This window comes from Gossypium hirsutum, chromosome A01, assembly GCF_007990345.1.
Source record: "Gossypium hirsutum isolate 1008001.06 chromosome A01, Gossypium_hirsutum_v2.1, whole genome shotgun sequence".
NCBI lineage: Eukaryota > Viridiplantae > Streptophyta > Magnoliopsida > Malvales > Malvaceae > Gossypium > Gossypium hirsutum.
In genome coordinates, this window is record NC_053424.1 from 91,438,661 (window position 1) to 91,510,749 (window position 72,089).

Here is a 72,089-nt window from a genome sequence, read left to right on the forward strand (position 1 = left end):
GTACATATATGGTACGACCCCTAATTATCTCTGGTTAATTTATATTGAATTTCCAAAGTCGGAGCAGGGAATCCAGAAACCGTTCTGGCCCTGTCCCACAAAAATCTGATTATCTCTTAATATACTGCCCATATGATCTTTTCGTTACTTCCTCATGAAAACAGACTCATCGAGCTTCGATTACATAATTTATTCATCAATTAATTCCACTCCCACTATTTTTAGTGATTTTTCAATCTCATGACACTGCTGCTGCCAGCATCTGTTACGAAAGTAACTAGGTCCATTTCATGCCTACCCTTGATCCAACTCAATCGAACATTCGTGCCATTTTCGCATGGCTTAAAGTTTACATGCCAAAGTTCAAACACAACGTAATAGCTTATACATGCCAAAATGTTCTTCTAAGACAACAAAAGAAAGTACCAAAACTTGCTATCCAGTGTGATGACGTCGATGACGGCCTGACCCCGCAAAAATAGATGAGTCCAAGCAACCTATAATGGGTGACAAGGAAACACCGAGTGAGTTTATAACTCAGTAAGTCATAAGCAATGCACTACCATCCATCAATAACATTATCACAAGAGGAAACAAAATGGAACGAGACAATTTACTCCATCCATACCGAACCATACCATAGTTCCTCCAACCTATCGATTCAGTTTCATATCAATTCATGCATTCACATTCCATATACTCATCAATAGGACATTGAGGCAATTTCATAAATCAATTTATTTTCGTTACAATCAAACGACTAAAAGGCCTTTCACCCATCCTACGATAATTTTTATGTACGTGACTTCAAGTATATTTGTCACATAGGTTCAAACTTACCGAGCTCAACACCAAGTATAAGCATAGCACCTATTAGCCATGTACTCAAGACACTTACCCGATCCGCTGTCCGCGATCGACTCAATAGTGTCGCGCACATAGTGTCCATAATGATTCACGAATGTATATTGAGTCCGCACACTCAGTGCTATATAATCAACTCGCACACTTAGTGCTACGTAATCAAATCGCACACTTAGTGCTACATAGTCAAACTCGCACACTTAGTGCCGCATGGTCAATTCGCACACTTAGTGCATCATATTCATTTCGCACACTTAGTGCAACATAGTCAAATCGCACACTTAGTGCTGTACAATTTAATCCTGCGCACTTAGCGCCAATCTCATGGTCATAAATGGTTATACCCGCACGTTTAGTGCCGAGATCAACAACTCAGTACATCTTACCTCTTTTCTTTTCATTCAACAATTTCATCATCACATACGTACATGCATATATATATTTATTCATTCCATTTAGCATCAATACATAAACATTATGACCATTTGAAATAATACCAACTACATGCTTAATGACTTACCTTGTGTTGGGTAAGACGGTTCCAACTCGGCTACTCAGTGATCTTTTCTTTGCCTTTATCGGATCTAGTTCCCTTTTGCTCTTGAGCTTAAGTTCAACAAAATTTAAAATAGTCATTAATCGACTATTCAAGTATTACTTTCAGAATAATATATATATTGATTTGACTTTCACACACATAGATTATAGTAAGCTTTATAATAATCAATAAATAACTCATTGGCAAATTTTCATTAATGTTTACAACAAAATCACATATTCAGTACGAGCTGTTTTCCTGAGCAGTAGTCGCTAAATTGTTTATAACTGGAGCTACAAAACTCCAAATCACTAGCCGTTAATTTTCCCTGAATATAGACTCGTATATCTTCCATCCATAAAATTTTCAGAATTTTTGGCTTGGCCAATCAATACCAGATTTTTCTTAAAGTTTCCCCTAATATTTCGCACCTTCACAATTTAGTCTTTATTCCACAAAACACAAAATACACAAAGTTTGGTCACACTCCTTAAGGGCCGAATCTTCCTAGTACCCATATAAGTCCATACATTTCATTTATTTCACCTTTGAGTCCTTCAAAAATTTATTTTTGTAATTTAGCCCTAACTACTCAAAATCACCAAAAACTTCAACACAAAACATATTAATCTTTAACATATCTTTCACTTTTCATCAACAACTATCAAAAAGCTCAAGCACTCATCAATGGCAAAACACAAAATCATCATCAATCCACAAAATTGAACCATGGGTTTTTAGAACTCAAGTCAACTACTAAAACATGCATGCATCTCAAGAACAACATCAAACATACCTTAGTCTAGCAAACCACCATAGCCGATTTTCTCAAGCTCTTCCCCTTCCTTTCTTTCCTCTATTCGGCCAAAGGTGTTGAAGAATGAACACATTTTTTTTTGTTTTCTTTCCTCAACTCACGGCAACAAGGGGGGTATGGATGAGACCATTTTTTTTTCATCACCCTTCCTTTTCATTGTTTAATTACCACGCTCTTTATTTTATTTTTCTTAGCATACATCACTAGCATAACATGTTGGTGACATGTTTCCACCCATAGCATGGCCAGCCACTATGCTTTAATTTAGCTAATTTGACATGCAAGGACAAACACTTTCCCACATATATTAATGGGCCACTTGAACACTTGCCTAGCATATTTCTAAATTGTCTCACATAAGTCCCTACTAATAAATTCCACATACACTGACCAAATTAAAGTATGGAACTATCATACAAGCATTTACGCACATCATAAACACAGAATATAATCTTTAATTATTTATAAGACTCGGTTTTGTGGTCCCGAAACCACTTCCCGACTAGGGTCAATTTTGGGCTGTCACAGTCAAACAGCTAGAGAACCAAAATTGGGGGTCTTTAAAGGGAAAATAGACCCTTAAAATAGATGTGGCCGGCCATAGGTACAAAAAGGGATGAGAAAGTCAAAGTTAGGTGCCCTAATTTGATTAAAATAAAACCTAAGAAAAAGGCTATCATCTTTTTTGTTTTGCTACGTCTTCTTCACCAATATTTCCGCCAAGAAAATTGCCCTGGAAGCTTGAAAAATTTCAGTAACTTAAATCCTTTACAAGTAAGTGGTTTTGAGGGCTTTTCTTAAAAATTTTTGTACTTTTAGAACCCTTGTAGCATTAGCTTTCAAATAAGGGGACTGTTTTACAAAATGATTGAAAGCCTAGGGTTTTACCATGAGAGTGTGCATGTTGTTTTCTGAAATTTTATGGAAGAAAATGAATCATGGTTGTGAAATAAACAACTTTTTTGTAGTTTTCATGGAAACCCTAACTAAGGACCATTTTGCATAAGTTGTAAAATATTTGATAAATGTGTGAATAATGAGAATTGTGGGCTGCTCTTAGTATAAAAAAGTATTCAACTAGGCTTGAGTAATGAAAAAATGCGATAAAAATCGATTTTCGGGCCTCGGGTAAAATGGTCATTTTGTGGAAGTCTAGGGAAAAATGGTTATTTTGCCCAATTATGAATTTTCTAGTATCTAGATTAATGTGCTGATGAAATAAATGAATTTCTATCATTTTAGATCAAGAATTACAAAATTCGGCCTAAACGGGGAAAAATAAAGTTAGTGGACTAAGCCAAACTAGTCGCCTACATTTTGTATACCTTGGTAAGTTGCATGTAAATAATACAACTACATTGTTATTATATGTGTTTGAATTGATATAGCATAAATTTCTTATATGTGGAAATGAATATGTATGATGAATATTGAGATAGTAGAACTCCCGTTTGAACCTTAAAAAATAAATCAGATATTCATGCCATGACATTCAGGTTATTTGTGTGCTAGTGTAAGACCATGTTTGGGACATGACATCGGCATTGAGACGAGAGCTAGTGTAAGACATGTCTGGGACATGCATCGGCCTCGAGATATAAGCCAGTGTAAGACATGTCTGGGACATCATTGGTTACGAGATGTGTCAGTCTAAGACCGTGTCTGGGACATGGCATAAGCACAGATATGTGAGAGCTAGTGTAAGACCATGTTTGGGACATGGCATCGACTTGATGGATGAGCCCATGTAAGACCATATTTGGGACATGGCATCGGCATTATACCCTATGTTTGAGGCTTAGTGAATATCCAATAACATTCCAAATGGTTCAACGGTGAGAGTTACAGTTTGAGTTAAACAAGAAAAGTATAACCATGTTGTAAGTGGTACAAATACCTATTTGAAATGTATGAGATGTGAGCTAAATATATGCTATGTGAATTGTATTGGACAGTGATGAGTAAGTTGTGCTTATGCCTACTTTTGTATTATGAGCATGATGATGAATGTTAAAGTTTTTGTTATATTTATTTGCATGCAACTTACTAAGCTTTATGCTTACTCCCTCTTCTTTCCATTTTCTTAAAGTGTCACCAAAGTAGCTCGAGGATCATTGCCTAGTCGGGGAAGCAAGTCACACTATCATCTGAAGCACTTGGTATAGTTAGATCTTTTATTTTGATTATGGCATGTATAGGACCTTGACTTTTGAGTTTGTGTGATTGTTAATTGGCCAAATGTGATGGCTTACTTTAGCATTTGATTCATTTTGTATAAGGCCATGGAAAATGGCTAATATTGAAAGTTTATATATGAATGCAAGATAGTCTTTCATGAATGTGAAATTGTTGGCATAGTTGAATATAAGAAATGTATATAGGCCTTAGCTATGGTTGTTTGGCTGAGAAATCATATTAAGTTACACTTTGATATGTTGGTTGACATTAGATGGTGTTTCAAGATGGCAAAAGGCTTGGTAGAAGGTGTTATATGGCCAACACGGGTAGACACACAGGTGTGTGTCTAGGCCCATGTGTGACCCACGGTCAGCCTCACGGGCGTGTTGTTCGATCGTGTGTCCCTTGAATGTTAATTTTAGAAGTTAGTATGCATGGTAATAAACACACAGGTAGAGACACGTCCATATGTCTCAGCCGTGTGGAGCACACGACCTCTGGCCACAGGTGTGTGCCTTGGCCATGAGCCCCTTATTGGATGCTGGCGTCAGAAATAGAATGTCAAGGTTTCTAGACACGGACTAGGACACGAGCGTGTCATGGCCTTGTGAGGGACACGAGCCATAAACACGGACGTGTGTCAGGCTGTGTGAAAACCCTTGTAGGTTCGAATTTAGAATTTAATTTACACGGGCATGGGAAACGGGTGTGTCCCTAGATTCTTAGGCCGTGTGTGTCACATGAGCCATCAGCACAGCCATGTTATAATGACCCCACGGGCATGTTGTCCTTCCACATGGGCGTGTGCCCTTTACAAGGGTTATTTTCCTAAAGTTAGTTAAAAGACACCGATTGGTCCCAATTTTCTTCCAATGGATGTTTGGAGCCTCGTAGGCCAATATTAAGGAGTTGAGACAAAGTTCAAAAAAGTTTTTAATTTGACCGAGTCTTAATGACATGAAATGATTGTATGTATGTGATTAAGTGTGGTAATGCCTTGTATCCGGTCCAGGCATAGGGCTCGGGTGTGGGGTGTTACATGTTGAGTTATCGTACCCACAAGGACTATGAAAAGAATTATTTACAAATGCTATTTCAATCACTTTGGCAAAGAAAAATATTTGTTTTGAAAAAGGGTGATTAAAAAAATAAGATTTTAAACTAAATAAAAATAAAAGTTCTAATGCACGATTTCAAAATATGATTTAATCAAGATGACATAATTGTGTTGATTTAATTACATTTGTTTAACTTACAATTATTAAACCCATGTTTATGTTGTTACGAATAAATTCACGGCAACTCGATAATTTGCTAACTTATGAACACACTCACCTACACAAATCCATTCATCTCTTAACATATCCCTATGTTAATTCAAACGATTAAACATATTTTAATAAGCGAACATGTTATTGCACATACATACTCATTAAATTGAACTAATATCTTGCATATCCCTATGTCAATTCAAATTAATTAAATCTAATAAGCACATAAAAGACTATGTGAGGTAACAAGGTATCCATACCTTGAAACAGTTTAATCACAATAATCTTGCAAGTTATGCAAGGCAAGTGTATCACCAGATACATTGCTAATTTAACCTTCAGCTACCTTAGAAGAATAAGCATGCACTGATTAAGTGTTGTGTCATTTAATTAGAATTTGAATTTGTTTAAATAATTCATTCATTAGCTACCTCACAATTGTAATGCAAGAATAACTTAGGCATGATTTTACTTAATCAAGCATTTTATCGAGGCCTATAACAGCATAAACACAATTTTAATAATTTAAGTAGATGAAATGCAATCAAACCAGCACGAATTAAATTCAAGCTAAGCTGATTAAATTAACCATTCCAACAACATAAATATTCATAGATATGTTCATTATAACAACAACAAAAATTAAAGAGATAGGGAACAAGAATCAAATTCGGTGTTTCTCCGTGGCTTGACTAGTTTGCTCCGACTTCATTCTTTTTTGTCCTCGCCAATCAAGGTAGCTATAAGCACTTCAATGCTGCTCCAAAATTGCTGATGAATATCCCTTTTCCAAGAGGAGAAATCGGCAAGAAAGCAAGGGCTTCGAATGGGAAAATGAGAGGAGAAAGTGAGAGAGAAGAGAAGAGATGTGAATGAATGAGGGATGCTTTGAATGATCAGCCAATGGGGATTTTTATAGCTGAATGTGGCAGCTAAAATTTGCTAAAAGTAGCAGCCAAAGAGCCACCCCTTTGCTGGCCATCTATGTGGCAAAGTTGATGGATTCAACTTTGCTAAATTTGGCTTGGGGCAAATCTTCGGAGCCATCAATTGTGGGGCGGCTGATTTGCAATTTGAACAAGTGTTCAAGGGCTTCTTTGCAGCTTCAATAATCATCTAATGAGCTGAATTAGGTCAGCACTTGGACGGTTTTGGGATGTGCTCTCCTTGGCTGTTTTGGTTTACTCGGTTTGGTTCAATTTGACCATTTTTTCATAATTAATTAATAATATTCTATTAACCCAAATTAACTTGGATATAAATTAAAATTAATTATGATTTAATACATATAATTTTGGACCGTCTTAGGCTAGAAATTAATTTGTCTAGATACTTTAAACTGTTTCTCGGTTTTGTGCACCATTTTTTGCCCTTTGTGCAAATCAGTCGAAAATAACCAAAATTCATCAAAAATAATTATAAAATTAACTAAAATTTTCAACATGTTCATATTTTAAGTTCACTTGAATTATTTTATTAAAAAATAATTATTTTTCGATAAGAATTTAATCAAATTCGCATGAATTTAAGTTAAAAAGGGTACGAAAAAGTGTGTAAATTTTTGTGTTTCCAAATGCATCATGGTTTGGGGTTTCCAACACTCCCAACACTAGTTGTTAAGGGAGACGAAGACCTCAGGTTGGTGCATTTAGAACTTCATTCCTTTCCCGAATACTCCCTTGATGTAGCAAAACACTCATGATAATTCTTTGATTTCTTTGAAGCATATGATTCCATCTTGTTCATAAATCTTTTGCTCGTAACCCGAGCTTCCCTTTCCACTTGCCTCTTTTCTTTGCTTAATTCCTTGGCCTTGTGTGCTCGTTCAACCAACACCACGAATTCTCTTAATTTCAGAATTCCTATTAACAACTTAATATCTTTGTTTAACCCTTCTACAAATCGTTTGCACATTTCGGCTTCAGCCTGAACTCATTCACTAGCATACTTGCTTAATCTTACAAATTCTCGTTCATACTCGGACATTGTCATATTTTCCTGTTTGAGCTCTAGAAATTCCTTCTTTTTTTGGTATAGGAATCTCTGACTAATATACTTCTTTTTAAACTCTTTTTGGAAAAATGTCCATGTACTATTTTCCCTTGGTACCACAGAAGATATGGTTTTCCACGAATGGTAGGCTATGTCTTTCAATAAGGATACCGCATGTTTCAGATATTCTGCTGGTGTACATGATAACTTATCTAGAACCCGAATAGTATTTTCCAACCAGAACTTGGCCCTCTCTAGATTGTCATCGGCCGTAGCCCTAAATTCCTCAGCCCCATGTTTTCTGATTTTATCTACTAGAGCCTTACCAATTTTAATAGTTCTAGCATCCTTTGGTGTTTCATCATGTTGTGAAGCAGGTGGGGGAGGTCATTGAACAGCAAGGTCTGTTCTCATATATTCACTAAACCATTCATCCATCAACTTAAAGAAGGCTACTTTTGCCCTCTCACTTCGGCCCTCAGATACTGGCCTTCTACTACCACTAGATGCAGCTCGTTGACCGGAAGCTTGAGCAGCGCTATAAGCTTCTTCAGTCTCGGCTCTAGCTTGGCTAGAAGACATTACTATATGAAAACACATTTAAAAGGGGTCAGGAGATATCACACTATCATAATTTATATAATGGCATGTTTAACTAGACTCGTACTTGCTATGTTAGTCCGAGAATCGGCTAAACCAAAGCTCTAATACCATTAATGTAACACCTTAATCTGTACCCATCGTTGCAACAGGGTTTCAGAGTATTACCGAAACACTTTACAAAAAATTCTTATACATTACTATTCATTTACTGAGATCATTCAAAACGTCCTTTAATTGTGTAACACCCCTTACCCGTATCCGAAGCCAGAACAGGGTACGAGGTATTACCAGATCATAATACATACCATTAAATAAAACCGAGACAAAAATATGGCATCCAATTAGATCATAAATCATTATAACATATGCCTTTAACAATATTAGCCAATTTCAAAATAATCTGTCAAATACTGTAACTAATATTTTATACCTAGGCAATTATGACACGTAACAAAATAACTAAGCCTACTATACTTGCCATAATTTAAAATGTTTAGTTCTAATACCAAAAGTACTGATAGTGCGGGCAGATCTTCAACGATCTCTAACTCCTGTGCTTGCTGGATGACACTATAAGACAGAAGAGAGAAAAGAAAGTAAGCATATAGCTTAGTAAGTAAGTATATAAATAATAATTAAGGAATCTAATATGTTTACAAAATAACTCAAGTATATCTATTTTTAATTTCATTATTTACTCCAATTTGGTCAAGCTGTCTCTCCTGCGTCATGTTCACTGAATAAATCATAACTCGAGTTACAAAACTCGAAATTCAAATCCATAAAATTTTCCTGAAACTAGACTCATATTACTTATTACTAAAATGTTTCTAGAATTTTGGGTCCAGCCAATTAGTATAGTTTATTAGTTAAAGTTTCCTCTGTTATACAGCTAGACTGATCTGCCCTCTGTTCACTACAAATTGATTTTCTCCCAGTACAAAAGTCACATAGCCATAAAATTTGTTTCCTTTAAATCTAGGCTCAATAAGGAATCTAGGAATATAAACTATATTTCTTAATTATTTTTTTTATAATTTTTAATAATTTTTCAAATTCAGAATAGGGGATCACGTAGTCATTCTGAACAAGTCTCATAAAAATATAAATATCTCAAAATATAGGATTTCTTTACTTGCTCTGTTTCTTTTGCATGAAAATATACTCATTTAGCTTTAATTTCATATCTCATTCAGCCCCTAACTAACTTCATACTATTTTTGGTGATTTTTCAAATTCACGTTACTGCAACTTTCCAAAACAGTTTTATTGCTAATTCACTCTTTCACACTTTCTTTGTAGTAACCTCATTTTAATGTGCATATCACAATTCATTTTCACCACATTTCATACATCACAAGTATAGGTCCATGATTACAATGTCACCATAAAATCATCCCGTTGAACACTTCGGATCAATCCTCGTTACTTGGTGGTTTCAGCACATAGCTCCACCCATCATATTTCATATAGTTCGGCTCTCTTGTACACATGGTGAACACTTAGTACTACCCATGTGACCTAGCCAGTTTGTCTCGTAGCTCTCTTGTCTACATGGTGTCCTTCATTTGGAACCACACATGCGACCTAGCTACATTTATCCTCTCCCTTAGCTCTCTTGTCTACATGGTATACATCCCATATCACACATGTGACCTAGCTACCATATAGTACCTCGTAGCTCTCTTGTACACATGATGTGCACTTAGCACCATACATGTGACCCAGCTACGTACCATCTTTATTATCCAATCTTTCCGAAGGTTCAACCGGGATTTTTTTCCCTATTACTTATTTTCATTCTTCCAATAGTCGATTATGATTCAAAATCAGCTAAAATATATAAAATATGCTGCAATATAAAAACATAAATAAAGATAATGTATTGTTTACATACAAACTTACCTTAGTGCAAAATATGGAAATTTTGCAATTTAGTCCAAAATCTTTTCCTTCCCCCGTTCGAGGTCGATTCCACCCCTTTCTTGATCTATAACAACATATTTAACTCATTTAACACTTATACTATCTATTTCAATCCAAAAATCACATTATAGAAAAATTACATTTTTGCCCCCTAACTTTTACAAAATTATGATATTGCCCCTATGCTCAGAAATTTAATTTCAGCCCTTATTCTTATGTTTTATGACATGATGATCATTTTTCGCTTCTATGGCAACATCAAATTCTCACTCTAACACATAGTTATGAAAAATAGGTATTTTTACCAATTATGCCGTTTTGCTCGTTTTCGCTAAAAATCGCTTAGAAAAGATCGTTCTCCTAACTTCAAACATTCATATTCTATAGTGGTTTTGAAACCACTGTTTCGTTTTGGCCCTAAATCGGGCTGTTACAAATTGGACCCTCGAGGTCCAATAGGAGCATTAGAATCGAGTCAGGACTTATTCGAAAACTCATAAAATATTTCACGACATTTCAAAAATTTTCTAAGGTGCAAGACTCACACACCCATGTGGTCTAGGGACACGCCCGTGTGGTCAGGCCGTGTGACTACACACACCCATTTCCTTAACCTGTGTAACTCTCTAACTTTTAAGGCAAGAAGAAATTTAAGTCACACGGCCAAGATACACACCTGTGTGCTAGGCCATGTGGAAAATTTTATTTTTTAATTTTAGGTGCAATTTTCACATGGCCGTGTTACACGGATGAGACTCACGCCTGTGTCTCTGTCAATGTATGCAATTCTAGGCATTCTATTTCTCATTTTTAAGATGCAAGGGACACTTAGCCGGACTACATGCCCATGGGACTAGCCATGTGTCACACACACCCGTGTGTCTACCCCTGTGGACAAAATAAGGCTATTTCCTAGCCTCATTTGTCACCCAAAAATTTCCATTTTCCTATACCAAAACACTCAAGCATATATCCACTAATCCAACATCATATTCACATAAAATTAGCCATCAATCATGTGGTGTTATCTCATGCATCAAAGGATATGAACTTACTCTTAACATAAACTTATATTCTAACATAATTCCAATAAACTAATATGCTAACATAATAAGCACTTATGTGATTACCAAAATATTACTTCAAAAATAGTGAAACTTAGACCATCACTAGCCACTCCAATGGCTAGATTACAAAACCACAATTACAAGCCATCATTAGCCAAATAAGCTTAACATGTCATTATACCAAAACAAGATTTCTATTTATACCAAAATGAGATAGTGATAGTGTGATGACTGCTCTGACCGACTTCCAACTTTTCGAGCTTTGAGCACTAGAAAATAGGGAAAATTAAACAGAGTAAGCATTTTATACTTAGTAATTTTGTATAATGGAAAATAAACTTACAGGTCATATTTATTAATACAAGCATACATAAATTTACGTTCTATAAATTTTGGGTAAGTTACCTAAACACATACACTTATTCAAACAAGTTAGTCACATAATCTCATATGAATATCAAGTAAACATAAATGAGCTCATCACATTACAAGCTTCCATTAATTTTACCTTTCCACATTACAAGAGTATTTTCCGTCGAACTATTGAAATTTCGATGGATATCCGAGTAATATACTCATGTGCCAAAAGTACCCATTAGGGTACAAAATAAGATGGCACACTCTTGAGCCACACATTTGACAACAAGATTACCAGTCCAGGCTAAATCCTATCCGTAGCATATGCTATAAAGAGCTTAATTTGGATTACGCGTCTGGGCTAAATCCAATCTATAACATAAGCTCAGGAGTGCTTACATTAGAATTACCCGTCTAGGCTAAATTCTATTTGTAACACATGCAGTATTATTCTTATTCAAGAATTTACCTTAATCCATCGAAATTCAACATTCAACCGGAACATGACAATTTGTCCATAATTCACAACTTAGGACTATTTCATTATGTATATATCATCTCACACATATCGACACAATCATACAATTCAATTCAAGCATATTAACATACTTATTTAAGTTACACGAACTTACCTTGAAAATGGTTCGTATTTGTATTTTGACGAATCTGAAACCTTTTCCTTTCCTCAATCTCTCACATGTCATTTACATTTTCATTCTATTACAACCTAGGCAAAATCTTTTTCAAAAAAATTGATTTTGTCCCTAGGCCTGGAAAATAAAATTCATGAAATTTAACCCTCTTTCCAAGCCTAGTCAAAATTTATATACTACATTTACAGCACATACATTTCACAAATTTTAGAATTTTCCATGGGTTTTCCCACTTTCATTTTAGTCCCTAAATCAAGTTTTCATCAAATTTTGCTTTGTAAAAGTTGTTTATCTATGAATAAGTTTTCATTTTCTACCATAAGTTTCTAATTTTTAGCATATTCATCCATGACCAAAATTTCATACCTTGATAACTTTTCAAGTAAATCCCTTAAATAGAGACATTGGGCTATCCCGATTCCAAAAATATAGAAATTACCTTATTGAGCTTGAAAAGTTTTCTTCCTCTCTCCTAAGGTTTCCATAGAAACATTGGGGAAGATGGTATGAAATTAGATGATTTTTTTCTTTTTAATTAATTATCATCTAATAATTTTATTGATTTCCAATTTAGTCCCTACCCTTTTCTAATTTTTCCACAGACGAGTCTTTAAAATATCTATTAACTACTCCTTAATGGTCTAATTACCATATAAGGACCTTAAGTTTTGAATTCCGTAGTTATTTGATACCTACAGCTACTAGAACCCAACTTTTGCATTTTATGCAATTTACTCCTTTCCCTAATTGAACACACAATCGGCAAAATTTTCATACCAAAATTTTCATGTGACCTTCCTATCATGATGCCAACCATAAAATAAAATAAAATACATTTTAAATTTTGGCTTGGATTTGTGGTCTCGAAACCACTGTTCTGATGTCACCGAAAATGGGTTGTTACATTGCTCATCCATGATTATTAGTTTATATAGGTATTTAGATGACTAACATCGTTGAGGTATATGTGCTTAGGGATTTTGCCAAATTATGTTGGGATATGCTATGTTTACTTACCTATTATGTGACTTAATGGTAAGTTTTACTCTATGTTATACAAACTTACTAAGCTTAAATGCTTACTCTGTTATTTTCTGTGTTTTATAGTGAATCGAAAGATCATTGGAGTTCGAAGCTTGTCGGAGCTATATCACACATCCATTAGCTCTTTTTGTACGTTTGGATGTTTAATTTTGGTTATAATGCATGTATAGGTATTTTGGCTAATGTTGGCCTATGCGTTTTGGTTGATGAAATAGCCAATTGGTTTGGCTTGGGTTATGGCATTCTGGTGATAAGATGAACTTAGTTTTGGCATGTAAACGATAACCTTAATATGGATGATGTTTGGCTTCATATGCTTGAATTATAGAAGATGAAGTTATAGCTTAAATATCCATAATATATATGTCATGTGTCTTGTTTGGAAATATGATGAATTGGTGCTTTGTTTTGAATGGCTCATATGGTTATTGATGTTATTCGTTGAGTGGTATATTTGACACCATTTGGTAAGTTTTTATTAGTAAGTAAATTCAATGCTATGTATTGATCCAAATACGCCTAAAAGTTAGTTGAGTATTTTGGTCAAATAGAGTACATGATTATACATGTTTACATGTTGTCATTTGAGGTGCCTAAGGGCATATTGGTTGTATGTGATTATACTATATGTATAGAGCAAAAATATGCATGAATTTGGTGCCTTGTTATAGCTTGTATATATGTGCATTTTTGGTTGTAGGCATATGCCTTGATGGGTGAGAAAAATGGCTTGTAAACTGACCTATTTTCGTCCATACGAGCGTGTGTCTTAGCCATGTGGGACACACGGCCCGGTGACATGACCGTGTATCCTTTGTAGCTTTTGAAGGGTTGCAATTCAGGCTGTTATATGACCTAGTACATGGCCTGGCACACGGGCATATGAGGTTATTTTAAAGGGTACACGACCTGGCACACAGGCGTGTGGCTTGGCCGTGTGACCCGAGTTAGTGAGTACATGGGCACAGACACAGGCTAGGACACGGTCGTGTGTCCCTACTTCAAATGCCCACACGGCCATGTGACCTCTGCAGTGTTCAAAATTTTCACTGTTTTCTGAAAAATTTTCTAATTTTTCAATTTATTTTTGACTTGTTTCTAACGTATATTTTGGGCCTTAAGGGCTCGCTTAAGGGACAATGTGCATGTTTTGAATTGGTTTTAATATGTTATGATATGTTTATAAATATGTGTTTGTTTGAATTAAAATCTTCGGTAATGCTTCGTAACCCTGTTTTAGCGATGGATACAAGTTAAAGGTGTTACATTTATAATATTCTTTCAAGTTATGTAGGGATAATGTATTGTTTAATATTGTCACTAATTTAGCCCTCATCTACCTTAGAAGATTAAACATGCACCAATTAAATATTGCGTCCATTAATTATAATTTCAATCTAGTTAAATAAAATAATTAATTCAAATGTTACCTCACAATTAAAATGAAAGCATAACATAAGCATGGTTTTATTTAATTGAACAATTTATGAAGACCTAATAACAACACAAACACATTTTTAATAATTTAAGTGAATAGAATGCAATTAATCTAACACAGAAAGAATTTAAGTCATTTTAATTAATTGAAGAACAATAACACAAATATTCATGTTCATGATAAAAAAAAACTTAAAACAAAGTTTAAGAGAAGGGAACTAGAAGAACAAATCTCGGTGGTTTCCTGAAGCCAAACTAGTGCACTCCTCTCTTCTCCAGTTATTCTAATGATCCAAGGCCTTCACAAACACTCGATTGTTAGCACTCCAAGAGGCGTGCAAGATCTTTTTCAAGAGGGGAAAAAAGGGAATGAAAAGGCAATTAGAAGGGAGAAAGAGAAAAAAATGTATGACAGAAAGATGTGTGAAGTGAGGAATGAGAAACAAGGGAGTGAAGAGGGATTTTTATAGTGGGAGATGGCTGCTAAAATTAGCTAAAAATAGCAGCCAATCCCCCTTTTCATGGCTAGTCATGCTACGTGGAAGGTTTGACTAATTCAAACTTGCTATTTTTTGCTTATGGATAAAAATAGAGGGCATGAAAAGAGAAGGGACTTGAAAGGCATTTAGGAAAAGTTAAAGGGCTGATTTGAAAGTATAAAAATCAGCTAAAATAAGCTGATTGGGTTAGCTAATGTGGACGGTTTGGGTTGTCATCTTTTTTGTGGATTAATCCTCTTCACTTATCACAACATGGGCTAATTTGTGTTAGATTAAAATTAATTATAAAATATGTCTAATGATTATTATTATACTGCCCCTTGGCTGAAATATATAATCTACCATGCTCTTATGCCGCTTGGTACAAAAATTGCCTCAACGGTTCAAACTTCTTAAGGTATCTGCCGAGTCGATTTTCACCCTTTGTGCAAAATTGTCAAAAATAAATTAAATCTGTGTAAATATATCATAAAAATAATGAAAATTTAATATGTTCATAATTTGATTGCAGTTTAATTATTTTGTAATTAAAGTATGAATTTTGACATAAAAATACTATGAAACTACATGAATTAGGGCTAAAGAGGAGTTGAAAATGCTTAAATATTTTTATGTTTCCAAGTACCAAGAATACAATAGTGTTCCCACTAGTTTTTCTTGTAAACACAAGGCTCATCTTCATTTTTTATAAAACCAAACTTTTTGATCGCTTCATTAAAATGAAGATTCCAACTTCAAGAAGCTTGCTTTAATCCATAAACGAATCTTTGTAGCTTGCATATCTTACCAGCATCTTTTGGTTCGAAAAAACCTTCAGGTTGTGTCATATAAACATCCTCTTCCAGTTTCCCATCAAGGAAAGTTGTTTTGACGTCCATTTGCCAGATTTCATAATCATGAGATGTAGCTATTATAAGTAAGATCTGGATGGATTTAAACATAGCAATAGGAGAAAAGGTTTCATCAATACCATGAACTTGGAGAACACATTTAGCGGCTAATCACCATTTGTATGTTTGTACGTTACCATCCATGTTGCTTTTCTTTTTGAAAACCCACTTGCACCCTATGGGTTTAACCTTTTCAAGTGTGTCAACCAAGATCCATACTTGGTTTTCTAACATGGAATCCATCACAAACACCATGCCTCAAGCCTTTTCTCAAAATCTAGGCTTACCACCGCTTCTTGATAAGTCATAGGCTCATTTTGATCTGTAAGTAGAATATCACCATGTGTTGTAATGAGAATTTCATATCTCTAAGATACGTGGCGTTCTCTTAAAGATCTTCACGACAGTTGTGTTTCCAAAATAATTGTTTGTTCAGCAACAACTTATAGGACCTGTTGTTGCTCAATCTTTGATTCAGTGATCTGTTGTTGTTTTTGAATTTCTCTAAGTTCTATTCTTCTACCACTTCTTTTTCTAGAGACAAACTCTGTTTCAATGAAGAGTCTTGTTCGAACAAAAAACACTTTATTCTTGGTAGGATTGAAGAAATAATATATTTTAGTTTCCTTAGGATATCCCAAAAAAATACAGTTTTGAGATTTGGGTTTGAGCTTAGTAGATAAGCTTCACAACCCCAAATCTTCATGAAAGATATACTAGGATGTTTCTCAGTCCACATCTCATATGGTGTCTTTTGAACTGATTTAGATGGAACATGATTCAATGTAAAAGTAGTTGTTTCAAGTGCATGTCCCCAAATGGAAGTAGAAAGTTCAGCATGACTCATCATTAATCGAACCATGTCTAATAGTGATCGATTTCTCCTTTCAGAAACTCCATTCCATTGTAGAGTACCATGAGGTCTAAGTTGTGAGACAATCCCACATTCTTTCAAAAACTCATCAAACTCTAAGCTTAAGTATTCTAATACCCAATAAGTAGATATTGATAAATTATATCAACAACATAAATACCTGAAGCAAACGCTCCATTTTCCTTTATCTTCTTAACCTCTTCAAGATAGGCATGGCAGTTCCTCTTCCAGTATCCGGTCTTACCACAATGGAAAATTTTTCATTCCTTAGCAATTTGTTATAGCTCGTTTTAAGTTAAATTGGAACAGTAGTTTTGGGACAACAATCTAACAAGTAAATTATTATTTTATTATTAATTTAATGTCTATAGGATGTTAGTAAGGTCATATTAAAACTTCATTTAAAATTTTGACGTTTGCATGTTTAATTTAATGAAAAGGACTAAATCGTAAAAGGTACAAAAGTAAAATTCTATTTGTTAAAAGGGCTAAATGACTACGAAATTTTAAAGTGAGTGGACTTAAAGGATAATTAGACCATTAGTGTGGTTAATGGATACCCATGATGTGGTTTTAATGAAATTTTAATAAGTTATAAAGGCTAATTTTGTAATTAGATGAAATAAGTTAATGTAAATGATAAAATATGAAATAAAATATCATTTTCATCATTTTAACCTTAAGAACCGTCCATCATTGTTGAGAAAGGAAGGAGTTTTGACTAAGCAAAATTACCTTGAATGTAAGTAAGTTAGATATCGTTTTTAATGATTTTTATGTTTTTGAAGTTGTTGTAGCTTAATCTAGCTAGTCCGATGATCAATTTGCAAAACTGTTACAGATTTATAGTTGTACCATGAATGCTCTTCTGTGATTACTGTTACAGATTTATAGTTGTACCATGAATGCTCTTCTGTGATTCTTCATGTCTAATGGTAGATTATGGTTCCTTGTTGATAAATAAACAAGTTTTGTCAAGAGATTTTTTATGAAAATTGTATTTAGGGACTTATTTCTAAAAATGGTTAAAGTTCATGGTCAATTTGTGAAATGATGAATTTTTTGGATTGCTTGAGGTCCTTAGAGAACTCGGCTAGCATGAGAAGAGGATTAAAATATTTAAATTTCAATTTATGAGTTTAAGGACTAAATTATGAAAAGTTAAAATGTTAGGGGTAAAATAGTAATTTTGAAAAATATGAAATATGGTCTGAATTGAATAATAGAGATATTAAATGGATTGAAATTTTCTATTTAGATTAGGATAGATCACGTATAGATTTAGATCAGGGAAAAGCTAAAGCCTCAGACTAGTTTGACTTTGTTTTCCGCCCTAGTCGTTAAGGTATGTTCATATTGTTTTAATATGTAAATGAATTTCTAATTGTGTATCTATATTATTGTAACATCCCGAAATAGGGCCTAAACGGAACAGTGGTTGCGAAACCACAAATTCGAGGTAGAAAAATTTATTTTATTATTATCTTGAGGTTCATGATATGATTGCATGATTGTGTGAAAATTTCGTGATGAAATTCTATGCATAAAGTGCTTAAGTTGAGATTAGGGACTAAATCGAATAATTTGCAAAACTTGCATTCTAGAAGTTTTTAGTATGAAATTGCTTTGGAATATTAATTAGGAGGGTTTAAATAACAATTTGACCAATTTCTAAGTTCATGGACAAAATAGGACATGGATGGAATTTTTGATAGTTAAATAAGGAAGGGCATTTTGGTCATTTGGATATTAAATGAAATAAAAAGGGAAAAATAACCCAAAATTCATCATCTTCTTCATTAGCACGAAATTTCAAGGGTTCTCCATAGATAGGGTTTGTTTCAAGCTTTCAAGCTCCATAGTAAGTGATTCCAACCCCGTTTTTAATGTTCTTTACGTTTTCGGAGCCCGGTAGCTCGATAAAGCTTATGCTAGCAATAATTTAAGTTAGGGTTCATATTTGGAAAAATACCCATAGGTGAAAAGTGTTTATTTTGATGTTTTATGATAGAATATGAGGTTTTAAATTATGTTAGACAACTTGTGCTATTCGGTTTTAAGTGAAAACGAGTAAAAGGGCTTAATCGGTAAAAATACCTAATAGTCATAAGTACATGTTAGAGTGTGAATTTGATATTATCATAGAAGGGAAAAATGATCAGCATGTCATAAAACATAAGAAAATAGAATGAAGTTTAAATTACGAGCCTTGGGGAAAAAGTGCAAATATGTGAAAGTTTAAGGGCAAAAATGTAATTTTTCCAAAGTTTGGGTCAAGGACTGTTTTGATAAATGTGAATATTAAATAAGTTAAATTTGCTATTATAGATTAAGAAGAGCGAAATTCGGGAGTAGATCAGGGAAAAGAAAAAGTAAAGGACTAAATTGTAAAGTTTAGTCATATTTTGTATCAAGGGAAGTTTACAGTAAATAAATGCAATATTCTTTTATTTTACATTATTATTGTCAATTTCCAGCATTTATATACTTATTTTCTTTGAATATTTAAAGTTGAATTAAAGGCGAAGTGACAAAGAAAAAGCATTAGGAAGCCCCGTTTGAACCTTAGGAATGTTAGGATATTGGGGTTGACAAGACAGGACAGGACAGAAATGAGCCATATAAGTCCATATCAGTTATATGGCTTTAGAGACAGGAATGAGCCGTGTAAGCCCATATTATATATATATGGCATTGGAGACAGGAATAATTCATGTAAGTCCATGTCGAAGGCATGGCATTGGCAGGATATTGATAGACAGGAACGACCCTAGTATCCTTAGTATTCCGAGTGGTTCAACGGGTCATTGTACACGTTAAATTATAGTGAATTATCAGCAAAAGGGAAGGTAGATTATATTTATGAATAGTGAAAGGTCAGGTAAGAAAGAAGGTAAGTGAGTAAAGAAGAAGGTAGAAAATGAGAAGTAAAGAAAGTTTATGAGGCTAGGTGACATTATGTATAATTATTCATTATGTTGAATGTTGTAATTTATTTGGTTGTAAGCTTACTAAGCCTAGTGCTTACTCTATTTATTTTCTTTTTCTTATAGTTTTTATCAAGCCACTCGGGGATTGAAGGAAACGTCAGAGACCCGATCACACTATCGAAGAAATCACATTGGTATAGTTAGACGTTTCGTTTTGTGTATGGCATGTATAGGAACTTGGTTTCTTTTGATATGATATGATCAATGAATGATGTGTAAATACTTGCTAGTGATTAGATAATAGAGTGGCTGATGATATACATGTTTAATAGTATGTATGATTAAGTAGTAACTATCACATGAAAACTAAGAAAAATGTGAAAGTAACTTAAAAACAGATTCAAGTATCAGAAATAATGGGATTTTGAAAAATCACAAGAAATTGTAGAGACATGGGTTGATGGTGAATAATATATGAAATTAAATCTCGTTGTGTCCATTTTCATATGGAATAAGCAAAATAGGTAAAGGTTTTGTATTTTATAGGGTATCGGAGTTTTGGTGAAATAGGGCCAGAGCAATTTCTGGATCCCCTATTCCAACTTTAGAAATTCACCATAAATTTTAAAAAAATAATTAGGTGGTTTAATTTATATGGTTAGAATCCTTATTGAATATAGTTTTAATAGAAACAAATGGTATAGTCATATGATTTTTTTACAAAGAGAAAAGTGGTTCGTAGTAAGTAGAGGCTAGTGCAGTTGAATTCTGAAATAGGTGTAACTTTAACTAATAAAATGTACTAATTTTCTAAGTAAAAAATTCTAGAAAAAAAGTAGTATATAGATATATGAGTCTAGTTTTAGGAAAAATTTACAGATCTTAATTTTGAGTTTTGACACTCGAGAAATAAATTTTTAAGTAACCATGACGTAGAAAAATAGTTTATTCCAAAAATTAAAATAAGTGGTTTAGAGTTGTTTAAAAGGTAAGATAAGTTTAGTAACACCTCAAGATTGACTTCGGTGACGGTTTCGGGTGTGGGGGTGTTACAATTATGATGTTTTAATTATTAAGTATTTGGAAGAATATTGTTGAACTATACATACGTGCCCTTGTTCGTACTTCGATACCCCTGAATTGCACATCTGTGCCACTGTTTGTACTTCAGTACCCATGAATTGCACATAATGCCCTTGTTTGTACTTCATCACCCCCTGAATTGCACATATGTGTCCCTGTTTGTACTTTGGTACCCTTGAATGCACTTTTGTACCCTGTTTAGACTTTGGTAATTCTGAGTCGAATAATATATTAAGCATATTCAATTTATTGTTAGATTAAATGATATACTATGTTCTTACTAAGCTTTATAAGCTTATTCATTCTTGTGGATTGTTTTACAGATCGTTGTTGCTGACATTTTTAACGGATCAAACCTTCAGCTCACACTATCCATCGATATTTGTAGTTTTTGTATCTCCTAGAGTAATGGCATGTATAAACTCATGTAGTTGATTTATGGTTGTAATGTATTTAGGATGCTTAAAAGTGATGTTTGATGAATATGTAGGTTAATAACTAAATGTGTTTATGTATTGGTGTCATGTATCGATAATAGGTTGAAATGCTTGTTTTAGAAAGTACCTTTGGTTACCTTTGATAATGAATGAGAATGGATTACTAGTATCATTTGATGGTATGTGTCATTGAGCTACATTATGTTGTATGTTTATAATACGTGATATTCGAGACAAGTTTTAAAAATTTATAATTAATCATTCTTGAAACTAACTATTATCACAATGAAGGCAAGTGTACCTATCGAACAGTAGTATAGCTTTAGCAAGACCGGATTGTCGAACCCAAAGGAACCAAGAGTACTAGTAATTACTTTCTTCTTATTATCTAGCCTAAAAATTAAGGGATTTGTTTATCTAAACTAACTTACTAAACAAAGAGTGCACAGAGAGAAATTGGGGAAAAGCTTTTGGGAAAATTTGATTGATTAAAACAATACCCTAGGAAAAATCTACCTAGACTTCACTTGTTATTTGACTTTGAATCAGATGATTTATTCATTTGACTTGACCCGTAAAAATCCCTAATTTATATTATTATCTCTCGAGACTAATAACGTCTAACCCTAGGTTGATTAATTGAAATCTCTTTCTAATTAATGACCTAGTGTTGCATTAACTCGATCTATGGATCCCCTTCTTAGGTTTCACCTAATACGACAAAATCTTATCACCCTATCTCTAGGCGTGTAATCAACTACGCTTAATTATGACAAATTTACTCTGAGACAGGGTCAATTCCTCCTTTGAATAAGAGCATAAACTTGAATCAATATCCTGGAATATTAAAAAAAGAATTAAGAACACATAATTAAGAACAAGTCAAATATTTATCATACAATTTAGATAATAATAACAAGATCTGTTTTAGGTTTCATTCTCCTTAGGTATTTAAGGGGTTTATTTCATACTTATGAAAGAAAACATCTCACAAGAATAAAAATAACAAAACATAAAGAAAACCCAAAACCCTTGAATGGAAATTGAAGGGAGATCTTCAGTTTTGACGATGAATCCGGCTTGTGTGATGGATCAATCGGCTTCCCTTGAGTAATTCCTTGCCTCCTACTCCGTGTCCCCTTCTAAGTGTCTCCTCTGGTGTTTAAATAGGCTTTAGAATGCCTAAGAGCCCTCAAAAGTGGCCTTTTTTGAATATGGCTATGCTTGGGCTTGGCAAGGACACGATTGTGTGACACGCCCGCGTGTGATTACTCCAGCCTATGGTCAAGGCTGTTGAATAGGCACGGGCGTGTAGTCTACCCGTGTAAGTCATGCTTCGATCATGCCAAATGGACACAGCCGTGTGACACGCCCGTGTGAGGAAGTCCTGGTCGTGTTGATTTCTCATGTGGGTCCATTTTCTCCGTTTTCAGCCCGTTTCTCACTCTTTGTACTCTCCTATGCTAACCTAATATAAAACATGAATTTAAATGACTAGGAGCATCGAAATCACCAAGTCTAAGGAGAAACCATCCATAAATGTGCTAATCATGGGATAAAAATATGTATAAATTACGATTTATCAAATACCCCCACACTTAAGCATTTGCTTGTCCTCAAGCAAAATCCTCAACTCACAATCAAAACATTCTACTCAGTTTATAATCCCTATCAATAATATCTCAAAATAATCCATAAGTAACCATACATTGAAAATTCAACTAAATGTACATCAAAGTTTCAAACATTTCTAAGTTGAGCATTTTATCATGAAAACATAGGTGTCCCCCCTCATCTGAGTAATCACCTTTGATCAAAATATCACAGAGTTTAACATCCTCTAAAGATTCACTCTAATCACTCGAGGTGTTTAAGGACATCAAATAAAGTACTCATTAGTCAATATGAAAAGTTATTACCGTAGGCTTGCATGAAAATCAAATCTCCACCACTATATATTGAGATGATACATTAATCAAAAAGGCCTTTAGAGGGTTGTAATGAGGCTTTGGTTAGGGGGTGTGGTCACAAGCTGAAAGAAAAGGTTAGAATCGAGATTGAATTGAAGAAATCACTTAACTAGAAAAATAACAAATTATCAGTTGAATACAAGTGAGCTTCTTCTTAGAATATGGAATTAACACTCAAGCTCAAAAATGACGAATTACTACTAATATGTATGTAAGTTTTTTTTAAAACTTGAATCAAATAACATAGAACTTAATTGTTGCAACGAAAAATAAAACATAGCTAAGCAATTAGTTCAAATCAAATCTCGACAAAAATAGGTATCAAACTAGGGGATTTCAACAATAATGAGTTATGGGTTAATATTAAGGGTAAATCAATTGATGGCTTGTTAGGCTCAAAGGGGTTCACTAAGGGTTAATGATGAAGGTAGGCTTTTGTGGAGTGAGTGGCTTAAACCTAAGTACCTTTATCATCTCGACATATCAAATCAAATGGTGTGGTCTTGACATGCATAATCAAGCAAGTTCTAGAATAACAAATCAATACTGACGCATTCATAATAAAAGTGAGCATGATAGAAATAAAATATGCTCTAAAGGCTCAAGATATTACAAAAATTATGGCTTTTTGATATTTAAACTTGTGAATTTCAACTCAAGATAATACCTAAAATTAGGGAAGCAACCTAAAAGTTTTTAATTCTTCAAAAAATCAACTTATCATGCTTGATTCCCTAATGTCTAAAAGTTTAAACAATCAATGCATAAATGCCTATGTTTTAATTCAAGACATATTAATAAAAATCATAAATTAATTAAAATTCATTCTAATAGTGATATGAGTGATTCACGTGAGAATAAGACAAAATTCAGGGATTTCTAATGATGATATAAAAGACCCCCCACACTTAAGATGTACATTGCCCTCAATGTACAAAGATGGATATATTGAAAAATATAGATATATAATCATAAGATAGGGAGAGAGGTGAAACTTCTTGAACGATGAATGAACTCTTTGAATGAATGAACTCTTTGAATTGGAGTTATGTAGAATAATCGACTAAGGCAATGATGAGAGTGGCGGAGGATACTCCGGTGGTGGTAGAGGTTTACTAGTCCATAAGTCCTACGCCAAAAGAGTATTATATCTAGTAGTAGCTATGGTCTTGGTCGAGCAGAACATGGTAGTCATGGAGAACCTTTGCCAGTGGAGTTTTTTGTTCCTATTTGTTGATGAGCTTTAGAGCTCTTTATGACTGTGATAAAATCAGGAACTCTTCAGGAGATATAAGGAAGCATAATTACTTGTAATGAAATAGCCAAAAATAAAAATTGTAAAAACTAAAATTAAACTAATATTAAAGGGAAATGAAATAAAAAGTACTTAAAGAAGATAAATAAAGATAAAAGTGAATATAAAAAGTTCTTAAACATCGTCATCACCGGATGGTTCGCAAGGTGGCGGCGGCGATGAGATATGAAGGTGCTGACAAATCTGATGAAGAGTAGCATCAATGTGATCAAAACATTGAAAACACTGCTACTCAAATTGAGTAAGGAACTCAGAGATGTCAGAGTATGAAGCTGTCGCATGAACTGGACAATGTATGAGTGGTGGCTGAGACGATAGGTCCTTATGAAGTGGAGGGACATCATCAGTAATGTCCTCTGGGTCCTCTTTCTCGGTTGATTGGGCGAGGCATTACTGAGGAAGGTGGGTGCCACTTCGTTATCATCCTCATATGTAGCATGCTCGAGATGCCCTATGGGGACATCTGGCCGATGAGAGCAAGGGAGGATGATTGTGCCACTGTGTTTAGTAGCCCAAAGTACCGAGTCAATCGAGTCACATAGGGGCCAATGGAGATGACTCCTCTCCTATGCCGCTCCGTCTGATGGTGAATGGAGAGGGAAATGAAATAGGCAAGGTTGAAGACATGCCCGTTCACCATACTCTATAGAAAGTAGGTGTCACGAGTGTTGACAATGCCAGTTCTCTCTCGCCGCCCTGTCAAAGTGTGGGCTAAGATGGCGTGTAAGTACCTCAAGGATGGGGCGAGGGCCGATGCCTTGGAGCGACTAGGGTCGTATGTGGCCAAAACAGGAATGAGGGCCTTCTAGCAGTTGGAGAGAGACAAGTGGATGTGGCGATGGAGTGTGTCAAAATCATCGTCTTCCATGAACTCCTCCGTATAGAGCCCCAAGGCGACGCCGAACTCAGGTACGCTCAATTGGCAACCTAAACCACCGAGACAGAACTGGACCGTTCCTGGATCATTGAATCCTATAGGTCAGTCGTCAGGAGGGGTCAGACCGCGTCATCCAGTTGGAATTGTTCAAGCGTGACCCAGACAATGTAGCGGCCCGTACCTAGGGGTCGGGCCCATAGTATTTGAAAAAGTTCTTCCTATGGTCCCAGTGGGAATTGGAGGAATGGGTGCCTAATTTCAGCGGTAGGACCCGAGGATGACGTTGCTCATTTCTTTTTCTTCGAGGTGGGTACAACGGTTTTCGTACCACGATACAACATAATATTTGTAATGAAAACATGAAGAAGATAACATGAACTAGTGAATTCAAGAAGCAATTATGAATGTAATTAAACTAACTAATCCAACCAACTGAACAATACTCAGTCAAAATTAGTTCAATCTAGATGATAGGAGTCTATAGCAAATGTCAAAAGAAAAGCATGATTAATTTTCAACATGGAATGAATGAATTAGATGCTATGGAAACACAAGAAAAAATTAATGTTCCAGAAAACTTTGAATAAAATGGTAAAACATAAGTATGACTATAGTGAGAACTATGAACATTAATCAGAAATCAGCCAAAGAAAACTAGAAAAATCATAAAAGAGATGAAGAAAATAGAGGGAAAAGAGTGAACAAACGCAGTATGTTGATGGAGGGAGGAGTTCGGAGTGTCTGGGGTGAAGTTGGGGTCGGCGCACGAGCATGGCAGAGAGGGCGTGTGATAGGAGACCGACAGCTAGGGTTGGGTTTTGGGGAAGGGGATGATGAATACTGAGGGTTTTATATAGATTTTGGGGCACACGGCTGTGGGACAGGCCCGTGTGCCCTTATTTTTGCCCGTGTGTTTCGTAATTTTTAAATTTGGGCGCGTTTGACATTCAATCCATGCTATTGTTCTTTGGGCGTGTTGGTGCACATGGCCGTATCGCATGGTCGTGTCTTACTTCATTCACTTCTCCCACGCTCGTGTATATAGGTCCACGTACGTGTTAGTTTGAAAGTGTCGACCACGGGTGAATGATATGGGCGTGTTGCACGCCAGTGTTAAATTCTCAGTTTCAACCACGGTTTCAAGGCACGGGCGTGTCTCACGCCAGTGTTGTTTTGGCAGTTTTTCCCATGGCCATGTCGCACGGTCGTGGCAACTTATCGGATACCATGTTGGGGAAAAATTTTGCCCAGTTTTCAAACAGCCATATCGCACGGCCGTGTCTCCTCCTGTAATGTGAGCATAGCCTAAGGCACGCCTGTGTGCCTGGCCATGTGGATGGGAAAACCTTGTGTTCGAAGACTCAGTTAGTAGGTTAGATGTGAAAAACTAGAATTTAAAGAAATAAATACTGTTAGTGCTCGGGTTGCCTTCCGAGAAGTGCTTATTTATAGTCCAAGATCGACTTACCTCTCTGGTGTGTGATCATGGTGGCTCGAGGAGTTTACACTCCTCATCCCTGCTATCAACCTTATCAATATAAGGTTTAAGACGAGTATTGTTTACCTTAAAAGTGCCAAATTTGGGATGAATTACCTCGACTGTACCATATGGGAAAATATTAAGTACCGTGAGAGAAATTTCTTCATTAGGTTCAGAAGTGGCAATGAGAGGATCTGCTGCATCTAATAGTACTTTGTCTCCAACCTTAAGTTGATTTGGTGAAGTATTGAGCTCGTCATAGCTCGATTTCATTTTATCGACTGTTCTCGATTTCTGTGTCCGCCATTCATCTAGCTCCTCGATTTGTAGCCTTCATTCTTTATAGATAGGTCATTCGTTATTCGAATTACGAGCTTGAAGGGTGATTGTTTCGTCTCCCACATGAAGTGTGAATTCACCTTTGCCAACATCAATTATTGTAACACCCCAAATTTGGGCCTAGAAGTATTAGGCCTTGAGTGGGGGTCCGTAAGGAGGTTGTATATAGGTATTTAATTGTGCAATGAAATGAAACAATTAAATGTTTGCTTTAGTGGTTAATGGCTTTGAGAAGTGTTGGAGAAATCTTGGGTTTAAACTTGGGCTTTAGCAAAAATTTTGGTATTAAGTAAAAAAAAACCTAGATGCTTGGATGAGGGCCTTTTAAATTATTGTGGTAAATAAATGACACAAGGAAGCATGTAGTCTAGTGGTTGTGGCGTCATTAAGGTTGTATGGGAGCCTGGGTTCAAGCCTTGGCTCTTGCAATTCATTTTGGTTTTTTTTAGGGAACCTGGACTTTGGCCTTTAGACCTTATAATTAATTGGGGATAAAATATGACACAAAAAGCCTTGTGGCTTAATGGCAAGTAGCGTGTGGAGCATCTGAGGGGAGGCATGGGTTCGAATCCCATGGCAAGCAATGAGCATTTATTTTGCTAACAGGGGACGGCAAGAGTTGGTGTTGAATTTAAACTCTAATGCGAAGCTGGCTTTAAATAGAGAGAACCATGAGAAGAGTAAAGGTACCTTTCTTGGCTGATCCCTTTGGCTGTATGGCGTGCTGATTTGGGTTGGGCGTCGGCTAAGAGTGCTCGGAGCGTAGATTAACTCTAGTCTCCTATCAGGTGTGTATTTTCTCGTTACTCTAGCTGTAGGATGGCTACTTCGGGCCGCCATGGGACGAAAGGGGTCATGTGGGCCTAATGGGCCTACGGGCCCAATAGGATAAGTTGTTTGATTGTGTAGTAAATATTGGATTAGGCTAGGTGAATCTCATATTTGTGGCTAGATTTGGGCTAAAAGGGCCACACGAGCGTGTGGGCCTATTTGGGCCGAGAATAGGCTTTAGGCCAATTCGTATTGTTTTCCCTGTTTAGAATACTTTAGTTTACCAAATTACTAAAATGCCCTCGATTTGTAGAATTACCATTTTACCCTCGATTTATGGAATTACTGTTTCACCCTCGAATTACAAAATTACCGTTTTACCCTCGATTTATAGAATTACCAGTTTACCCTCGATTTACAGAATTACCGTTTTATCCTCAATTTACAAAATTACCATTTTACCTTCAGTTTACAAAATTACCGTTTTACCCTCGATTTTGAAATTACTAAAATACCCCTGTAGGATAGAATTACCAAAATACCCCTAGTTTGTAAAATTACCAAAATACCCCTAGTTTGTAAAATTACCAAAACACCCCTAGTTTGTAAAATTACCAAAATACCCCTAGTTTGTAAAATTACCGAAGTACCCTCAATTTGTAAAATTACCAAAATACCCTTAATTTACAAAATTACAGAAAAACCCTTGACTTTCTAAAAATTATAGAAATACCATTGGTTTACAAAATTACTGAAATACCCTTGTTTTGTAGATTTACCAAAACACCCTTGTAGGATGAAATGACTAAAATACCCCTAATAGGTAAAAAGATCGTAAAGCCCCTGTAGGGTAAAGTGACCGTAATACCCTTGTATGGTAAAATGACGAATATGCCCTTATGTTCCGTATAACTGATGTGCTTAGGATTTACATATATTGATATTGGATTAGTTAAGTTTGAGTGACAGGTGGTGGTTATCGTAGGATGTTGATTATGGAAACGTTTCAACTTCAACCCATAACAGGTGTGTACTAACCCTCGTAGTAGCTTAGATTAATATCTGCTGAGAAGCCGAAATGCTAAAATATCGACATTTTGGGAACTTGTAATGTTACGTGTGGATATAGATGCGATAAATACGATAAGATCGGTGTTTGGATCGATGGAACGAGTAAGAACTCAATTTTGTGCACGATGGTAAGTTGGGCCTCAATTGGCTGAAATCGGGCCCAATGGGCTTTCGGGCCCATTTGGGTAAAACTGATAGAAAATGGAATTTGGAAAAGTTGCATGTTAACACGGTTAGTACTATTGTAAAATTTGGATTAAGCAGGCTTAGTGGGCTAAATCAACATTCGTAGGGCCCATTAGGGGTTTGGGCCCAAAAGCCCGAATTTGATAAAGTGGGTTAAAGATCATTGTTTAAACACTCGGAAATATTGATAATTTTTGATAAACATGGAAAACCCTGATATTTAGTAAAATTATGAAAATACCCTTATAGTATGAAAATGACTGTTTTGCCCCTAGGTAAAAATGACCATTATACCCCTAGGGTTTAATTATAAATTTGATACGTGGGATATGATATACATGATTGATATGATATGCACATGATATGTATAAAATGCACATGATATGTATGAAATGCACATGATATGTATGAAATGCACATGATGTATTCATAAATGCATTGGGTTGGGTTTTTATATGGATGGAGGAAGTGCAAAAAGGCTTATGCCCCAGTTTATTGAAAAGGGCTTATGCCCCAGTTTACCGAAAAGGGCTTATGCCCCAGTTTATTGAAAAGGGCTTTGCCCCAGTTTACCGAAAAGGGCTTTGCCCCAGTTATTAAAAGAGGCTAGGCCTCCAGATATATGATAAAGTAGCTATGCTGCTAGTGGTGTGTTGGTTGGGTGGGTTGAATCATTCCCCACATGGTGTGTTGGTTGGTACGGGTGGAGAGTAGCGGATGGTGGGTCGAGTAGTCTCCCCAAATGGGCTTGCATACATTCATTGGTTTTTCATATGATATTGAAATGGGCTTGCATACATCCATTGACATTACATGTGATATTGAAATGGGCCTATGGGCCATATCGTTTACAGTAAAGGCTTCGGCCCAGTGAAATGATTTATGAAAAGGCTTCGGCCCAGTGATATGATTTATGAAAAGGCTTCGGCCCAGTATATGTCAAGACTAAATAGGGCTTTGGCCCAGATTATACTGATACTGCGTTTTCACTGTTTGTTTGTTATTGGGATTACACACTGAGTTTTCGTAAACTCACCCCGTTTCTAACTGTGCAGGTAATCCCTAACCTTAGATGGTTTGGAGTTGCGAGGGACTTGGAGATGGCCACACTACTGTTTCTGTTTCTTTTAATTGTAATAAGTAGCCGATTTATTTCTTTATAAGTTTTATCTTATTAATATTATTATTTGGTTTTGGGTTGTAATAAGGCCATTTTAATTATTTTTCTGGGATTATTTTATTTTATACCCTATATTTTACTGATAACAATCCAAAATGGGTTAGACTTAGGCCTCATTTTCAAAATGATAATTGTTTTCAAAATAACGCAACGATACAATTAATCGGTTTATCAAAAATATCTACTTAAATGAATTCTAACTCGTTTTTCTCAAAACCTAACCTCGCACCAAAGTGTGGCAATGGTTGTGGGCATGTCTAGGATTGGATCCATTCGAAGAGCTTGGTACTTAAGCAGACTTCATGGCTCACCTCTTCTATTTTTGGATACCTACCTGGTGCGCAGCTTCCATTCACTTGGTTAAGCCTTATCAAACAACGGTTTTTTTAAAACACTAAAAGAAAGCATGGATTTTTAACTTCAATGTGGCACGTCAGATTCGGCCATTACATCTGGGCCGGGTTTGGGGTGCTACAATTATTGTTCTAGCAGTTGCTAAAAGGGGCCTCCATAAAATTAAAAGAACGTTACTATCCTCTTCTATGTTTATCACAATGAAATCAAATGGGAATATAAATTTGTCAATTTTAACGAGTACATCTTCAATAATCCCCCTAGGAAATCTGATTGTTTTATCGGCTAATTGAATACACATCCTAGTTTATTTGGGTTTCCCAAGACCTAGGTGCTTAAACATTTTGTAAGGCATGACATTAATACTAGCCCCTAAACCAGCCAAAGCATTATTAATATCTAAGCTACCAATTAAACAAGGAATCGTAAAACTCCCTGGATCTTTTAATTTGTTGGGCGGCTTATTCTGTAGAATGGCTGAGCAAACTGCGTTTAGCTCCACATGCGATGCTTCATCTAACTTCATTTTATTTGTTAAAAGCTCTTTTAAGAATTTGACTGCATTTGGCATCTGCGAAAGAGCTTCAATAAATGGTAAGTTAATATGTAATTTCTTTAAAAGTTTAAGGAATTTACCAAATTGTTCGTCTAAGCATTTTTTCCTTGTCGCATTAGGGTATGGTACACGAGGTTTGTATTTTGTACTTATAGGTTTCTACTTATTACCTCAACTTTATCTTTACTTACCACAGTTTCTTGCCTCAATTCTAATTTAGGTGTAACTATCCCTTCCTCATCTTGAATGGTAATTACATTGATTACTCCTTTGGGTTAGATTCAGTATTACTCGGCAGGCTACCTTGCGGTCATTCAGATATCAATTTAGCGAGCTCACCTATCTGAGTTTCGAGCCCTTGGATCGACACTTATTGATTTTTAAGTGCTGTTTCGATATTCTAAAAAATGAGTTTCTGCCACTGAGATGAATTTTGTTAGCATCTCTTTAAGGTTCAGTTTTTTCTCTTGTTGGTAGGGTGGTTGTTGAAAGCCTGGAGGTAGTGGTGGTCACTAATTCCCTTAGCCTCCCCATGAAAAATTTGGGTTATTACTCTATCATGCATTGTAAATATTTCTATACGGATTATTTTGAGATCGAGGATTATTACCATGTAATTTAACTGCTCGTTCTTCATATTGTGGCCATAGGGTTGGTATTCTGGATTTCTTAATCCACCTCCACTTGCTTCGCACTGCATTACTGGTTGGACCTGTGAAGAACCAAGAAAGCCGTCAATTTTTCTATTCAAATGTTCTACCTGATTAGAGAGCATGGTGACCGAATCGACGTTAAAAACGCTGGCTATTTTTGTTGGCTTTGTCCTCATGACTTGCCACTGATAATTATTCAGTGACATCTCTTCTATAAATTCATAAGCATCCTCAGGTGTCTTATTATTGATAGTCCCCCCAGCGGCTGCATCAACCATTTGTCTAGTCGAGGGATTCAGGCCATTGTGAAATGTTTGAACCTGTAGCCAGAGTGGTAACCCATGGTGAGGGCATCTTCTTAAGAGGTCCTTGTATCTTTCCCATGCATCGTAGAGTGTTTCTAAATCCGTCTGCACAAAAGAAGAGATATCATTACGTAATTTGGCGGTTTTAGCTGGCGGAAAATATTTTAATAAAAAATTTTTGGTCATTTGTTCCCAAGTAGTGATTAACCCTCATGGTAACAGGTTCAACCAATGTTTAGCCTTATTCCTTAACAAAAAGGGAAACAACCGAAGGCGAATGGCATCATCAAAAACATTATTGATTTTAAAAGTTTCGCAAAACTCTAAGAAATTTTCCGAGTGAGCGTTGGGATCCTCGTCCTGCAAACCATCAAACTGAACAAACTGCTAGATCATTTGAATGGTGTTAGGTTTTAGCTCAAAATTATTTACAGCAACAGCAGACCTAACTATGCTCGATTCAGTTCCTGTTAAAGAAGGTTTAGCATAATCATACATAGTACGTGGAGCAGGATTCTGATTAGCAACAGTTGTAGGAGGTAGCGGATTTTCTTGGTTCTCAGCCATCTCCTCGGTTGTTGTTGAAGTATCGTCCTCTTGCTCTTCCTCTATGTATTGTAAGCTTCGCCTTATTTCTCTTCGGTTTCTGCAAACTATACGATCGATCTCACTATCAAACAGAAATGGTCCCTACGGGTTTTTTCTAGTCATACACTATAAACACCTGCCAGGAATGAATAAAAGAAAAATTAGAAAAGAAAAAAACTTAAATTGCAAATAAAGTAGAATGGCTAAAGTAATAAAAATTGAGTGTTCCTAATATCCTAGTTCCCCGGCAACGGTGCCAAAAACTTGATACGTGATATTCACGGCAGGTTTTAAAAAATTATAATTAATCGTTCTTGAAACTAACTATTATCATGATGAAGGTAAGTGTACCTATCGAATAGTAGTATAGCTTTAGCAAGACCGGATTGTCGATCTCAAAGGAACCATAAGTACTAGTAATTATTTTCTTCTTATTATCTAGCCTAAAAATTAAGGGATTTGTTTATCTAAACTAATTAACTAAACTAAGAGTGCATAGAGAGAAATTAGGGAAAATATTTTGGGAAAATTCGATTAATTAAGACAATACCCTAGGAAAATCCACCTAGACTTCACTTGTTATTTGACTCTGAATTAGACGATTTATTTATTTGACTTGACCCGTAGAAATCCCTAAGTTATATTATTATCTCTCTCAAGACTAATAGCGTCTAACCGTAGGTTGATTAATTGAAATCTCTTTCTAACTAACGCCCTAGTGTTGCATTAACTCGATCTATGGATCCCCTTATTATTTTTCACCCTAATCCGGCAAAATCTTATCACCTTATCTCTAGGCATCCAATCAACTCTGCTTAATTACGAAAAATTTACTCTTAGACAGGGTCTATTCCTCCTCTGAATAAGAGCATTAACTTGTATCAATATCTAGGAATATTAAAACAAGAATTAAGAACACATAATTAAGAACAAGTCAAATATTTATCATACAATTCAGATAATAATAACAAGATATGTCTTAGGTTTCATTCCCCTTAGGTATTTAGGGGGCTTAGTTCATACCTATGAAAGAAAACATCTTACAAGAATAAAGATAACAAAACATAAAGAAAACCCAAAACCCCTGAATGGAAATTGAAGGGAGATCTTCAGTTTTGACAATGAATTCGGCTTCTGAGATGGATCAATCGGCTTCCCTTGAGTAATTCCTTGCCTCCTACTCTATGTCCCACCTCTAAGTGACTCTTCTGGTGTTTAAATAGGCTTTAGAATGCCTAAGAGCCCTCAAAAGTGGCCTTTTCCGAATAGGGCTATGCTTGGGCTTGGTAGGGACACGCCCGTGTGACATGCCCGTGTGCGATTACTCCAGCCCATGGTCAAGGCTATTGAATAGGCACGGACGTGTAGTCTACTCATGTAAGTCGAGCTTCAATCCTCCCAAATGGACACGGGCATGTGACATGCCTGTGTGATAAAGTCGAGGCCGTATTGATTTCTCATGTGGGTCCATTTTCAGCCCGTTTCTCGCTCTTTGTACTCTCTTATGCTCACCTAAGTATAAAACATGAATTTAAAGGATCAGGAGCATCGAATTCACCAAATCTAAGGAGAAACCATCCATAAATGTGCCAATCATGGGATAAAAATATGTATAAATTACGGTTTATTAGTTTAGTATGTTATTGAAATTAGTAGACGATGAATGGTAATAGGTAATATTTGCATGATTAGATAGGTTTTGGTGATTGAAATTGTGGTTCCTTGAATGGAATATCGGTTATTTGATTTAGGACTTTTGAATTGGTATTTATATGTATGTTATGATAGGGTTTTGATGCCTTAAATAGGTACTCAATTGGCCTAAAGAGTCATACATGAGTTGGTGTAGGAAATGTCTTGTTTTTGGGAAAAATCTTGTCTACATGGCTTGAGACAGGAACGTGTGACTCAGCCGTGTGTGACACACGGCCTAGCGATACAGTCTGGCGATACGGCCGTGTGTCCCTTGTAGGTTCTATTGCATGCAAGTCAGGCATTTACACGGCCTAACACATGGCCTAGCATACATGCGTGTAGGGTAATTTCAAGAGTTACACTGCCTGGCACACAGGCGTGTGACTTGCTCGTGTGACCCTACTTAAAGAGTTACCCAGTTGAGGATACAGGCTGGGACATGATTGTGTTTCTATTTCGATTGTTACACGGCATAAGACACGGGTGTGTGCCTCAGCCGTGTGAGGCACACAGCCTGGCCACATGACCGTGTGACCCCTGTAGTCAAGCTTTTCTAACTTTTTCTTGTACTTTCCAATTATTTTCAATTTGGTCCTGAATTATTTCTAAGATGTTTTTAGAGCCTCGAGGGCTCGATTTAGGGATGATATGTATGTGAATCAATGATTTATATTATGTTTGTATAAATGTATGAAATGTATGCTTTAATGTTTCGTTTGTACAGTAATGCTCTATAACCCTATTCTGGTGACGAAAAGGAGTTAGGAGTGTTAATTTAGTGGTATCAGAGCTATGGTTTAATCGATTCTAGGACTAACTTACATGCCACATATTCCCTATGATAGTATGATACTTTTGATTCGTTCTAATATTGTATTTTCTTATAGATTCAAAATGTTAGCTAAATCGAACGGAGCTATAGCTAAAGAAGCTGAAAGTAATGTTCAAGCTTCGAATCCTAAAGCAACTAATAGTGTGTATTTCCAAAATCCATTTGTGATTATACAAAAATGTATTCCTTGAAATGATGAACTAGTGGTTCAATGAGTTCAAGCAAGCAAATCATACAACTCCGCCACCTCTGGCACCTCTGAATACTCCAAACCCTGTACCCGTGACGGTTACCCGAGTATTAATAGATTAAATTAAAAAATATGGAGTGAAAGACTTCAGAGGTAAGATAGATGATGATCCTTCAAAAGCCAAGTATTGGCTAATGAATATAAAGAGAGTTTTTGCAAAATTGATGTGCACTCTCGAAGTTTGTTTGAGGTGTGCAGTATCGTTACTGAAAGATGAAGCATATTTATGGTGGGATACTTTGAGCACGATGACATCCAATGATCGTGTTAATTAGGACTTCTTTCAGAATGAATTCAAGAAAAAGTATGTTAGTCGGCTGTTTGTTAACTGGAAAAATGAAAAAAATTTCTCGAGCTAAAACAAGGAAATCAGACTGTAGCTGAGTATGAACGTGAATTTCTAAAATTAAGCAAGTATGCTCGTAATATCATAGAAAACGAGGAGGAAATGTGAATTAGATTTGAAGATGGGTTGAATGGTGATATCCGTATGTCTGTAGTAGCATTAAAACGGGAATTAGTAGATCTTTTAGAGCGGGCTCAGAAAGTTGAAGAAATTTGTAAAAGAAAATGACAGTCAGATTCAAACTTTCAACACTATAACTAAAGAGGGTTATTCAAGCCTACTCAAATGTCTCCATCGAAGAAAATTAGAAATGACACAAGCTGATCAACTGTTCCTTCAAAGTTCACTGGTAAAGAGAAACTGAGGCAAAGTAATTTCAAGTTAGTTAATTCTCTAGCGGCTAGTGTTGGAAGTGTAAGAAATGTTGAGAGAACCGTTCATGTTTGTGATGAACACAATAAAAGGCATTTTGGTGAGTGTCGATCAAAGTCAGGAGCTTGTTTCTGTTGTGGGTCTACTGATCATTTTCTTCGTAATTGTCTGAAGAAGCAAAATGATTTTGGTAATCAATTAAACAAGCCTGAAGCAACTTCTCAAAAAGGTAGAAGATTTGGAAACGCTAGAAATATTACTACCGGTCGAGGAAAGAATATAAAGATGACTGAATGGTCTGAAGCAAGAACACTAGCTAGGGCCTATGCAATTCGAGCTCCAGAGAAAGCTACTACTCCAGATGTTATTGTAGATACTTTTTCTCTTTTTGATATTAATGTATATGCATTGATTGATCCTAGATCAACTCATTCGTATATATGCACTACATTAGTATACAAAAATAAATTACCTGTTGAGTTCACTGAATATACTGTCAAAGTTACAAATCCCCTTAGTCAGTGTGTTTTAGTTTGTAACATCCTGAAATAGGGCCTAAACGAAGCAGTGGTTCTGAAACCACAAATTCGAGGTAGAAAATTTATTTTATTATTATTTCGAGGTTCATGATATGATTGCATGATTGTGTGAAAATTTCGTGATGAAATTCTATGCATAAAGTGCTTAAGTTGAGATTAGGGACTAAATCGAATAATTTGTAAAACTTGCATTCTAGAAGTTTTTAGTATGAAATTGCTTTGGAATATTAATGAGGAGGTCTTAAATAGTAATTTGACCAATTTCTAAGTCTATGGACAAAAATTGGACATGGATGGAATTTTTGGAAAGTTTAGTAGTAAGGGCAGTTTGGTCATTTAGTTATTAAAATGAATTAGAAAAAAAATTAAAAGCCAATTTTTGTCCATAGCTAGAGTTTGTTTCAAGCTTTCAAGCTCCATAGTAAGTGATTCCAAGCCCCGTTTTTAATGATCTTTACATTTTTGGAGTCCCGATAACTTGATTAAGCTTATTCTAGCAATAATTCAACCTAGGGTTCATATTTGGAAAACTACCCATAGGTGAAATTTGTGTATTTTGCTGTTTTATGATAGAATATGAGGTTTTAAATTATGTTAGACAACTTGTGCTACTCGGTTTTAAGTGAAAACGAGTAAAAGGGCTTAATCGGTAAAAATACCTAATAGTCATAAGTACATGTTAGAGTGTGAATTTGATGTTGTCATAGAAGAGAAAAATGATCAGCATGTCATAAAACATAAGAAAATAGGATAAAGTTTAATTTACGAGCCTTGGGGAAAAGTGCAAATATGTGAAAGTTTAGGGGCAAAATATAATTTTTCCAAAGTTTGGGTCAAGGACTGTTTTAATAAATGTGAGTATTAAATAAGCTAATTTTTTTATTATAGATCAAGAAGAACAAAATCCGGAGTTAGACTGGGGAAAGAAAAAGATAGTGGACTAAATCAATATAGTTGATCGTATTTTGTTTCGAGGTAAGTTTGCGGTAAATAAATGCAATATTCTATTATTTTATGTTAATTTTGTTAATTTCCAGCATGTGTATATTTATTTTATGAAATTATTCAAAGAAGACTTAAGCATAAATTGACGAAGAAGAAATTTCAAAAAGTCCCGGTTGAACCTTAGGAATGTGTAGGATACAAATGTCATGACATTAGGGTTTAAGGATACCGTGTAAGACCATGCCAAGGCATGGAAATTGGAAAGGTTTCTAAGGTAAGGAAATCATGTAAGACCATGTCAAGACATGGCATTGATAAGTTACTATAAGGCAAAGGTCCCATGTAAGACCATGCCAAGGCATGGCATTGGTGAGTTCATAAGGCAAGGCTACCATGTAAGACCATGTCAAGACATGGCAATGGTAAGTGTCAAAAGGATACCACGTGAGACCATGACAAGTCATGGCAATGGTAAGGTACCCGTGTATCCTTAGTATTCCAAGTGGTTCAACGGGAAATTTAAAGAGAATATCAAGGTAAGGTAAGGTAAGATGAGTTATACTAAAAAGGTAAGACAAGTTCATGCTAGAAAAGTAAAGGTAAGTACATAATGTTCATGTATGCTTGATAAGGAAAAAGGTAAGTAAAATGTATTAATAAATTTTATTAAGTAAGTAAGTATTTAAGTAAGTGAGTAAGTGAAGAAGTTTTAAATATGTCTATGACAATTAATGAAGTTGTATTAAGTAGTATCATGCCAAGTAGTAAGATAATTCTTATGAATGTTGTTATTTATTTGCATGCAAACTTACTAAGCTTAATGCTTACCCCCTTTATTTTCCTTCTTTTTATAGTTTTGTCAAGCTAACTCGGGGATCGTAAAGTACGTCGGAGGTCCGGGCACACTATCACGAGGATTATTTTGGTATAGCTAGACGTTTCATTTTGAGTATGGCATGTATAGCATCGTAGCCATTTTGTGTGTATGATCTTATGATATGGCTAATGATTGGTATGTAAATGCTTGATAATGATTAGCTGTTGGAATGGCTAATCAAAGACATGTTTGGTGTTATGTATGCCTAAATGCTAGTTATTCCATGGAAATCATGAAAAAGGTAAATTAGCACAAAACAGAATCAGACAGTAGCAGTGACGTGAATTTGAAAAATCACTAAAAATAGTATAAATGGAATTAAATGATGAATAAGTTATGAAATCAAATAGTATTATGTCTATTTTCAAATGGAAGAAACAAAATAGGTAAATGAGATATATTTTATGAGATATTTAAATTTTTTGTGAAACAGGGCCAGAGCAATTTCTGGATCCCCTATTCTAACTTTGGAAATTCACCAAAAATTGTACAAAGATAATTAGAAGTCATTATTTACATTTACAGATTCCTTATTGAGTCTAGTTTTATGATAAATAAACTTCATAGTAATTGGAACTCTGTATAGGGAGATATTTGATTTGTAATACAGAAAGGTCAGAGCAGTCAAACCCTGAAATAGGGGAGACTTTAACTAATAAACTGTACCAGTTGGCCCTACCAAAAATTCTAGAAAAAAATTAATTGATATATATATGAGTCTAGTTTTTGGGAAAATTTACGGAATTGGATTTTGAGTTTTCTAACTCGAGATATGAATTTTTAAGCAACTGTGACGCAGATTGCCAGCTTCTCTGGAAGTTTTAAAAATAAATTGTTTGAGCTGTTTAAGTAATGAATTAAGTCCGTTAACACCTCGTGTTCGATTTCGGCGATGGTATCGGGTACGGGGCGTTACATAGTTAATCATTTATGTAGATCATGTCCACTAAAATTTAGGGGTTACGATTTTTCCACTAGTTTGATGTTATTACCCTTTGATGAGTTTAATGTGATTCTGGGTATGAATTGGCTGACTCTACTTGATGCTATTGTAAATTGTAGAAGAAAGCATATCGTATTAAAATGTTAGAATAGTAAATGGATCTGAATTGAGTCAGATAGTTTTGATGATACATTCTAGTATAATCTCAGCTATAATGGCATAATAATATGTTAAAAAGGGTTGTAAAGAATATCTTGCTTATATAGTTGATTCCAAGGTTTCAAAATTGAAATTAGAATCAGTTCTGATTGTGTGTGAGTTCTTAGATGTGTTTCCAGAGGAATTACCAGTGTTACTGCTGACCAGAGAGGTTGAGTTTTCAATTGAATTGATGCTAGGAACATCTCCAATATTGATAGCTTCATATAGAATAGCAGCTACAGAATTAAAAGAGTTGAAAGCATAGTTGCAAGAATTGACAAATAGGGGCTTTGCTCGATCCAGTTTTCCTCATTGGGGTCCTCTTGTATTATTTGTTAAGAAAAAGGATGGATCCATGCGATTATATATAGATTATCGATAGCTCAACAAAGTCACGATGAAGAGTAAGTATCCATTGCCACGTATTGATGATCTGTTTGACCAGTTGAAAGGTGTAACTGTATTTTCAAAGATCAATCTTCATTTTGGTTATTATCTGTTACGGGTTAAATACTCGAGTTTGCCAAAAACCGTGTTCAGAACCAGGTACAGATGAGTTTCTTATAATGCCATTTGATTTGACTAATGCACCTATTGTGTTTATGGATCTAATGAACAGAGTATTCAAACCGTATTTAGATAGATTTGTTGTTGTGTTCATTAATGATATTCTGATCTATTCATGAGATGAGACAGAGCATGCCCAACATTTGAGAATTGTTTTGCAAACTTTATGCAAAAAACAATTGTTCACCAAGTTTAGCAAATGTGAGTTTCGGCTCCAAGAAGTCAGATTCTTCGGACATGTGGTATCGACAAACGGTATTAGGGTTGACCCGAGTAAAATATCAACTATGGTTTACTGGAATCCTCTAAGAAATGTATTTGACGTTAGAAGTTTTCTGGGTTTAGCCGGATATTACAGAATATTTGTTAAAGGGTTCTCGATGATTGCTACAACGTTGACGAGACTGTTGCAAAAAGATGTTACGTTCGAATGGTCCGAGAAATGTTAGCAAAGTTTTAATCAGTTGAAATTTTTGCTAACTGAGGCTCCTGTGCTAGTTCAACCAACGTTCGGTAAAGAATGTAACAGCCCGATTCTAGAAAAATCGGAACAATGGTTTCAGAACCACAAATTTGATCCGAAAATAAAGTTTAATTTTATTTTATTATATGGTCCGTATTATGATGAACATGTCGTGTGAAAATTTTGATACGAAAATTTTATCGATTAAGTGTTTAATTACGAGAATGACTAAATCGCATAAAATGCAAAAGTTGAATTCTAGTTGCTATAAGGATTAAATAGCTATGGAATTCAAAACTAGAGGTCCTTATATGGTAATTAGACTATTAAAGAAAAGTATGTAGATTTTTGGTGACTTATCCACGGAAAAATTAGAAAAGAGTATGGACTAAATTGGAATCCATAAAAATTAAAAGATGATAATTAATTAAAAATAATTTCGTATCGTCTTCCCCAAAATTTTTATGGAAACCCTAGGAGAGAGGAAGAAAACTTTCCAAGCTTAAAAGGTATGAAATCAAGTCCCGTTTTGAATAATTTTTATATTTTTTGGAATCGGGATAATCTAATCTATCTATTTGGGGGATTAATTTGAAAAGATATCAAGGTATGAAATTAAGGTCATGGATGAATATGCTGAAAATTAGAAATTTATGGTAGAAAATGAAAGGTTGTTGATAGATAAACAACTTTTACAAATGGATTTTTTATGAAAACATGATTTAGGGACTAAAATGTAAAGTTGTGAAATTTGATGAAAAATTCTTAATTTTTATGAATACATGTGTTGTAAATTTTGTAATGGGATTTTGGTTAGGCTTGGAATAGGGAGTAAATTGCACTAGTTTCATTTTTTGAGCCTAGGGACGAAATTGGAATTTATGGAAAAGTTAGAGGCAAAATGGTAATTTTGCCTAGAACGTAAATCGAGTTCTAATGAGTATGAAATATGAGAAATTGATATTTAAAACTATTTATATAGATCTAGACAATACAAATTCGAGGTTAGATCGAGGAAAAGAAAAGGTTTCGGATTAGTAGATTTTATACGCGAACAAGTGTCGAGGTAAGTTCGTGTAACTTAATCGAGCATGTAATTATGTTAATTGAATGTTGTGTTTGTATGTAATATGACTTATATTGAAATGTATTACTTGAATGCTATAATGGAAAATTTAATACATGTTTGAAATGGTGGAAAAGGGTTAAGTCCCGATTGAATATTGAATTATGTTGAATATATGTGCTTTCTCGAAATGGATGAGGTCTTACATTTGTTGCAGACGAGATTTAGCTCAGACAAGTAATCCTATTGACCTCATTATAGAAAGGATTTAGCCCGGACGGGTAATCTTGATATAATACCTCTCGAGTATACATTATGATTAGGGTTTATCCTGGGCTGGTAAACCTATTATATGATATGTGGCTCAAGAGTGTGTTCTTTGATTAAGTTCCCTAATGGGTACCCTTGAATAAGAAATTAACGGATTATTGAATTGTACACCTCGAGTGTTCTACTTTAGCATCCATCGAAATTTCAATGATTCAATAGACATAAAACTCTTGACGTGGTATGAGAATTATGAGATGAAATAATAATGACTTGAAAGAATATTGTATGATGAGCTCATCTATGTTTAATTGATAGATATGAAGATTTTGGTGACTAACATGTTTGATTTAAAGCATGTGTTTAGGTGATTTTTCTCATGGATGGAAAACATGATATAGTATACGAAGATGTAAAAAACGGGATTGGTAAGTTTAGTTTCTGTTATACGAACTTACGAAACATGTAATACTTACTCCGTTTTATTTTCTCCTGTTTTATAGTGCTCGGAAGCTCGCAAAGGTTAGAGATCATTGGAGCATCGTCACACTATCTGCTAGTTATTTTGGGTATTTATAGTAAAATCATTTTGGTATAATGGCATGTATATGCTAATTTGACCATACATGGCTTAAATATGTGGTTTGTAATCTAGTCATTAGAATGGCTAGCAATGGTTGTTTTTAATATACTTGTAATGTCATATTATGGTAGCTATACACATAGGCCTAACATATGAAATATACCAAAGTAAGATTATAAACATGTAAGCATGCAATAATATGCCTTGTTGAATGATGGAAGTTACTTAATTTGAATGCTTGAATTGGTTGGTATTGGATGTGAGCTTTAAGTGCAGACATTTGGTGTGATTTTATGGTGAGAAAAGAAGCTAAAATGACTTTATTTTGTCCACAAGGGCAAACACACGGGCGTGTGTCTAGACCGTGTGTGACACACAGCTATGTACATGGGCGTGTAGTTAGGCCGCGTGTCCCCTATACCTTAATTTTGAGAAACAGAATGCTCAGAATTGAGCACAAGGGCAGAGACACGGGCGTGTGGCTCACTCGTTGATATGTGATATTCACGACAGGTTTTAAAAATTTATAATCAAGCGTTCTTGAAACTAACTATAATCATGATGAAGGCAAGTGTACCTATCGAACAGTAGTATAGCTTTAGTAAGATAGGATTGTCGAACCCAAAGAAACCAATAATACTGGTAATTACATTCTTTTTATTATCTAGCCTAAAAATTAAGGGATTTGTTTATCTAAATTAATTAACTAAACTAAGAGTGCATAGAGAGAAATTGGGGAAAATCTTTTGGGAAAATTCGATTGATTAGGACAATACCCAAGGAAAAATCTACCTAAACTTCACTTGTTATTTGACTCTGAATCAGACGATTTATTCATTTGACTTGGTCCGTAGAAATCCCTAAGTCATATTATTATCTCTCTCGAGACTAATAACGTCTAACCCTAGGTTGATTAATTGAGATCTCTTTCTATAGTGTTGCATTAACTCGATCTATGGATCCCCTTATTAGGTTTCACCCTAATCCGACAAAATCTTATCACCCTATCTCTAGGCGTGCAATCAACTCCGCTTAATTATGACAAATTTACTCTTAGACAGGGTCTATTCCTCCTCTGAATAAGAGCATTAACTCGAATTAATATCCTGAAATATTAAAACAAGAATTAAGAACACATAATTAAGAACAAGTCAAATATTTATCATACAACTCAGATAATAATAACAAGATCCGTCTTAGGTTTCATTCCCCTTAGGTATTTAGGGGGTTTAGTTCATAATTATAGAAGAAAACATCTCAGAAGAATAATGAATACAAAACGTAAAGAAAACCAAAAACCCCTGAATGGAAATTGAAGGGAGATCTTCAGTCTTGATGATGAATCCGACTTCTAAGATGGACTAATCAGCTTCCCTTGAGTAATTTATTGCCTCCTACTCTCTGCCCCCTTCCTAAGTGCCTCATCAGGTGTTTAAATAGGTTTTAGAATGCCTAAGAGCCCTCAAAATTGGCCTTTTTTGAATAAGGTTATACTTGGGCTCAACAGGGACACGCCCGTGTGCGATTACTCCAGCCCGTGCTCAAGGCTGTTGAATAGGCACGGGCTTGTAGTCTACCCGTATAAGTCGTGCTTCGATCTTGCCAAAGGGACACGGCCGTGTCACACGCCCGTGTGAGGAAGTTCAGGCCGTGTTGATTTCCCATGTGGGTCCATTTTCTCCGTTTTCGACCTGTTTCTTGCTCTTTTTAATATCCTATGCTCACTTAAATATAAAACATGAAATTAAAGAATTAGGAGCATCAAATTCACCAAACCTAAGGAGAAACCATCCATTAATGTGCTAAGCATGGGATAAGAACATGTATAAATTACTATTTATCAAATACCCCTACACTTAAGCGTTTGCTTGTCCTCAAGCAAAATCCTCAACTCACAATCAAAATAAATTCTTCTCAATTTATAATCCCTATCAATAATATCTCAAAATAATCCATAAGTATTCATACATTGAAAATTCAACTAAAAGTACATCAAAGTTCCAAACATTCCAAGTTGAGTATTTTATCATGAAAACATAGGTGTCTCCTCTTATCTAAATGATTACCTTTGATCAGAATATCACAGAGTTTAACATCCTTACTAAAGATTCACTCGAATCACTCAAGGTGTTTAAGGATATCAATTAAAGCACTCATTAGTCAATATGACAAGCTATTGCCATAGGCTTGCTTGAAAATCAAATCTCCACCACTATAACTTGAGCTGATACATCAATCAAAAAGGTCTTTTAGAGGGTTGTAATGTGGTTTTAGTTAGGGGGTGTGGTCACAAGCTGACTAAAAGGTTAGAATAGAGATTGAATTCAAAGGTTACATAGGTAGAAAAATAACCAGTCATCAGTTGAATACAAGTGAGCTTCTTCTCAGAATATGGAATTAACACTCAAGCTCAAAAATGACGAATTGCTTCTAATATGTGTTGAAGTATTATTTTTTTATTTTTTTAAAAGAACAAGTCAAATACATAGAAGAGCAAAACATAGCAAAGTAATTAGCTCAAATAAAATCTCGACAAAAATAGGGATCAAATTAGGGGATTTCAACAATAATGGGTTATGGGTTAATATTGAGGGTAAATCAATTAATGGCTTGTTAGGCTCAAAGGGGTTCACTAAGGGTCAACTATGAAGGCAGGCTTTTGTGAAGTGAGTGGGTTAAACCTAAGTGCCTTTATCATCTTGACATATCAAATCAAATGGTGTGGTCTTGACATGCATAATCAGGCAAGTTCTAGAATAACAAATCAACACTAACGCACTCATAATAAAAGTGAGCATGAAAGAAATAAAATATGCTTTAAAGGCTCAAGATCTCACAAAAATTATGGCTTTTTGATGTTTAAACTTGTGAATTTCAACTCATGATAATACCTAAACTTAGGGAAACAACCTAAAAGTTTATAATTCTTCAAAAATCAACTTATCATGCTTGATTCCCTAATGTCTCAAAGTTTAAGCAATCAATGCATAAATACCTATGTTTTAATTCAAGACATATCAATAAAAATCATAAATTAATTAAAATTTATTCTAGTAGTGATATAAGTGATTCACTTGACAATAAGACAAAATTCAGGGATTTCTAATAATGATATGAAAGACCCCCCCACACTTAAGATGTACATTGCCCTCAATGTACAAAGATATATTGAAAAATATAGATAAATAATCATAAGATAGGGAGAGAAGTGAAACTTCCTGAATGATAATGAACTCCTTGAATTGGAGTTATGGAGAATAATCAACCAAGGCAATGATGAGAGTAGAGGAGGATACTCCAGTGGTGGTAGAGGTTCATTAGACCATAAGTCCTACTCCAAAAGAGTATTATATCCGGTAGTAGCTATGGTTGTAGTCGAGCAAGACATGGTAGTCATGGAGAACCTTTGCCAGTGGAGTTTTTAGTTCCTATTTGATGATGAGCTTTGGAGCTCTTTATGACTGTGATAAATTCAAGAACTCTTTAGGAGATATAAGGAAGCATAATTACTTGTAATGAAATAGCCAAAACTATAAATTATTCAATAAAAATTATAAAAACTAAAATTAAAATAATAATAATAAAGGAAAATGAAATCAAAAGTACTTAAGTAAGATAAATAAAGATAAAAGTGTAAATAAAAATAATAAATAAAAAGTTTTTAAACATCGTCATCGCTAGATGGTTCGCGAGGTGGTGGTGGCGATGAGATGTGAAGTTGCTGACAAATCTGATGCAGTGTCTTATCAATGTGGTCAAAGCGCTGAAAACATTGCTGCTCAAATCGTGTAAGTTGCTCAGAGATGTCAGAGTATGAAGCCACCGCATGAACTAGACGATGGATGGGTGTTGATTGAGACGGCGGGTCCTGATGACATGGAGGGACATCATCAGTAATGTCCTCTGAGTCCTCCTCCTCGGTGGACTGGATGAGGCGGTACTGAGGAGGGTAGGTGTCATGTCGTTTCTGGATCATCCTCATGTTTAACATGCTCGAGATGCCTTGTAGGGAGATCTGGTCGATGAGAGTGAGGAAGGATGATTGTGCTGCTGTGTTGAAGAGCCCAAAGTGCTGAGCCAATCGAGTCACATAGGGCCCGGTAGAGATGACCCGTCTCCTATGTCACTCCGTCTGATGGCGGATGGCGAGGGTGATGAAGTAGGAAAGGTCGAAGACGTGCCCATTCGCCATACTCTATAGAAAATAGGCGTTGTGAGTGTTGACGATGCTGGTGCTCTATCGTCGTCCTGTCAAAGTGTAGGCCAAGATGGCGTGTAGGTATTGCAAGGACGGGGCAAGGGCCGATGCCTTAGAGCAACTAGGATCATAGGAGGCCGAGGCAGGGACGAGATCCTTCCAACACTTTGAGGGAGAGTAGTGGATATGGCGGGCGCACTAGACCACCAAGGCGGAACTAGACCGTTCCAAGATCGTTGAAGTTTGTAATGACAACTTGGAAATGGAAGGTTGAGCATAGTTCCATCGTGAGCTCGAGGTATGTCGGCTCGACGATCTCAAAGAGGAGCCCCTACGGTTCAGTCGTCAGGAGGGCCCGGATCGTGTCAGCTATCTAAATTTGTTCAAGTACGGCCCAGTCAATACAGTGGCCCACACCTAGGGGTCGGGCCCGTAATATCTGAAATAGCTCCTTCTAGGGTCCCAATGGGAACTCGAGGAAAGGGTGCCTAATCTCTGTGATAGGACTCGAGGATTATGCTGCTCCTTTTCCCTTCTTTGAAGTAGGGACAGCAGTCTTCTTACCACGTGAGGATGACATTGTATATCTGCATTGAAAAGTCGAAGTTCAACCAATATGTCCCAAGAATAGCATGGAAAAAAAACTAAATAGGAATATTTCATGAGACTCATGTACTAGATGAAGTAAACAAAACTAAAACAACTAAAGAAAATTTATTATGTTATTAAAATAGGACTATGAGAATAATGCTACGGGAATATCTAATGCATGAGTGCATGTGGGTAAGCATAAAATCCATGGAAACGAGAAAAATGGATGAATGTAGTAAGAAAAATGAAAATATTCTTTAATGACAAGCATAAGTATTATTATTCTACATTGAATATTCACTTAAGATAGTCAAATGAATTAGAGAAATCATGAAATAGGCAAAATATTTAAAGAAAATAGAGAGAAAAGAGTAACCAAACGAAAAAGGGAGAAGCTTGGGTTATCAAAAATAGTGCCGTAAGCGGCACACGGGCATGGCAGGTAGGGCGTGTGGAGTTACAACAGCTAGTGTTAGGGATTTTTAAAGAGAGGGATGATGAATAGTGAGGGGTTTATATAGATTTTGGGGCAAACGACCGTGGGGCACGCCCGTGTTTCCTAATTTTTTGCCCGTGTGTTTCATGATTTTTAAATTTAGGCACATCCGACATTCGCCCCAGGCCCGTGTTCTTTGGGCGTGTGGGTGCACACGACCGTGTCGCATGGCCGTGTCTTGCTTTGTTCGCTTCTCCCACGCCCATGTATATAGCCCACGGCCGTAGTTTGACAGTTTCGACCACGGGGCTGGGCACGGGTTTGTCAAATGCCCTTGCTAAATTGACAAGTTCACCCACGGTTTCAAAACACAGGTGTGCCGCACGCCCTTGTTGGTTTGGCAGTTTCACCCATGGCCTTATCACACTGTCGTGGCAACTTATCGCATCCCGTGTTGGGGAAAATTTTTTTCCCTAATTTCACACGGCCGTGTCTCCTCCTGTGGTGTGTGGATGGGAAAATCCTGTGTTGCAAGACTCAGTTAGTAGGTTAGATGTGAAAAACTAGAATTTAAATAAATCATTATTGTTAGTGCTCGAGTTGCCTCCCGAGAAGCGCTTATTTATAGCCTAAGCTTGACTTACCTCTCTGGTGTGTGATCATAGTGGCTCGAGGAGTTTACACTCCTCATCCCTGCTATTAACTTTATTAATATAAGGTTTAAAAGTTTCAAATTTTGGGTGAATTACCTCAACTGTACCATATGGGAAATTACTGAGTTCCATGAGAGGAATTTCTTCATTAGGTTCAGAAGTGGTAATGCGAGGATCTGCTGCATCTAGTAGTACTTTGTCTCCAACCTTAAGTTGATTTGGTAATGTATTGAGCTCGTCCTGGCTCAGTTTCGGTTTATCAGGTGTTCTCGGTTTCTGTGTCCACCAGTCATCTAGTTCCTCGATTTGTAGCTTTCGTTCTTCATAGATAGGTCATTTGTTGTTGCTTGAAAATGGCTCGTGTAGGTTCTTCGAACTTATTTCCTGCAAAGTAGGTTGCACCACATGGTCAGTTTTAGTAGAATGATTTATACAACCATCTTCAAATTTCGATGTGTTACTCGAATTACAAGTTTGAAGGGTGATTGTTTCGTCTTCCACACGAAGTGTGACTTCACCTGTGCCGACATCAATTTTTGTTCTAGCGGTTGCTAAAAAGGGCCTCCCTAAAATTAAAGAAACATTACTATCCTCTTCTATGTCTAGAATAATGAAATCAACTGGGAATATAAATTTGTCAATTTTAACGAGTACATCTTCAATAATCCCCTTAGGAAATTTGATTGTTTGATCGGCTAATTGAATACTCATCCTAGTTTATTTGGGTTTCCCAAGACCTAGTTGTTTAAACATTTTGTAAGGCATGACATTGATACTAGCCCCTAAATCAGCCAAAGTATTATTAACATCTAGGCTACAAATTAAACAGGGAATCGTAAAACTCCCTGGTTATTTTAATTTGTTGGCCAGCTTATTCTGTAGTATGGCTAAGCAAATTACATTCAGCTCCATATGTGATGCCTCATCCAATTTCCGCTTATTTGTTAAAAGCTCCTTTAGAAATTTGGCTTCGTTTGGCATCTGCGAAAGAGCTTCAATAAACGGTAAGTTAATATGTAACTTCTTTAATAATTTAAGGAATTTACCAAATTGTTCTTTTGTGCGGTCTTTCCTTGTCGCGTTTGGGTATGGCACACGATGTTTGTACTCTTTACTTACCGGTTTCTGGTCATTGTGGTCCACCTCACCCTTACCTTTACTTACCACAGTTTCTTGCCTCTGTTCTGGTTCAGGTGCAACTAACCCTTCCTCATCTTGAATGGTAATTTCATTGATTTGCTCCCTTGGGTTAGATTTAGTGTTACTAGGCAGGCTACCTTGTGGTCGTTCAGATATCAATTTAGCGAGCTGACCTATCTGAGTTTCGAGCCCTTGAATCGACGCTTGTTGATTTTTAAGTGTTGTCTCAGTATTCTGAAAATATGTTTTTGACACTGAGATGAATTTTGTTAGCATCTCCTCAAGGTTCGATTTTTTCTCTTGTTGGTAGGGTGGTTGTTGGAAGCCTAGAGGTGGTGGTGGTCGCTGATTCCCTTGGCCTCCCTATGAGAAATTTGGGTGGTTCCTCCAACCTGCATTGTAAGTATTACTATAAGGATTATTTTGAGATTGAGGATTATTACCCATGTAATTTAACTGCTCCTTCTCCATGTTGTGGCCATAGGGTGGGTAATCTGAATTGCTTGATCCACCTCCACTTGCTTCGCACTGCATCACTGGGTGAACCTGTGAAGAACTAAGAGAACCATCAATTTTCTTATTCAAGAGCTCTACCTGATTAGAGAGCATGGTGACCGAATCGGCGTTATAAACGCCCGCTACTTTTGTTGGCTTTGTCCTCATGACTTGCCATTGATAATTATTTAGTGACATCTCTTCTATAAATTCATAAGCATATTCAAATGTTTTATTATTGATAGTCCCACTAGTGGCTACGTCAACCATTTGTCGAGTCGAATGATTCAGGCTATTGTGAAACGTTTGAACCTGTAGCCAAAGTGGTAACCCATGGTGAAGGCACCTTCTCAAAAGGTCCTTGTATCTCTCCCATGCATCGTAGAGTGTTTCTAAATCCATCTGTACAAAAGAAGAGATATCATTACATAATTTAGCCGTTTTAGCCGGCAGAAAATATTTTAATAAAAACTTTTCGGTCATTTGTTCCCAAGTAGTGATTGACCCTCATGGTAATGAATTCAACCACTGTTTAGCTTTGTTTCTCAATGAAAAAGGGAATAACAGAAGGCGAATGGCGTCATAAAAAACGCCATTAATTTTAAATGTATCACATAGTTCAAAAAAGTTTGCCAAGTGAGCGTTGGGATCTTTGTCCTGGAAACCATCAAACTGAGCAAATTACTGTATCATTTAAATTGTGTTAGGTTTCAGTTCAAAAGTATTTGCAGGTACAGCAGGTCTAACTATGCTCGATTCGGTTCCTGTTAAAGAAGGTTTAGCATAATCATACATAGTACACGGAGCAGGATTCTGATTAGCAACAATCGCAGGAGGTAGCATATTTTCCTGGTTTTAAGCCATCTCCTTGGTTGTGGTTTGAATATCGTCCTCTTGCTCTTCCTCTGTGTATCCTAAGCTTAACCTTATTTCTCTTCGGTTTCTACGAACTGTTCGATCAATCTCACTATCAAACAGTAAAGGTCTTTGATAAACTATAATTTATACATATTTCTATCCTATGCTTAGCACTTTTTACGGATGATTTGTCCTTAGATTTGGTGAATTTGATGCTCCTAATGCCTTAATTTCATGTTTTAAACTTAGATGAGCATAGGAGAATGAAAGGAACGAGAAACGGGACAAAAACGAAAAAATGGGCCAACGTACGAAATCAACACGGCCTGGACCTCCTCACACGAGTAGACCACACGACCGTGTCAATTGGGCAAAATCAAAGCACGACTCACACGAGTGGACCACATGTCCGTGCCTATTTAATAGGCTTGACCACGGCCTAAAGTAATCGCACACGGGCGTGTCACACGGGCATGTCCTTGTCGAGCTGAAATTGAGTCCAATTCAGAAAAGGCCAATTTTGAGGGTTCTTAGGCATTCTAAAGCCTATAAATACACCCTAGAGGAGGAGGAAAAGGGGACGCAAGAGAAGGAAGCAGGGAACTACTCAAGGAAAGACGATTGATCCATCTTAGAAGCCGGATTCATCATCAAGATTGAAGATCTCCCCTCAATTTCCCTTCAGGAGTTTTGGGTTTTTCTTTATGTTTTGTATTCATTATTCTTCTGAGATGTTTACCTTTTTAGTTATGAACTAAAACCCCTAAATACCTGAGGGGGATAAAACCTAAGACGGATCTTGTTATTATTATCTGAATTGTATGATAAATATTTGACTTGTTCTTAATTATGTGTTCTTAATTCTTGTTTTGATATTCCAAGATACTGATTCAAGTTAAGCTCTTATTTAGAGGAGGAATAGACCCTGTCTAAGAGTAAATTTGTCATAATTAAGCGGAGCTGGTTGCGCGCCTAGAGATAGGGTGACAAGATTTTGCCGGATTAGGGTAAAACCTAATAAGGGGATCCATAGATTGAGTTAATGCAACCCTAGGGCGTTAATTAGAAAGGGATTTCAGTTATTCAAACTAGGGTTAGACGTTGTTAGTCTCGAGAGAGATAATAATATAACTTAGGGATCTCTACGGAACAAGTTGAATGAATAAATCATCCGATTCAGAGTCAAATAACAAGTGAAGTCTAGGTGGATTTTTCCTTAGGTATTGTCTTAATCAATCGAGTTTTTCAAAAAGTATTTTCCCCAAATTTCTTTTCTGTGACTTCTTAGTTTAGTTAATTAGTTAGATAAACAAAACCCTTTTATATTTTTTAGGCTAGATAATAAAAAGAAAGTTAATACTAGTACTTTTAGTTCCTCTGGGTTCGATAATCCGGTCTTGCTAAAGCTATACTACTGTTCGATAGGTACACTTGCCTTCATCGTGATAATAATTAGTTTCAAGAATGATTCATTATAAATATCTAAAACCTGTCACGAATATCACGTATCAAGTTTTTGGGGCCGTTGCTGGGGAACTAAGATATTAGGAACACTCGATTTTTATTACTTTAGTCATTTACTTTTACTTCAATTTAAATTTTATTCTAATTTTTATTACTAATTCTTATTTTTCCCTTTTTCTAGCAGGTTCTTATAGTTTATGACTAGAAGAAACCCGTCAGGACCATTACTTTTTGACAGTGAGATCGATCGCACAGTTTCCAGAAACCAAAGAGAAATAAGGCAAAGCTTAAGATACACAGAGAACGAGCAAGAGGACGATATTCAAACACAACCGAGGAGATGGCTAAAAACCAAGAAAATCCGCTACCTCCTACAATTGCTGTTAATCAAAATCTTGCTCCGCGCACTATGTATGATTATGCTTAACCTAATTTAACAGGAACTGAGTCAAATATAGTTAGACCTACTATTGCTTCAAATAATTTTGAACTGAAACCTAACACAATTCAAATGATACAATAGTTTATTCAGTTTGATGGTTTGCAGGACGAGGATCCCAACGCTCATTTGGCAAATTTCCTAGAATTTTGTGATACCTTTAAAATTAATGGCATTTATGATGACGCCATTTGCCTTCGGTTGTTTCCCTTTTCATTAAAGAATAAGGCTAAACAATGGTTGAACTCGTTATAATGGTTGAACTCGTTACCACGAGGGTCAATCACTACTTGGGAACAAATGACTAAAAAATTGTTATTAAAATATTTTCCACCAGCTAAAACAGCCAAATTACGTAATGATATCTCTTCTTTTGTATAGATGGATTTAGAAACACTCTACGATGCATTGGGGAGATACAAGAACCTTTTGAGAAGGTGCCCTCACCATGGGTTACCGCTTTGGCTACATGTTCAAACGTTCCATAATGGCCTGAGTCCTTCGACTCAGTAGATGATTGATGTAGCCGCTGGAGGAACTATCAATAATAAGACACCTGAGTTGGCTTACGAATTTATTGAGGAGATGTCACTGAATAACTATCAGTGGCAAGTTATGAGAACAAAGCCGACGAAAGCAGCCAGTGTTTTCAACCTCGATGCGGTTACTAAGCTCTCTAACTAAGTAGAACTCTTAAAAAAAAGATTGACGGTTTGTGTGGTTCTACTCAGGTACATCTAGTGATGAGGTACGATTCGAATGGAGGAGGAGCATGCACAGAATATCAACCCTTCAACCCTAGCATCGAGGAGGAACAAGTCCAATATATGGGTAACAATAACTCTAGATCAAACACTACAGGAAAACAGACTTTTAGCATCGTTTTTTTTTGCCTTTAGCCGCGTTTTTAAGCGCCACTAAAAATTTTAGCGGCGTTTTCCCAAGCGCAGCAAAAAACGTCACTATATGTAACGCCGGTAAAATTAGCGGCGTTTGTTTGAAAAAAGTGCCACTAAAAGTCCTCGTCTTTAGCGGCGCTTTTTTAAAAAACGCCGCTAAAGACGAGGACTTTTAGCGGCGCTTTTAGAAAAACGCCGTTGAAGACCAGGACTTTTAGCAGCGTCTTTTTAAAACAAACGCCGCTAAAGACCAGGACTTTTAGCGGCGCTTTCTTTAAAAAACGCCGCTAAAGACCAGGACTTTTAGCGGCGCCTTTAGAAAAACGCCGCTAAAGACAAGGACTTTTAGCGGCGCTTTTAGAAAAACACCGCTAAAGAACAGGACTTTTAGCGGCGCTTGTTTTATAAAAACGCCGCTAATTTTCGTAATTTTGCAATATGTATTTTTGCACTTATATCCAACCCTCCTGCAAGAAATTCAACCAAAAACAGCAAATATACCATGAAATCCAACCAAAACCCGCAAATTTAAATAATACAAAATTATACGAAAAATATATTATATAAATTGTAAATGAATATTCAAAATATTCTTATAATAATGTTAAAAGTTACAAGAAAACAAATGTCTAAGATGGGGGATTTTGAAATTGCTGGAACATAGTCATCATAGACTGAAGCTGTAGCTGGAGTTCATTGTATTTTATGTTTTGCTCCGCCTCCCTCGCTGCTGCCTCCGCCTCTCGCCCTGCTGTCTCCGCTCTAAGTTGAGAAATTTGCTCATCTGTGCTAGCTTGTATCTGAACTATCTGATCTTTTAGCCTCTGAACTTCAACTTGACTTTGACTCCCGGAAGGCATGTATTGGTGCGAGGTGGATCCAAAATATTGGGTCGGGTTAACACCAGATCCTTTGAATCTAACCCGACCATACCTTTCAGGACCCAAAACTTCATTAATAATTCTGTTATCACTATCCTCAAAATTAACAGAACTATCAGTCGAAGCAGTCGCTTCATACTCTGCCTTCTTATCTTTTAGTTTCTCCTAATAAATCAGTTAAAGAGTTAGAAACGAAATATACAATAAAAAGGAATACAACATAACATTATTTAAATTAAACTAATAAAAACGACGAATTAAAACATTATAATTAAATATTATAAATATTTATAATGAATCAAATTTTATTAAGTAAATATACCATAATTTCTGCAGCCTCAGATGTCATCGGAGATCCATCTTTTTTCCTGTGCGTAATGTCAAAAAACTGAAGGCGTCCAACTTTTTGACCAGACGAGGCTTCCTACAATATAGTAGTAAATATTATTTAATAGTAAAAGGTCATTAATACTTTTCGATCCTGCCATGTGCGTAAATTTTTGTTTTTGCCTGCTACTTGCTCCAACTTGCTCATGGTCCTACATAATGAAATTATTATTACGTATATAGTAAATACTATAAACCAAAAAATTTATAAGAGTTTGCAAGTACATAATACCTCTCCTTTCTTCGATTTCCAAAATTGAACCGCATCTTCCCATTGGTACCTCAGCATTCCCCGTGGGACATTTTGCAATTTTTCTTCGAGGCTTATGGGTTTTTTAAAATATTCTTTTTCAAAATGCTTTTATGGTCTCTCCATTTTTTACCCAATGCCTTCTTGATATAGGCATCAGAGACCTCTAAAGCAAACGTCTCCTAAAAAACACAAGTTTAGAAAGTAAATATAAATGAAACTTAAACCAAAGTATTATAAATTACATTAACGTTTTGTTACCTTAATATTAGAGAGAGCTTGATTTTTATTGCTATCAGGCATGTTATGCCATGATTCGTAGTTGATGGGCAACATATTGGCATTTCGTGCTATAATGCCCAAATAGCCTGCTAAAAGTCGAGCTTATTGTCCAACAGGCTGACCATGGCTGTTTCTAGTTACTTTGACACACTCGACAAAATTTAAGTTATATAAATCTATTAGGAGCGTACGTCCTCAACCTCTCTACGTCCGACCATTTTCAGCTGAAAAATAATATATTATTACTATATTGAAATTTAAAAAAAATCAGTAATAAAATTTAATACAATTTGTAAAATAAACTTAACATTACTTTGAAATTCCACAGACTCATCAAGTGTCTCTGGCACGCTTGAAGATCCAACAACTGTCTGCTGTTCAGTACTTACTTCTTTCGAATTTGTAGTATTCTGTACAATACTAAGATCTCTTAATCTTCTTCTAGGCATTTTTCCTGCAACACATAAAATAGTTAAAATTTTAGTAAGAAATAACAACAATAGTAAATATAAAATAGTTAAATTATATAACATGACCAATGTTAAAATTATAACATTACATATAAATAAAAAATCATAAAATCTTACTACATCATAAATCGTAAATATCTTCGTCCACATCCTGACAAACCCATTGAAATTGTGTACTAGTACTAGGGATATTTTCATCTAAGTCTTGTTCTGGAAAAGGCAAAGTTTCTAATCTTTCAACGATGTCATCTCTACTTCCATTCCCCATGTAAAACAAGTCTCTAGGGGTGTTTCGGAGTACAACGTACCAACCCTCATCAATTGGATCTTTCGAGTAAAAAACTTGTTTAACTTGAGAAGAAAATACATACGGCTCGTCTATCAAATGTTCTCTAGTGTGAATTAATTGAGAGAAATTCACCATTGTAAAACCAAACTGATCATTTTTAATTCCACGAGCAGTATTAGCATCAGCCGAATCACATCAAAATAAGACAACTTTCCATTTTCCATAATAATCCAACTCAATAATGTCGGTTAGAAGTCCATAATACTCCACATTTCCCTCGACAGGATTACTGTCCCTAGCACTAGCGTAACTTGTAATTAAAGAATTAACAACTACTCCACAATTTTGAGTTCTCCTCAATCTCTCGCGACATTTGGTATGAAATCTGAATCCATTCATGATGAAGCCACTATATCTTTTTACTACTCGATTCGGACCTTAGGAAAGCCATTTAACTTCGTCATTAATGACATTCCCACTCCAAACCTATTGAATCGAAAATAAATTGAGTAATTACAAATGTTATGAGAAAACATTATTATTTCTCAATAAAATGTTGAGTTGCATACCGTTTGGCTTAACCATTCACGAAAGATTCTTCGAATAACCTATTAATCTCGCGATGTTGTAATCTTCGTGAGCGTGGACGAGATCTTAAGATTTGTTTGTACTCACTATGTTAAACACATGTTTAATTCGTTAAAAAATAAACAAATCAAAAAAAGAAGAATATTTATCATATTTTAGAACTTACTTGCGTAATTGTTCAAGTACATCGTGGTGGAAAAGAACATATCTATGTGCTTGTATCCAAGATCGGTCATCTAATTTTGCAATTTCAACTTTGCCGATTGGTTCTCCATAACTTTGAAATAAATAAGTTTTGTCCAAGTTAAGATCATTGAGTCTGGCATTTCTACTTGGTCTATTCAATCTTGTTTCAACATCTTCTAAATATCTAGAACAGAATGTCATACACTCCTCTGCCAAGTAGCCTTCAGCAATTGATCCTTCCGGATAACACTTGTTAAAGCAATAAGACTTCAATTTGCTTAGGAACCTAAACACCATATACAACATTATCAAAACTGGTAACTATAGGTATAAAGGTGAATGCCTTTGAAATAAATTAGCACCTTTCAATTGGATACATCCAACGATAGAAAACCGGCCCACCAATTATTGCTTCACGAGGGAGATGAATGACAAGGTGCACCATAATAGTGAAGAAGGAAGGTGGAAAGATCTTCTCCAAATTGCATAATGTCAAAGCGGCTCGATCTTGTACTTTTTCAAGTTCTTCAACATTCAGAACTTTGCCACAAATTGCTTTCATTATATTGGACAGTTCAATTATACAGGACGTTACCTTCTTTGACATACAGCACCGTAAAGCAACTGGAAGTAGATCTTACAGCAGGATGTGATAGTCATGTGATTTTAATGAATATAGTATTCGATCTTTAAGACTTACACATCGAGATATATTTGATGAGTATGCATCCAGAACCTTTATATCCTTCAACACCGTGCAGAACATTTCTTTCTCTTCCTTTGACATTGCAAAAATTGTAGGCGGCAACCAATATTTTCCTTTAGGAAGTACTTGGGGATGAAGATCACGCCTAATTCCCATGTGAACTAAATCAAGTCGACTCTGAAGATTATCTTTTGATTTACCATCGACGTTCAAAATTGTCTGGATGATGTTCTCGCAGACATTCTTCTCAATATGCATCACATCAAGATTGTGGCGAAATATGTGATGCTCCCAATAAGGAAACTCAAAAAAAATACTTCTTTTCTTCCACAAGTCCGCCTCATTAGGGTCATCCTCCTCGTCAGATTCATCATCAGATTCATCCCTCGATCGTCTATTTGTTTGCCTGTTAGATGGTTGATTCAGCTTCCCGTAACTGAAATCCATATCTTTTAACATGAATAAGATTTCAGATCCAATGGTCTGCTTAGGAGCTTTTTTCAACTCTTCAGTACCGTCAAATAAAGCCTTCTGAAATCTATATCTATGATTTTCATCTAACCAGCGACGATGCTTCATATAGTAGAACTTCTTCCCATTATATAACCACTGTGAACACGTTTGAGCAGCACAACAATGACAAGCATAACGTCCTTTGGTACTCCAACCAGATAAATTCACATATGCCGGGAAATCATTAATTGTCCACATCAAAGCAGCACGTAGGTAAAAGTTCTCCTTTCTCAATACATCATACGTCTCAACACCCACCCATAATTGTTTTAACTCTTCAATAAGTGGCTGCAGATATATGTCAATATCATTTCCGGGGCCTTTCTCTCTGGGGATAATCATAGATAACATCAAAGAAGATTGCTTCATGCAGAGCCATGGAGGCAAATTATAAGGAACAAGGACCACAGGCCATGTACTGTACGAGGTGCTCGTGATTTTAAAAGGATTAAATCCGTCAGATGCTAACCTGAGCCTTACACTCTAAAGATCACTTGCAAAGCTTGGAAATTTATTGTCAAATGATTTCCATGCAAAAGAATCTGCAGGATGCCTTAATAATCCATCATCCATTCGTTGATCATGATGCCACGTCATAAACTCGGCTTTCTTTGACGACATGAATAGCCTTTGAAGCCTTGGGATTAGAGGGAAATATCGCAAAATCTTATTCGGCTTCCTTCTTGACTGTGGCCCATATTCATCCTCAGTAACATCTTCTGCATCTCTATTCATCCAACGAGATTTACCGCAAACATGACAAGACTGTTGATTTCTCCGATCACCCCAATACACCATGCAATCATTTGGGAAACTATGAATTTTGTTGTACCCAAGGCCCAAATCTTTTATCACCTTCTTCATGTCTTTACATGATTGAGGGATTTTTGCAAACGGGAACATTTCTCTCAAAACTCTAACAGCATTGTCAAAGAGTTTCTGGTCCACCCTCCCAAACATTTTAAGTGGAAAAGACGAATATAGAATGACATTTTCGAAAATTTTGATCACTCATAAAGTTCTTCATTCATTTCACCAAGTAACGTGTAGAACTTCGCCGCTTCTTCATTCGGTTGTTCATCCGGTACACTTCTTCTCGTTTCCATAAAAGTATTCCCATCGATATTATAATCATCGGATACAACATAGTTTGGTGGAAATGATTGGAAACCTTCACTCCGCATATTAAATGCATCCCGCATCATACCTTCCATGTCATCTTCTCTAACATACTGACGGTAACCACTATAAGGATAACCTGGATTAATTGTTGAAGAGGCTCCACTAGGTGTACAATCTCCATGGAAAATCCATTTTTTATACCCCCGAATGAAGCCATCAAAAATTAGATGTTCGTAGACAACTTCACGATAATGCCAATAAATATTGCCACACTTCTTACATGGGCAAAGAATCATATTCTCTTGGCTTGAATTGTGAAATGCAAAATCTAAAAAAGATTGCACTCCATTTTGATACTCGTTGCTTGCCCATGAGAAATTCATCCAAGTCCTATCCATTTCGTAGTTGTTGAAATCTAAAGTTGGCAATAAGTTACACGGGTAAGTTGTTTATTATGTAAGTCTTGATATGATATATATTTATGTTTTATGTAAGCTATGTAGATTATGTAGATTATATAAGTTATGAAATTTGAACTTTAAACTATATGCTTTTAAGGAAATTATTACATTAAACTACATGTATTAGTTAAGTTATGTAAGTGATTATGTACGTTATGTGAGTTATGTAATTTATTTAAGTAATGATCAATATTAATACTATTTTGATAAAAATTAGTTATAATGTATTTAAACAATGATCAATATTGTTATATTGATAAAATTATTTATAAGTGGCCCTTCAGTCGTTGAAATTTTTAATTCTTTTTTAAGGTCGATAGAATTATTTATAAGCTCCATAGAACTTTTTTTAAAATCTTATTTTTTATACAAATATATTTAAAAATATTAAATATTAAAATCAAACATTATTAATATAAAAAAATAGTAATTTGAATATAATAATATCAAAAAAGAATCGTAGTTTAATTTTTATAAGTAAATTGGAAATAAATTAAGGTTATATAAATATTCAATAGCGATAGAACTTTGTTCAAGTCTTTTTGAATTTTTTAAGATTCATCATACGTGGCGTTGTTACACCTAGGGAGGATCCATTATATCTTGCAGCTCGATATAAGGCAACCCGTCAGGTTTCCAGCCTATATACTTTGAATCTTTAAAATATTTAAAATAAGGTTGGAGAGAAGGTCAGCTATTGTTGTAATTATAATGGACAAGCAAGCTACATATATGGTAATAAAGTTAATTCATACTTATTCATACTTAAGTTGAATCAAATAATAATTAAGTTGAACCAAATATAAAAACTTATTCATACTTATTCATACTTATTCATACTTCAAATAATAATTAATACTATTTTGATAAAAATTAGTTATAACTTTTAAAGACATTTAAAAATATTAAATATTAAATTCAAACATTATTAATATAACAAAATAGTAATTTGAATATAATAATATCAAAAAAGAATCGTAGTTTAATTTTTATAAGTAAATTGGAAATAAATTAAGGTTATATAAATATTCAAAGTGATAGAACATTTTTCAAGTCTTTTTGAATTTTTTAAGATTCATCATACGTGGCGTTGTTACACCTAGGGAGGATCCATTATATCTTGCAGCTCGATATAAGGCATCCCGTCAGGTTTCCAGCCTATATACTTTGAATATTTAAAATATTTAAAATAAGGTTGGAGAGAAGGTCAGCTATTGTTGTAATTATAATGGACAAGCAAGCTAAATATATGGTAATAAAATTAATTCATACTTATTCATACTTAAGTTGAATCAAAAAATAATTAAGTTGAACCAAATATAAAAAAATTAAAATGGAAACAGAATAGTTCTGCTCCAAACAGAACTAGCAATTAAATCTTTACAAAATCGCAACCCCAAAATATTAATTTTTCCAAAATCATCATGATAAAACTATTATTGATTACAATTTTAAAATAAAACGTACCTTAATAAAATGTACCTGGTCTACTCCACTCTCACTAGCAAACAGAGGCTGGAGTCCAAAAAGTAATATTTGTTAAGTAATTTAAAGTGAAAATGCATAGAAATAAGGAAAAAAATTTAGCAACGAAACTTGTACGTACCTAGAACAAATGTTAATGGCTGTGGTGTATTTAGTTGCACCAAATATTATTTCAGGTGCTCGATAGTACCTAGAATAGATGTAAGATTATAAGAGTAGAACCAAATATACTTCAATTTAAGCAAATATAAAAACTTTATCTATATCAGTACCAAATATTAATTCGAAGATTAAATGACAGCTTCAGTTGAACCAATACTTGCAGGAGGAGCAGGAAGCAGTAACTGAAGCTATACACCTCAACAAAATCTGGCAAAACTGCACTGTATAGAAAGCACACTTATCATCAATGGGACAAAGGAAACTTAAGGATGTGATGACAGGAACTACTCAAGAAGACACTGATTATCACGTGTTCTTATTCATACTTATTCATACTTCAAATAATAATTAATACTATTTTGATAAAAATTAGTTATAACTTTTAAAGACATTTAAAAATATTAAATATTAAATATTAAAATCAATTGCTTCAACCCCAATAACTGGAATTTGCCAATGACCATGAAAAACATCATAATATATTGAGTCTTGCTGCAATTTACTATATCCAATATAAGCTTGCCATTCTAAATACCATTATCAGTGCCATTTTCTTCCTTTACCATAGCATTTATTACCTTCAATCGACATCTCATTTTATAATTAGAAATTGAAAAGCATTTTCAAACAAAATATAACATTTTTTTATATAAAACGTGAGCAACAAGACAGCATTAAACTCTTAAATCAATCTAAGTCCACACTAAACACATAAGTTGGATAGAAACATGAAAAAAGACCAAAAGAACATCTAAAAAACCAAAATGGAATCACCATTATTATGTAAACATGAAAATGCACAGCTTTAAACAAACCAACTGTGCATGTGCAGAATCATACTCCACAAAACTCATAAACATTAACTTCTCCTAACCAGAATACCAACTTTATGTTTACAGAGGCCTTGATGAAAACTAACATAACTGTTGATATATAACTTATCTAATAAGAATCACAGAATATGCAGAAAGTACCTGAGTATTTAGTATCAAGAGAACCATGTATTCAAAGGAAAAGAGCTAGAAATTGATCAATGTATGCAAAACTTGGTCTATATTTCAAAACTGGAGTAAAGCTTTCATCTAGTACCGAATACATACATATATAGAGACACAAACACACAGGCATACATCTTCTATTACCTAAATATGTTTCTTGCAAATAAAAGATAAGTAAACTTCTACAGGAAACTTAACGAAGGAAGCCAAATCGAGACAAAACACAAAAAAGAGTGGATGAAATAAGCTTAAAATTTAGGAATGTAATTAAAATGTTAATTAAATGTTAGGAAAAACATTAAAAATTTAGGAATGTAATTAAATGTTAATTAAACATTAAAAACATAAAAGGAAAAACATGTTGAAAGAAGCATAAATGTTAGGGAAGACGATGTTTACCTTGATTGAATTGGAAATGTTTTCTTGAAGGTTTATTTAGAGATGCTTAGGATTGATCTGTAATAATGTCGAGAGACTTCCCTACTCATTGCATTTGAAGAATAGAAGTCGATTTCTGGTCGACAAAACAATCAAATAAGTTCTAAAAATAAACAACATTTAATGATTGGTATAATATTAATTATATTTGCTAATAACAGGTGGGAATAAACAAATAAAATGATAAAAAAAAACAGCCAGCAATTTGGTATAACATTAACAGGAGAAATAGGACCAAGCTCAATACCATTAAAAGACAGTAAGTTACATTGTATACATATTATCATTGCAATTTGGTATAAATATTCCCGATTATCCCAGCAATGCTAACTATCACAGCCAGTATTAACATTAACCAGGACAAAAATTTTTCTACTCTGCTCAAGCTCATGCTCTCTTCTTGCTGACTTATCCTCAATGCAATTAGAGCAGGGAACGTAAAACCTAAGGAAACAACTATTGTTGCTCCAGTAAATTTGAAAGCTGTCCATATATTTGGGATCATAGTAGATCCAATATATATAAGCACTAACAATATTACTATTAATGCCAAAGACCTTTTTTCACTCTCCATGAGAGGAGCTGATCCCTCAAACACCAAGTTATCCACAGTTTGCCGTAGGGAAAAGTGAATAACAGGGAAAACCAGAACCAAATAAAGAGAAAATATAATTCAAAGCAGTGCTAAAACGAATTCCCAGATTCCTATCAAAATTGGTCAAAACATCACCTTCAATGTCCTTTTCGAAGAGCAAATACCCTGATATTGCTGTTCAGGCATAGACCACAACACAAAGAGCAGTTGTGATCCTCCCCACCTGATTCATCTTTTGAGGAGATCGCCCTTCGAGCTCATTGTATATAGGTTGAACATTGAAATGGCAAACATATGCATTAGTCATAATAGGGATAACTACTAGTAAATCCAAAATTGCCATTTTCGATCCAAAATCTGGGTTCATCCTTGGGGCCTCTATCTTCCCTTCAATAAGCTTAATGAATGCAACAGCAAAGCAAACCACAACGAAAACAACAGCGAGAACTACCGAAGCAGCCGAAGTCATGCTCAATGAATCAATCCTATCTAACATGCAAAGTGGAGCAAGAAAAACAACCATAACAACCAAAACCAATAACTTCCTATGATCCCAAAAACCATGTCCTAACCACTGATTGAGAACCCCAATATGACGAACCGAACTAGACATAACATCACCCATAATAATCAAATAAACTATCAGGACACCTGTATTGTTGACAATTATGCAAATCTCAGACAAAACCCTAGCAGTTCTCCCCATTGCAATTTGCACAACTTCCCCATAAGATCTAGCTTTACAAGAAACCGCTAACCTAATCAACATCTCGACACTAATTTCAGACAAATTCCCAATCAGGATTATCAAAAAAACCCTAAAACAAGCCCCAGAACCTTCACAGTAGTAGGTAAAGCCATGATTCCAGTACCAATAATTGTGGTGGTTAAGTTAAAAACAGCACCAGAAACACTAGACCCGGTATTGGGTTTACTTAAAATAAGGGTATAATCATCGATATCAAACCCATTTCAAATCATTTCAAACCAAAAAAAAGGCAAGTAATACAGTAACTACACATTAATCTAAAGAGGACTAAAAAACCAACCATTTTAAACCCATGAAGCATATGACCGTCGACGGGAGGAAAGGGAAAATAGTTAGGGATTTCAGGGATGGGGCAACAGATTAAGGGAAAAAAGGGGACTTGGGGAAAATGTTAGGGATTTCAGGTTTGGGGAATTAGGGGATAATTTGGGGAAAAAGAAAGAGGTGTTTTTTGTTTTAGGGATTTAGTGAAGGAAGAGATGAAATGGGGGAAAATGACTTAGCAAAAAATGAAACTAATTTCAGGTAAAGGGTATAAACCTCAGGAGAGAAAAAACGGCGCAGTTTCAAATAAGGAAATTTTGTCGCGTTTTCAGCAACGCGCCGGTAAGGAGACCTTTTATGGCGTTTTCAGCAAAGTGCCACTAAAGCCTCTTTTATCTACACTACAAAACGACGCCGTTCTAATACGAGTTGTGGCATTTATTATAGAAACGCCGCTAAAGCCACTACTATTTAGAGGAAACGACGCCGTTTTACTATAATGTATAATGAAATTTTCTGGCATTTTCTAAAAAACGCCGCTATTTCCGATCTTTAGCGGCGTTTTATGTATAAACGCCGCTAATACCTGGATATTTTATAAAAATTGATAAAAATTTAAAACTATATATTTAGAATTTCTTTTAAATTATGTCTAAATAATGTTACTGTGATGAATGTCAGTGTAGTACAAAATATATATTTCATATATTTATATTAGGTTTAGTACAAATTCGCAAGAATCTCATAAAATTCTAAATATTGGTTCAGTCTTCAATAATATACCTTAAACTTTAAATCTCAAACCATAAACTTACTCTCTAAACCCTAACTATAGTTGAAACTTTAATTTTGCTTTAATACACATTTTAAAATACATATTATGTATGCATATAAATTAATTAAATAAAAACATGATGCTATTTATTATATCAATAACGTGTAAATATTTTACAAGATCTAGATCAAATTACAGTTCATGTACACAATTGCACACTAAACCACTTTTCATATATATATTTATATATATTTATCTTATATACATTTATCTTCTAAATTAAAATCCAAAATTATACTCTAAATTTAAAACCCTAAACCTGATACTCTAAACCCTAAACCTTAGACCACAAACACAAAACCCATAACCCTAAACTTTAAACCCCAAAACCATTCGGTAACCCCTAAACCAACCATAACTCCTGACCATAAAGCCCAAACTATAAAGTACTCTAAAAACTGTTAACCCTAAACCATAATCGTAAACATATTTTTGGGAATTCATGTGGCCAATGTCAGTGTAGTACAAATTAAAACACATATATATATGTTTATATTCTTATATTAAATAATATGAGTATATACAAAATAGCATGAATCTTAGTAAAATCCAAATGTTCTTCAGTTAATTTCTAGCTAATAGTATCATTTCCTTAAACCCTTAACCTAAACTTAATTTTTAACATATTTTATTTGAGACATTATATTTAATCTAAATATATTTAAACAAAAAAATAGATAAAAATACACAATAGCATTATTATTTATACAAAGATACATAACTTAATTTAATAAAACAATTTCTCTATTGGAACACTCTAGTTATAATGTCCACTCTGTAAGATATTTCTATGTTATATAAGCTTGGAAATTATACATAGTTCAATAAATGCTAATTCCACATTCAAAATCACCCTTTCTTAATAGCATCCCAGGTAAGAATCTGGAAAGGAAATTATCTCTTAAGAAGTTAATATTTGTCCCGTTGTAAACTTCAACCCTAACCTTTAAACCCTAAATCATAATCCCTAAACCCATAATTCATCATAAACCTTCAAATACTAGTTAACTCTTAAACCGTATACCTTAAACCATAGTTAACTCATAAACCTGCTTAAACCCTAAACCATATATCTTAAACCATAAACCTTAAACTATAATGATAATTAATTTAATATTTTAAATTCAATACTATCTCTTTTACGATTATATAAGAAATTATTTAATATATTGCATAACCATAAATTTTATTAATTATTGTTTTAGGGGTTATAGATTCGTGTTTATTATTTTTTTTGGGTTTAGGGGTTATATGACTTTTAGCGGCGTTTTACTAAAAGTGCCGCTAATGCTCTGGTTTTTAGCGGCGTTTTACCAAAAGCGCCGCTAATGCTCTATTTTTAGCGGCGTTTTTTTACTAAAACGCCGTTGTTGCTTTATTTTTAGCGGCATTTTTTTAAAACGCCACTATTGCTCTGTATTTTAAAAATTTTGTCGCGTTTTTTGATAAAACGCCGCTAAAAACGCCGCTAAAGCCCTATTTTCCTGTAGTACAAAAATAACCCATATAGTAACACTTATAATGCAGGTTGGAGGAACCATCCCAATTTCTCGTGGGGTGGTCAAGGAAATCAAAGGCCACAACATCCTCCGGGTTTTCAACAACAACCTCACCAACAAGAAAAGAAGCCGAACCTTGAGGAGATGCTAACCAAATTCATCTCGGTGTTAGAAACTCAGTTTCAAAATACTGAGACAACACTCAAAAATCAACAAGCATCAATCCAGGGCTCAAAACTCAGATTGGACAGCTCGCCAAATTGATTTCTGAATGACCACAAGGTAGCCTGCCAAGCAACACTAAATCTAACGTAAGGGAGCAACTCAACGCGATTGCCCTTCAAGATGAGGAAGGGCTAGTTGCAGAACCAAGGCCAGAAACGGTGGTAAGCAACGGTAAGGATGAGGTAGACCACAATTAGCCAACGTCGGTAATTACAGAATATAAACCTCGTGTGCCATGCCCTAATGCAACAAGGAAAGACTGATTAGACGAACAATTTGGTAAAATCCTTAAACTTTTAAAGAAACTACATATTTACTTACCGTTTATTGAAGCCCTTTCACAGATGCCGAACGCAGTCAAATTTTTAAAGGAGCTTCTAGCAAATAAATGATTGTTAGATGAAAGGTCGCATGTAGAGCTGAATGCGGTTTGCTCAGCCATTCTTCAGAATAAGCTACCCAACAAACTAAAAGATCCAAGGAGTTTTACGATTCCTTGTTTAATTGGTAGTTTAGATGTTAATAATGCGTTGGCTGATCTAGGGCTAGTATCAATGTTACGCCTTACAAATTGTTTAAGCAACTAGGTCTAGGGAAACCTAAACAAACTAGGATGAGCATTCAATTAGCAGATAAAACTGTCAGATTTCCTAAGGGTATCATTGAAGACGTACTCTTTAAAATTGACAAATTTATATTCACAGTTGATTTTTATGTTTTAGACATAGAAGAGGACAGTAATGTTCCTTCAATTTTGGGAAGGCCCTTTTTAGCAACTGCTAGAACAATTATTGACGTTGGCACAAGTGAACTCACACTTCATGTATGAGATGAAACAATCAACCTTCAAGCTCGCAACCTGAACAACACATCAAAAATTGAAGGTGATTGTACAAATTGTTCTACTAAGACTAATCATATAGTGCAACCTATTTTGTAGGAAATAAGTTTGAAGGACACACATGAGCCATGTTCAATCCACAACAAAGAATCTACCCATGAAGAATGAAGGTTACGAATCGAGGAGTTAGATGAATGGCCGACATTTAAACTGAGAAAACACGATAAACCAAAACTATGCCAGAACGAGTTCAATGCCTCATGAAATCAACTTAAGATTGGCGATAAAGTTTCATTAGATGCTGCAGATCCTCACATTTACACTGCCAAACCGAATAAAGAAATTCCTCTTACAGTACTTAGCATTTTCCCATACGGTACAGTCGAGGTAAATCACCCTAAATTCAGCACGTTCAAGGTAAATAGTACTCGTCTTAAACCTTATGTTGATAAAATTTATAGCAGGGATGAGGAGTGTAAACTCCTCAAACCACTATGATCATACACCAGAGAGGTATGTCGAGCTTAGACTATAAATAAGCACTACTCGAGAGGCAACCCGAGCACTAACAATACTAATTTCTTTAAATTTTAGTTTTAACATCTAACATACTAATCGACTCATGGAACGCAGGCTTTCTAAAGCACACACCATCAGGCGCACGAGCGTGCCTTAGGCAGTGTGAAAATAGGGCAAAATTTTGCCTAACACGAGATGCGATAAGTCACCATGGCCGTGCGTTAGGATCGTGCGTGAACCTTCCAAAACAACACAGGCGCGCGACACGCCGGCGTCTTAGAACCGTGGTTGAACCTGAGAAAATAGCACGGGCATTCGCCACGCCCGTGTCTAGAACCCGTGGTTGAACCTGTCAGATTAACACGGGCGTTGGCCTACATACACGAGCGTGGGAGAAGTGAGCAAAGACAAACACGGCCGTGTGACATAGCCATGTGCACCCACACGCCCAAGGACCACGGGTGTGGGTAAAATGTCAGACGCACCCAAATTCAAAATTCGCTAATCACACGGGCAAAAATTGGGGAACACGGGGGTGTTCCCTAGCCGTGTGTCTCAAAATCTATAAATACCCTTCACTATTCATCATCTCCCTCACCTAAATCTCTAACCCTAGCCATTGCAGATTCACACGGCCTCCTCCCACGCCCGTTCGCCGGCTTCAACCACATTTTTGACGCTCATTCTTCTCTTTCTAGCGTTTGTTTACTTTTTTTTCTTTTCTTTTACTAATTTCTAATGCTATTTATCATAGTAATTGTAACACCCCGAACCCGAAACCGACACCAGAGTCGAACACGAGGTGTTAACTGGCTTTAACCCCTTAAAAAATTTATTTTCCAGACACTGCCCAATCTGTGTACTAGTCGTTTTAAAAATCATATCTTGAGTTTCGTAACTCGAAAATCAGTTTCGTAATTTTTCCCAGAAACTAGACTCATGTGACCATCTATGTATTTTTTTCTAGAATTTTTGGTTGGGTCAATTAGTACAGTTTATTAGTCAAAGTCTCCCAAGTTGCAGGGGTCGACTACACTGACCTTTGCCCATTACGACTTGGATATCTCCCTGCACGGGGCTTCAATACTGATGCCGTTTGTTTCTATGAAAACTAGACTCAGAGAGGAATCTGTACATATATGGTACGACCCCTAATTATCTCTGGTTAATTTATAATGAATTTCCGAAGTCGGAGCAGGGAATCCAGAAACCGTTCTGGCCCTGTCCCACAAAAATCTGATTATCTCTTAATATACTGCCCATATGATCTTTTCGTTACTTCCTCATGAAAGCAGACTCATCGAGCTTCGATTACATAATTTATTCATCAATTAATTCCACTCCTACTATTTTTAGTGATTTTTCAATCTCATGACACTGCTGCTGCCAGCATCTGTTACGAAAGTAACTAGGTCCATTTCATGCCTACCCTTGATCCAACTCAATCGAACATTCGTGCCATTTTCGCATGGCTTAAAGTTTACATGCCAATATTCAAACACAACGTACTAGCTTATACATGCCAAAATGATCTTCTAAGCACACTAAGAAGAAAGTACCAAAACTTGCTATCCGGTGTGATGACTTCGATGACGGCCCGACCCCGCAAAAATAGATGAGTCAAAGCAACCTATAATGGGTGACAAGGAAACACCGGGTGAGTTTATAACTCAGTAAGTCATAAGCAATGCACTACTATACATCAATAACATTATCACAAGAGGAAACAAAATGGAATGAGACAATTTACTCCATCCATACCGAACCATGCCATAGTTCCTCCAACCTATCGATTCAATTTCATATCAATTCATGCATTCACAATCCATATACTCATCAATAGGACATTGAAGCATTTTCATAAATCAATTTATTTTCGTTACAATCAAACAACAAAACGGCCTTTCACCCATCCTACGATAAATTTTTATGTACGTGACTTCAAGTATAGTTGTCACATAGGTTCAACTTACCGAGCTCAACACCAAGTATAAGCATAGCACATATTAGCCATGTACTCAAGACACTTACCCGATCCGCTGTCCGCGATCGACTCAATGGTGTCGCACACATAGTGTCCATAATGATTCACGAATGTATATTGAGCCCGCACACTCAGTGCTATATAATCAACTCGCACACTTAGTGCTACGTAATCAAATCGAACACTTAGTGCTACATAGTCAGACTCGCACACTTAGTGCCGCATGGTCAATTCGCACACTTAGTGCATCATATTCATTTCGCACACTTAGTACAACATAGTCGAATCGCACACTTAGTGCTGTACAATTTAATCCCGCGCACTTAGCGCCAATCTCATGGTCATAAATGGTTATCCCGCACGTTTAGTGCCGAGATCAACAACTCAGTACATCTTACCTCTTTTCTTTCATTCAACAATTTCATCATCACATACGTAAATGCATATATATATATATGTATATTTATTCATTCCATTCAGCATCAATACATACACATTATGACCATTTGAAATAATACCAACTACATGCTTAATGACTTACCTCGTGTTGGGTAAGACGGTTCCAACTCGGCTACTCGATAACCTTTTCTTTGCCTTTGCTCGATTCACCTCCTTTAACTCCTTGAGCTAAATCAATAATTTAACTAGTTTAACCACCTTGCTAAATATTTACAATCCAATTTCACATGTATATGTATGTTAGTATATTCGGCCAATAACCTCATGCAACTACCAAAGCCGAATCAACTAAATATACTTATGAATATATATATATCATCATCGAAATCACCTAAGCTTAGACATCAATTTTTAATTCCAAGCAAGTTGCCGAATGCAACCTTACTAAATTTTCATGGATTCAATATACCATTACCATGGTATCAACAACCAAAAATTCATAGACAATTTAGGAAAATCACATTACAAATCTCAAATTCAAGCAAAGACCATGGCCGAAATGCATGTATACATGTACAATGTCAACTATAACATCATTTAAGTCCACATATAACTACATTTCTTAAGTTCCACATCTTAATGCCCATTATAGCCACTCCCCTAGTCTAAATCTAGCAATCGGCAACACCACCTTTCCACTATGTTAGCCGAATACT

General features: G+C 35.5%; 3 non-coding genes and 1 pseudogene across 3 annotated transcripts; 2 read left to right on the forward strand and 2 right to left on the reverse strand.

Annotated features, from left to right (window-relative positions):
• The first annotated feature begins 32,549 nt into the window (after nucleotides 1-32,549).
• LOC121208027 (small nucleolar RNA R71) lies at nucleotides 32,550-32,656 on the forward strand. The gene has a single exon (XR_005903063.1). It is a non-coding gene; the product is annotated as a small nucleolar RNA R71 (small nucleolar RNA).
• Nucleotides 32,657-50,893: 18,237 nt separating this feature from the next.
• Nucleotides 50,894-51,000, forward strand: LOC121208350 (small nucleolar RNA R71). The gene has a single exon (XR_005903331.1). It is a non-coding gene; the product is annotated as a small nucleolar RNA R71 (small nucleolar RNA).
• A 2,674-nt stretch (nucleotides 51,001-53,674) lies between these two features.
• Nucleotides 53,675-53,781, reverse strand: LOC121206924 (small nucleolar RNA R71). The gene has a single exon (XR_005902101.1). It is a non-coding gene; the product is annotated as a small nucleolar RNA R71 (small nucleolar RNA).
• Nucleotides 53,782-63,726: 9,945 nt separating this feature from the next.
• LOC107952412 (amino acid transporter AVT6E-like) lies at nucleotides 63,727-65,010 on the reverse strand (annotated as a pseudogene).
• Between the last annotated feature and the right edge of the window lie 7,079 nt (nucleotides 65,011-72,089).